Below are 72,089 nucleotides of genomic sequence, written 5' to 3' on the forward strand. Positions count from 1 at the left end.
AAGAAGGCTGCTCTCCCCTGTGTTCCTGATAGAGTAGTGGGATGTTATAATGGGGCCACAGTTTATGTCCCTTGGAAAGCAATAAAGGGGTCAGAGCTACTCCCATCTCCTTACCTGGAACACTGCCCAGGTAGGTTTGTGTCCACACAGGCTTAGCTACAAGCTGTGGGCAATTCTTCTGTCCTCTGCCCAACAAGAGTGATCAGGCCAATTCTAAAGCTCAGGATTCCATAGAGCAGCGGTCTTGGCACCAGGGATAGTTTTCATGGAAGACATTTTTTCTATGGACTTGTGGGAGGAAGGGGTGGTGGAGATGGTTTCAGGATGATTCAAGAGCATTACATTTATCATTAGATTCTCATAAGGATTGCCAACCTAGATCCCTCGCATGCACAGTTCACAATAGGATGTGTGTTTCTATGAGAATCTAATGCCTCTGCTGATCTGATGGGAGGCAGAGCTCAGGCGGTAATGCTCACTTTCATGCCACTCACATCATGCTGTGCAGCCTGGTTCCTAAGAGGCCATGAACTGGTTGGGGACCCCTGCAATGCTTGAATGGATTCTGCCTTCCAGGAAAGGGCAGGGCTGAGGGAGAATGAGTAGGATTTAGATCAGCACTATCCAACAGAAATACAATGCAAGCCACAAATGTAAGCCACATAGGTAATTTTATATTTTCTAATAACCACATTAAAAAAGTAAACAAATACAACTTGACATTGAATTTGATAGAGATTAAGAGGAAAGTGCGGTGTTTTTTTTTGATTGATCTCTTTTTTGATGACCTACAATTTTTGCTTCACTTTGATCAAATAAAGGAAAAATAATCAAGAAAGGTCTGGTCTGACAAAGAAAGGAGGCAAATCTTTGTTTGGTAAATGCTGAGACAGAGCCTCAGTACCCATCACATGGAGCACAGAGAGGGAAATAGACTGTCCATTGTTCCTGTTGCTTATACTGAAGGGCACTGTGGGATGATTCACTAGTGAATTGGAAGTACAAGGAAAAGAAGTGAGTTATTAATATATAGATCTGAAAGTTAAGCTTCATAAAGCTTTGTCTTATAGATATGTCTAAAGTGTGAGAGATTAAATAGCAGTTGGAAGGTTATGTGTTTGTATTATCAGGGAATGGTCAGATAAAAAATACTTGTCAGCTCAAAGTGACATTGAAGATTTCTTTAAGGATTTAAATCTACACACACATAGAGCAGCAGCCTCCTTGCACAGTTACAATTAGAAATCACAATCTTTGTGATATTATCCTTGTCACAGCTTTTTTGGTGATAAAATGAATGTCTAGGTTTGTGTAAATTAGGGTTCTCAATAAAGACTTGCATGAATTGAATAGCTAACCTCAACTAAAATTGAAATATTGAGCATGATAGTGATTCAAACATCTACAAATTGAAATACACTTAGTTTAGCAATGATGGCTACATTTCCAAGTGTAATCGAAAATGAACATGAACAATATACCTTTACCCACGTGAACAAAGGGTTGGCAAAACATGTTAGGTATTTCCTAAATTAAACTAAAATTTCCAAAAGCTATCTGCCTTGTTCAGGGAGAATATGCAAATGCATCATGTTCAAGGTTTATTCTGAAAGGTACTGTGAGATGAAAGGAAATTGAATGCTGAGCCTTCACATGATTAATTTTTTTTGCATCTCTTTTAGTTGTCTTATAGGCTTATGTAGATTGGGAAATGTAGAAGAATAATAAACCTACAATAAATGATAACTAAAAAGAAAAATATTTCCCTGAGTTATAAAGAGAAGAGAATAATAATAATAACGTTAAAGAAATGGTACATTATGAATTTGAATTTTTCCCAATGGCCAATAACTAGAGTACTAGCTACTGTGAATGGCATTTTAGTTTTTTAAAAAAATTAAATAATTAAATTCAGTTTTGCAAAGATGGAGTCTATATCTCTGTTGCCAAGGCTGGTCTCAAGCTCCTGGACTCAGGGGATCCTCCTGCCTCAGCCTCATAAGGTATTGGGATTACAGGCATGAGCCACTGCCTATGGCCAACATTTTTCTTTAAATAAACACCTATATGGTATGAAACATCATCCTCTTTTAATAGCTACAATTGAACTGTTTGGTTCATAACAGATGCAGACACTCCGAGGCAACCCCTCCATTTTCTGCCAACCCCTAGATTTGTTATAGCTGAGGTATTTGTGATCAGAAGGTGGATATGCCTCTCTTTTTCTATCCCAAGCTCTGGTACAGATGGTATGTCTATAGTATATAGTACTAGCTTTTATTCATGGAAAATATTTCATTTTTCATTCTCACTCAAAATATTTACTGAGCACTTACTATGGGTCAGGAGCCATGCTAAGTGCTAAAGGATACAAAGATGAATAAGATGAAATCCTATACTTGAGAAGTCCACAGTCTACTTGAGGGTAAAACAGGCTATAGCTACAATGTGGGGTGAAAAGTGTAATAGCAAAGGACTTTGGAAACATTTTATATCAGTCAGCATCAACCATCATTCTTATTGGAATACTTTAAGTTGATAGTATCATGTTTTTTCAGTATTCCATTCTAAAACCCCATGTGCATCAAGTTGTACTAGTTCAGCGGTCCCCAACCTTTTTGGCACCAGAGACTGGTTTTGTGGAAGACATTTTTTCCAGGGGTGAGGGTGGGGGGCATGGTTTTGGGATGATTCAAGCACATTACTTTTTTTTTTTTTTTTTTTTTGAGACGGAGTCTCGCTCTGTCGCCCAGGCTGGAGTGCAGTGGCGCAATCTCGGCTCACTGCAAGCTCCGCCTCCCGGGTTCACGCCATTCTTCTGCCTCAGCCTCTCTGAGTAGCTGGGACTACAGGCGCCTGCCACCACGCCCGGCTAATTTTTTGTATTTTTAGTAGAGACAGGGTTTCACCGTGCTCTCGATCTCACGACCTCGTGATCCGCCTGCCTCGGCCTCCCAAAGTGCTGGGATTACAAGCGTGAGCCACCGCGCCCGGCCTCAAGCACATTACATTTATTGTGCACTTTATTTCTACCATTATCACATACTTACCATAATGTAGAATCAGTAGGAGCCCTGAGCTTGTTTCTTGGAACTAGATGTTCCCATATGGGTGTGATGGGAGACAGTGATAGATCATCAGGCATTAGATTATCAGAAGGAGCCACCTAGATCCCTCATAGTTCACAGTAGGGTTCGAGCTCCCATGAGAATCTAATACTGCTGCTGATCCGACAGAAGGGGGCGCTCAGGCAGCAATGCCTGATCACCTCCTGCTGTGTGGGACTTTCCCTAAAAGGCCAACAATCAGTACTGGGGTCCATGTCCTGAGGGTTGGGGACCCCTGTGCTAGTTGGCAACTGCAAGAAGAAGATGGGACTTACAGGAGTTTGTACCCAGATGGGGAGAGGAATAATTTAGAGGCATTAGGCCTCATTGAGTGGAGCAGGCTTAGAACAGCTCTGTGTAGCCAAGTGGCGTTTTAAAACGTCTAAGAATTAGGGAGGATGACCAGGCAGGGTATTGAACAGGGGAAGAAGGGAAATGCTTATTTTCACAATTTTAATCAAAATTGGCCCTGAGTTGGTCCTTTTGCTTTGTTTTTGCTCCCCCGTGCTGCTCAAACACAAAGAAAAACTTAATAGAGTCGGGGAACAGGTTTTGTAGAGAGCAGTAGCTAAACACGCATTAACATGCACTCGGCCACTGCAATGATGAATAAGCTGTACTCGCGGTCTTTTAGGCTAAGAACAAGAGAAGCCAGGACCTAGCTCATTACTCTGAACATTGATAACTAAAGGAAAATAATGAAGCATTCATCTCAGCTTTCTGGCATAAACTGTTTTTTTCAGGATAATCAAATGGCATTGGTTGATGAGGAAAAAGTTTTCTGTGCAGAAAAATTCTGGCTAATAAATGCGGAAGGAATAATAGAATTTGAAAAATATTATTTTGTAAGCTCTAATGAAATATCTGGTGCAGGTAATAGTCATTGAGATGGTGGTGGAGGCCGGGCGCAGTGGCTCATGCCTGTAATCCCAGGACTTTGGGAGACCGAAGCAGGTAGGTCACCTGAACTCAGGAGTTCGAGACCAGCCAGGCCAACGTGGCAAAACTCCATCTCTACCAACAGTACAAAAATTAGCCGGGCGTGGTGGCATATGTCTGTGATCCCAGCTACTCGGGAGGCTGAGGCAGGAGAATTGCTTGAACCTGGGAGGCGGAGGTTGCAGTGAGCCAAGATTGTGCCACTGCACTCCAGCCTGAGCAACAGAGTGAGACTCCCTTTAAAACAAACAAACAAAAAAAGAAATGGTGGTGGAGAACTGAACTCTGATTAATCTTAAGCATTACTAAAAGTGAGAAACCAAACAAGAGGTGCTCCCGATTGATGCAGGGTGAAATACATGGCACCATCTATGAAGTAAAAATCATGTAAAAACCAAACCTGGCTGAGCACAGTGGTTCACACCTGTAATCCCAGCACTTTGGGAGGCTGAGGCAGAAGGTTCACTTGAGCCCAGGAGTTTGAGACCAGCCTGGGCAACATAGGGAGATCCCGTCTCTACAAATAATAATAATAAATAGCCAGGCGTGGTGGTGCATGCCTGTGGTTCCAGCTATTCAGGAGGTTGAGGCAGGAGGATCACCTGAGCCTGGCAGGTTGAGGCTGCAGTGAGCTGAGATTGTACCACTGCACTTCAGTGCTCTGGGTGACAGAGTGAGACCTTGTCTCAAAAAACCTGTCTCAAAAAAAAAAAAAAAAAATCAAACGAGTCTAATTAACATTAGTTAGAAATCTAACTTCCAAATCATAGGCAACAGTGGGGATAGAACAAGTTAAACAACATCTGGCAAAGGTGACCAACCAAAACTAGGGTAGGGGACCTTTTCTATGTTGACTGACTCAGTCTCCAGTCTTAAATAGACTTTTCACAAAGGATGGAACATTTTGAGTAAATTCATGTTAGAAAAACTGACTATGCTTCTATAAGTTTGTGTATTCTAAAAGTTGTTAGTGGTGGTACAGTAATATACATTCCAAATTTTTAAAACCTGCAATTTTGTAAAGTTGCAGAGTCTGAATTCGAAAGATTAGAAAGATTAGTAGACAGATTCATTTGCTAATGGAGAAACCCATAGAGATTCTCTTCACAGACTTTTCTGATTTTTGTTTTGTCAGAAATCAGTGTAGTGACAAAGAAGGAACTTGATGCATATCTTAAGGAATGAACTGGTTATTCTGTTCAGTCTGCCAGATTAGTCTCCTGTTGATTTGCTAAACTACTATTTGTGGAGAGATTTCAGTGAGTTTAGAATTAAACTACTTTAAATCAATTTAAATGATATGAAGATTAGGATTAACCACTTTGAAAATGCACCCCCTCCAAAAAAACTATGACACATATTTATTATTTTTATTTTATTTTATTTTATTTTATTTTATTTTATTTTATTTTATTTTTGAGGCAGAGTCTCACTGTGTCCCCAGGCTGGAGTGCAGTGGCGCAATCTTGGCTCACTGCAACCTCCGCCTCCTGTGTTCAAGCAATTCTCCTGCCTCAGCCTCTCAAGTAGCTGGGATTACAGGCGTGTACCACCACACCTGGCTAATTTTTGTATCCTTAGTAGAGACGGGGTTTTACCATGTTGGCCAGGCTGGACATATTTTATCTTGATATTAGAGATTATGATCCCTGTGGTCTATCACTTAGGATATGGTTCAGCTGTGGTGATTGAGAAATAATACTAGCTTAAATATAAGGTTTCTTTCTCTCCCAGAAATAGGGAGTCTGGAGTTAGGGAATTCAGGGCTGTTCTGGCATGTCCCTGGTCTCCTTCATCCTGCTCCACTGTCTTAGTTGCATCTTAAACATTCTGTTTGTGCCAGCTGCAAGAAAGAAGGGAGATAGGGACTGGGCACAGTAGCTCACTCCTATAATCCCAGCACTTTGCGAGGCCGAGGCTGGCAGATAACTTGAGGTTAGGAGTTTGAGACCAGCCTGGCCAACATGGTGAAACCCTGTCTCTACTAAAAATACAAAAATTAGCCGGGTGTGGTGACTCGTGCCTGTACTCCCAGCTACTTTGGAGGCTGAGGCAGGAGAATCATGTGACCCTAGCAGGTGGAGATTGCAGTGAGCTGAGATGGTGCTACTGCACTCCAGCCTGAGGACAGAGTGAGACTCCATCTCAAAAAAAAAAAAAAAAAAAGAAAAGATGAAAGAACAAAATATTCCTTCTTCCAGCTGAGTCAGTTCCCAAAAGCAGCCTTCCCAGATGTTCCACACAGGAGTTCAATTTATATCTCTGACCACTGAACTGCACGGGTATACCTAGGTGCAAAGAAAGCTGGAACTTCAGCCTTGTAGCTAAGTGCATTGCCGAACCAAAGAAAACTGGAGTTCTGATGCTAAGAAGGAAGGGGCATGTGGATTGGGGATCGCTGTCAATAAAGGAAACAGACATATAAGAGGAAATTAAAACTACTGTTTAAATAATTTCATTTCTGAAAAATGCTACAAAGTAGAACATTCTATTAGAGAGACCTAATTTATATTAAATTTATATTTTGTGTGGTTTTTTTTTTTTTTGGGAAGAAGTCTCACTCTGTCACCCAGGCTGGAGTGCAGTGGCACCATCTTGGCTCACTGCCACAGCTGCCTCCCAAGTTCAAGAGATTCTCCTGCCTCAGTCTCCCCAGTAGCTAGGATTACAGGTGCATGCCACCACGCCCATCTAATTTTGTATTTTTAGTATAGATGGGGTTTCACCATGTTGGCCAGGCTGATCTCGAACTCTTGACTTCAAGTGACCCACCCGCTTTGTCCTTCCAAAATGCTGGGATTACAGGCGTGAGCCACCATGCTGGGCCTTGTGTTATTTTAAACAATATGCCAGAATCTGTGATTAAAAGGGTTTAAATCTGTTGCATGCACAATTTTAAAGGCTTTGGGGGAAAGCCCACTGGCCCTTGTTAACGTATACCATTTTATTTGTGTGTTACATCCATCTTGATAACCTTATAGCTTATTATTTTGCTACAAGTTCTCGTGTGATTTACTGAAAAACGTCTAGAACCTCCATTAACTTCACCACTATTCCCTTTTCATCCCATCTCCATAATGTCTGTTAGGCCAGAACAATGACATTTGTAAATCAGAGGTTGTTTAATAGTTGAGTAGCACTGTTATACTTTCTTGTCTAATAAATCATAATCGTGGTTGGCAAACTGGTAATTGTCTGGTCTGTGGCTTGGTTTATTGTCCATCTATTTCCTTCATAGGCCAGTTGTCTGAAGAAAGTACACAGAGATAAGGAAGTCTGCATAGACTTTCAATCTTTGAAATCTTATGGGTATAGGACTCGTTAACCTTATTTTGCAAAACTTTATTCATGATTGGGATAGCTCATGATTTTAACTGATCCAAGTGAGCTTCTCTAGAGATAAGTTCCTAGAGAATAGGACTACACAGAGTTCTCCTGGCCCCAAATGCCACATATGACAAAAATGTGTTTTTTTGTTTGGTTTTGTTTTTTGAGACAGGATCTCACTTTGTCACCCAGGTTGGAGTGCAGTGGAATGATCATGGCTCACTGCAGCCTCAACTGCCCAGGGTCAAGCGATTCTCCCATCTCAGCCTCTTGAGTAGCTGGGAACACAGGCATGTGCCAACCATGCCCAGATAATTTTTAAAAATTATTTGCAGAGAAGGGGTCTCGCTATGTTTCCCAGGCTGTTTTTGAACTCCTGGGCTCAAGTGATCCTCCTGCCTCGGCATTCCACAGTGCTGGGATTACAGGCAAGCGCCACTGTGTCTGGTACCAATGCATTTTGTAAAGTTTGATTCATTATGTCAAAAGATGTTATTCTCCTAAGCCAATCTCTCTTTTTTATTTATATATCACAGCTTTATTTGAAATAACTGACCAAAACTATAAACAGACAGAATGAAACATCATCTCCACATAATATTGTAGTGAGCTTTTAAAACATGGGCTTTGGAGTCTGATGATAGAGTCCTAAGTCTGCTCCCTTCTGACTTTCTGATACTAGGCAACTATAATTTCTCTGACCCTGTTTGCTCACTGTCACTTCTAACTGGATCCTATTTTGATGACCAGACATTGCTATGCGCCAGTGATTGTATTAAGCACTGGGAAATAACTGTGAACAAGATTAAAGTAGTTTTGGCCTTTATCTAAGTTGAAACTGGAGTTGCAAATTCCATTGCTTTCTTAGGTCAGGCAGGTAACATAAATGCCTGAAAGGAATGAGGATGGGGGAAATACAAAAATCAGGGAGAGATGGTGATTGTGGCTGAATTTGAGGCTGTTGCTCATCAAAAGGTATTCAGATTAAACAGTTTTGAAACCCTAGATAGTCCTAACACTACCCCTACTATGGGTGCATTACTTTAGCAGTCTACTTTATGGTCCTATGTTAAGTACAGAAGGAATACAGGAAATTTTCATATACTCCATAGGCACCTTCTCTGCTTGGGTGCTCTAGCCTGGAAACTAAGAGGAAGATTATGAACGCCACTATGTTTGGACCCCAGTTTTCCCATTTGCTCAGCTGTAATCACCCAACGGGCTTTTCCTGTCTGCTGCACAGTGATCAACTCACTGAGACCAAGGCACTGCAGTAAAGAAAGAGTTTAATTGAGTAGAGATCAGCCACATGGGAAAACTGGAGTTATCACTCAAATCAGTCTCCCCAAAGGCTTGAAGGTTAGAGTTTTTATGGACAGTTTGGTGGGCAGAGGGCTGGGGAATGGGTGCTGGTAATTGGTTAGGGGTAAATCCATAGGGGTGTGGAAAATGGTCTTTGTGTGCTGAATCTGCCTCTGAGTGGGGCCACGGGACTAGACCAGTTGAGTCATGAGTCTCAAAGCTGGGTTGGATCCATCTGAAAAACATCTCAAAAAAATAATCTTAGGTCCTATAATAGTAATGTTATCTATAGGAGCAATTGGGAAAGTCTCAAATCTTGTGACTTCTAGCTACATGACTCCTGAGCAGTAAGGGAGTATAGAAACTACACCGATCTCTTGGCAGAATTCAGGTCCCTCCTATAATCCTAGTATTATGGCCTTTCATTAGTCTCACTAAGGCAGTTTTAGCCCCTGAACAGGGAGAAGAGTACTTTTAGGGTGGGACTGTTATCATCCTTGCTTCAAAGACAAACTATAAACTAAATTCCTCCCAAAGTTAGCTTGGTCTATGCCCAAGAATGACCAATGACATCTTGGAGGTCAGAAGCAAAATGAAGTCAACTATGTCAAATTTCTCTTACTGTCGTAATTTTGCAAAGGAGATTTCATAGCTGTGGCCATTTGCTCAACTAAATAACTTTGGGTAAGTTACTTCACCTCCATGTACCTCAGTTTTCTCCTCTTCAAAACCGACTTCAAAAGCAGTCAGTTTAGTGGCCTTGCAGCTAATTGGCTCAATAGTTAATGCATGTGAAACAGAGCAGTGCCTGGCACATAATCCACAGTTGGACACACATTTGTCTAAGTCAAATAATGAGATTCGGAGAATACAATTAAGTAGGGTTTATTGGAACTCAAAGCTTGAGGATGGCCACCCCAGAGCATAGATTCAAGTTGCCCTGAATTAATAGCAGTTATGAATGGGTTTTTAAAGGAAAAAAGAAGAGGCAGTTCCTAAGTTGTCTACCAATAATTTATATCGAAACAATTTAAGCTATTGACTGGCTATACATTCTCTGTATCACAAATTCCAGGAACATAAAGATAATGGGTAAGGCAGCTAGTCAGGAACAAAATGCCTTTAAACAATTGCCTCCAGTATGAGTGTAGGGGTGGAGGTGACTGAATTCCCATACTTACATCTCTCTAGGTCCGATAAATTTTGCATACCTCACATAGTTCAGACTGCTCTGAGCTATTTTTCTTTTCTCACACTCAATAAATAGAAGCTATTACTGTGGGAATACATGGAAAAGGTCTCAAGAAAGTTGTAAAGGGTGAGTTGAAGTTAGAAACAGTATGGTGGAAAGGTTGAAACAAGGGAATGTCTGCTTTCTGGCTATACCAGAGAGGTCAAGTTTGATGAGAGTGACTAGATGGAAGTATAAATCAATTATTGAGACATTTTGGCTCTTTGGTAAGGTAACACTCTGATGGTTAATTTTGTGTGTCAACTGGCTGGGCCATGGGGCCCAGCTCTTTGGTCAAATACTATTCTGGATATTTCTGTGAGGGTGTGTTTGGATGAAATTTACATGTAAATCTGTGGGCTTTGAGTAAAGCAGCTGCTCTCTTATATCCTGCATATATTACTCTCCAAATTGGGCCTCATCCAATCTGCAGAAGGCCTGAAAAGAACAAAGGCTGACCTCTCCCCAGCAAGAGGAGGACATTCTGCAGCAGACCACCTTTGGACTCTAACTGTGATACTTTCCTGAGTCTCCAGCCTCCCAGCCTCCCCCATCAGATTTTGGACTCACCAAACCTTCACAATCATATGAGCCATTTCATTAAATCCCTTTATGTACCCAGCTGGTTCTGCTTCTCTGGAGAACCCTGACTAATACAAATGTTTTGGAAGGCAGAATAATGGCTCCCTAAAGATGTCCACATTTTAACCCTGGAACATGTTATATTACATCACAAAGGAGAATTAAGGTTTTGTGGCTGGTATTAAGGTTGTTTATCAGCTGACCTTAAAATAGGAAGCTGGGCCTATATTGTCAGGGTGGGTCCAATAATCACAAGGGTTCTTTAAAGTAGAATAAGAGGCAGAAAAGTTTAGAGTCACAAAGAGATGTGAGCAGAGATGCAAACTAAGAAATGGAAGGCATGGCTGGGCATGGTGGCTCAGGCCTATAATCCCAGCACTTTGGGAGGCCGAGGCGGGTGGATCACCTGAAGTCAGGAGTTCAAGAACAGCCTGGCCAACATATGGTGAAGCACTGTCTCTACTAAAAAAATGCAAAAATTAGCTGGGCATGGTGGTGCACACCTGTAGTCCTAGCTACTTGGGAAACTGAGGCAGGAGAATCACTTGAACTTGGGAGGTGGAGGTTGTGGTGAGCTGAGATTGTGCCACTCTACTCCAGCCTGGGCGACAGAGCGAGACTCCATCTCTCAAAAAAAAAAAAAAAAAAAAAAAAACATAGAAATGGAAGGCAGGTGTAGTCAGTTCTCACACCCTTCCCCCCTCTCCCCTTTCCTCCGCTTCTTTCTGGTGTTGAGGCAGAGGAAATGGTAGACAAAGGCTGAGATCTCCTTGTGTGATGACTCAGTTGGCCTCTCCTCTGGCTAGTACTGACTTCCTATTGGATGCATCTGTGAGGCAAGCATTGTCCAAAGGCAGACCTATGTGTGATTCTTGAGTAGAACCTATGGAAGGTCTTGCTTGAGGTCTAACCTCTTTGTCCTACTCCCTAATCCCCACCTTACATGTTCCATTCCATGACCTCTTGCTGTTGGGTTTTACTTAACCAGCAGTGAGACATTTTAGTTGGGCACTAGCAAGACTGCTCAAACGCTGCCACCTTCCTCTGGTCCACCTGCCCACAGGAAATGAATGGATTCTTCCCTTACCTCCCCGCTAACTCCCCCAGTGCCCTAAAGTGGCAGTTTCAGCAGCATCAGATGATCTAGGGTTTTAGTGATGAGACAGCTTTCAGACAAGAGAGGGAATCGTCATTAGTCCTTGACTTGTGGAGTGAAGGCACCACCATTCTTTGAGAGTCATTCTGTTGGGCCTCCCTTGGATTTGGGGATAGTAACAACTCCCTTTTCTCCCCTCAGAGTTAGCTTAGGGAAGGGATAGTCTATTTCTTTTCTTTTCTTCTTCTTCTTCTTCTTTTTTTTCTTTGAAACAGAGTTTTGCTCTTGTTGCCCAGGCTGGAGTACAATGATGCAATCTCGGCTCACTGCAACCTCCACCTCCTGGGTTCAAGTGATTCTCCTGAGTCAGCCTCCTGAGTAGCTGGGACTACAGGTGCCTGCCACCATGCCTGGTTAATTTTTTTGTATTTTTAGTATAGGCCAGGTTTCACCATGTTGGCCAGGCTGGTCTTGAACTCCTGACCTCAGGTGATCCATCCTCCTTGGCCTCCCAAAGTGCTGGGATTACAGGCATGAGCCACCGAGCCCAGCCAGGATAGTCTATTCCACAGACACTGCAATCCTCTAAAATGCAAACTTTCTCTTTCCTCAGTCCTCTTATTATTAATACTTGGTTGTGGTGACAGTGGGGTTAAGGTTATATGCAGAAATGGCAATTTCTGTCAACCCTGAGAGTAGGCAGAAAGCCCTAACAATGGGCAGTTCTCTGGGTATCTGATCTTACAATGTGAGGTAGTTAGTTCTTTGGTGTTTTACAGTTTCCTAAAAATGGAAAAAATCATCTCACTGGGTATTTGACAACATTCTTTACCGTAAAGCTACAGAGGTGGGATGAGATCAGACTGCTTTGGGTCTCCCTGTTCAGTTGAGGTGGGTATGAGGGAAGCCATCTTGTTGGCCATATAGAGGAGTTTGGTCTTTTTCTTAGGAGCAATGAAAAACTATTGAAGGATTTTAAACGAAGAAGTGATATAATCAAATGGTAGCATAATCTTAAAAATTTGTTTTCTCCCTTTATTTACTCCTTTATTCAATGATTCTGATATCCTGGTCTTTTGGTCTTCTTGCCTCAGGACTTTTGGTGGGGACAGGTGAGTGAAGGGGAAGCTGCTTCAATGACCACAGGCATGTCTAGATTTTGAAAAGCTAAGGTTGCAGGAGAAATGATACTTGACTTTGAGTAGAGGAGAAGAGCCTGTAAGGTACTAGTGGGGGAGAGAATAATTTCCCCAAGTCTGGGAGGGACCTGTGGTCGGTGGGTTCTGACCCTGCTGAGAGTTGATGCATGGATCTGTACCGGTGGTGAATGGACGAGAGGGGCTCCAGGCGAGGTTGGCTAATTACAGGGGCTCCTCGCCTGTTCCTGGGCAGAGGAACAGCGATTCCTCAACTCTGAGGGACAGGAAGGCTGATACTGGATGTTTCAGTAGTGAGCCCTGTTGGCTAAAGGCCAAAGAAGCTTCCACCCTGAAGGGTCTTTGTGTGACCCCAAAAAAGGAGAAGGCACGTTTATGACTGAGATTGAATTTCTCCACAGTATGTCTGACTATGGGCTCAGAATGAAATTTACACACAGTTAAAGAAACATGGTATTTCCTGTTTATCTGAGTTTATGGCTATAAATTCATATGGGCAATGGTCAGATATGCATTTTAGAAAGATAATTATGACTATAGTGTGGTTTGGAGGAGAGCAAGATGAGATACAGGGACTCCTAAGTAATAATCCTATTGTGATCAAATTCTAACGGGACTTTTCAACTTATATTACTCAGCACTGAAGATAAGATTATATAATGTCAGATAATATGTATGGATGTCTTGGTGGAATGCCTAGCACATAAAAGTCACTTAAAACAATTATTTTCTTTAATAATTATCTCAGTAATCGACAATGAATATTTATCAGTATAACTAACAAAGTAATTACCCTAATAAATATAATGAATAAGTGTTGAGCATCTACTGTATGCTGGGCACTGTGCTATGCAGTGGGGCCACAATAGTGAACAAAGGCAGAAGTAGTTCCTGCTCTCATGGAGTTTATGAGGAAGTGCCACACCAAGCTTAGGAACAAGGAACTATAATATAATAAGTACTATGAGCACAAAGTGTATTTCTTTTTGTTAGGCTGTGGGTTCTTTGAATGCAAGGAATATTTCTTTAATTATCTGTGTAGCAGATACTGTTTCATGGGTCAGATGCCCAGGAGTGTACAGGTAGAATTTAACTTAATTCTCTATAATGACTCAATCTCAATTTTGAGATGACATTATTCTTGGTACAGAAAACCCATTCTCTTCACTTGCAGGTAAACTTTTTTTCCTTTAGTGATTTTTCTTATTCAAATTCAAGATGTTCTCAGTCAATTTGGGTTAATCTTCCCTATTCTTCTCTTTCTCTTTTGTATCTGCATGTGGAGGGGACCTTGCTGTCTCTGCTGTGTTGTTAGGTAGGACCTTTAGACTGGGATGTTCCTACTGGTCTTCCTGGCATCTTCTGGCAATGCAAGTGGTCCATTATTTGTAGTGGTCAGCGACAGTCCCCACTGGTACCTATTAAGGCAGCCCAGCTGAGCCCTTTGAGCTCATTTCACCCAATCCATGTGCCATTTGAGCTGTGTACTCTCACCGGAGTCTGTGACTTCTCACTAGTAATGTAAGATCCACACCTGCCTGCTGCTTCTCAGTATCCCACCTGCATTGTCAGAACAGGGGTTCCAGGGGAAACATTGAGTTGCCTCATCACACCCTATCATCAACACTTGGACTTCCCAGGTAGCTTACGAAGGCCCTAGCTCTCCATGTAAACATCTCTCTCCCATGCAGGGTGGCATGGGGATTGCTGTGGGGCTTTCTGTCCTTGCAAACCCCCAGAGAGAAGTGTTCTGTTTCCAGGCCTTGCTGTTGTAGGGATCTTTTCCCCTGAAGTTCTCCATTCTCTAGATTTCACCCAGGAAGCAAGGCACAGGTGCCTTGGTGCTTACTGTCATAACTAAAGAAAGTTCTATGGTGCTCCTCTTCCTCTGGGATTAAGCCAGAATGGGGCTGACCAGACACAGCCTATAAGCTGTTTTTTTCACCTATCTGAAAGTACTGCTCAAGAGTGTGAACAGACTGTGTCTGCGGAGGCAGGATGGCCCGGCTTTTCTCTACTCTCCTTCCAATCTTTTGTCATAGCAGGAACTCTGGGCCTAATATCCTTTATGGCCTAGCTTTTTAAGTTCCAGCATGCTGTATCTTGCAAATCACAAGTCTTGGCTTGCAATATCATTGCCTCTCTGGTCAAGAGAAGGATCCACGTGGAGGAGGAAGACAGCATTGAAACATGGGTTGGGGGAACCACAGTGAGATCTTCACAGTGTAACCAGCTAACTCACATTTTCTAGACCCAAACCATTAATAGGTCAAATGCATGCTAGACTTTATAATTACTTAAGTAAATGAAGAGATTAATAAGTCCACAAATCAATGAATTAATCAGAACCCAGAAGAAGAATTGAAAATCTGGCTGCTAGCTGTCTGTCTTATTCTCATGGTGCTGTGCGGTCGGCAGAAACAGTCTGAGTGGTCACAGTGCTTCTGGTGCTGATTAGAGCACTGCATTATATAGCCTTGGATTCTACTCAAAAGAATTCCTAGAGGAGAGAAAGGGGCCAAAGCTGATTCTAGGGAAAACATTTGGTTAATATAAACCTTAGGAAATCAGCAATCTCCCCCTACCCACAGTCTTAAAGAGTGTTTTGGGATTGTCATAAAGATAGAACAAAAGCCAAGCTACTGGGAGTTTTCTCACAAGTGTGCATCACAGCTGCCAACCAAGCAGTGAGAAATGAGTCATTTGAGCCTGTCCTACCCTATTTGCTTTTGTCTAACAAAATTCTGACTTACTTACTGTTGATTGTCTGTTTCAATTTTTTCCCCATATGTTTCTGAAGCATTCAGATGTGAAAGTGGAAAGTACTCTACTGGAATGAGATGCTGATGATAAAAAATTGGGGAGGAATTAGAAATAGTTTAAGAGATGTTCTTAAAATGCAATTCGATCTTGATAAATGGGATACATGGGCTGAAATCAGTAAAAGGAAATTTAATAAAGTAGCTCGTGTGAGGGAGGAGAAATAAAAACATAGCATTCTACTGGGCAAAATCTATTCTCCATAAAACTGCCAAGCAAGCTTTTGGGGATTTGGCTATTAATGTAATGATTATGAATCATGTGAGTGTGTTGAAATAACAATAGGTATATTGTTTTACATCAATAGAAATATCACAAATAAAATAATTTTTAAAAGACCATTGTACCATACATGAAACAATTAAGTTGCTGCTGTAACTGAAGCAAGAAGAATAGCAGATTTCAAAAATAGCCCCCAAACAACTCGTCTTGGTAGACTGAATATTCTCTGATGCCCAGAAAAAAGTAAGAGGAAATCTCATAATTTAGAATGGCATAACATCTCTCTACTGTCTACAGGAAATGCTGGAACTACCTTACTTGTAAAGACAGAAGAATTTTTCTCTTTAGCTTCTGTCTTTGTAGCAATATCTTTTTCTCTGCCTCAACTGTTATGTTGGAGATAGCTGTGTATTTTTATGGAAGCATTTTGTGACTGTCTTCAGATCATTATAGAGCTAATCAACTAATTTCTCCCCTATACTTCCACCCTGGCCATCAAGCCTGAGTGCAAACACCTACACTAATCATAAATGTGATTCATAAAATCCTCCTAACATTGATCTATTCATGGCTATTTTTAGTTTTTTACAGTGTGGTAATCATCTATAAATCCACTTCATGAAACACAACCTGGGAACCTGAAATGATCTTCATCTCAACCCCAGGTTCCAGGATCCACTCCATCTTGTCATCACCCTGCATCTCTGACATGAGATGACCATCACCCAAAATTCTATGTTCATCAATTCCTTTTTCTGATTTTACATAATTTTATTGCATTTATTTAGAATCTTAAAGGTTTTTTAACTTCATAAAGAGCATAATAAGGTATGTAATTGCTTGGGATTTACTTTTTAAATATATTTCCAAGATCCACATTTCTGTATTACTACAGTTCATCCATCTTCTGTATAATATTCCACTGCATAAATATACCATAGTGTATTCATCTTCTCTTCTGTTGATGGATACTTGGTTTACTTCCAGGTTTTGGCTGCTGTGAACAATACTTCTATGAACATTCCAGCAGACTTATTCTACTAGAAAGTTTTTCTGGATCTTTTTTATAATCTTTCAGTCTCTAGTGTCTCTTATACTAAATTCACTTGTCCCTATCCTTGTCTCATATCCCCTTGCCACTACTGTTAGATAACTATATTCTCCTTTCCAGGCTCTTCTAAGAGTGGTACATAACTGCCTCTACTGTCTCTACTTCCTCAGTTTGTATTCACTCTTCAACTCATTATTTTCTTCCAAACTACCTTTGCTGAGATTATCAATTGTTTCCATATTGCCAAATCCAATGAACATTTTTCAGCAATCTTATTAGAGCTGCTAACCATATTTGATGCAGTTCAGCATTCCTTTTGTCTTAGTCCATTGTGTGTTGCTATAACAGAATACCACAAACTGGGTAATTTATAAAGAAAATATATTTATTTATCATAGTTTCGAAGGCTGGGAAGTTTAATATCAAGGTGCTGGCATCTGGTGAGGGCCTTCTTGCTGTCTCATCCCATGGTGGGAAGGTGGAAAGACAAGAGAGTACTGGCATGAGAGATGGTGGAGAAGAGAGCTGAACTCCTCATTTAATTAGGAAAATACTCCCATGGTAACTAACCCACTTCCACAATACTGGTATTAATCCATTCATGAGGGCAGAACCCTCACGATCTAATCACCTCTTAAAGGTCTCACCTTGCAACACTGTTGCATTGGGGATTTAATTTCCAAACTATGTTTGGGCAATTTGAGCTCTTTCTTCTTCACTTACTACCTAATGATAAATAATGGAATTTACCAGAGGTCAGTTCTAGGTCTCTTTCTCTTTTCCCTTAATACTGTCCCATAGTTATGCCTGTTGTCTCAGCAAAATTCTTAATAGCATATCCTTTTACTCTCAGAAGTGTCCTAGCTTGGATGGTAAATTATATACGCTCCTTACTTAGAGACCAATGGTTTCCAGCTCATCCATGACTTATTTATCAAATCTTCTACCAATCATCTTTCCTTAGCTATTTTATAGGCACCTCAAACTCAATATTTCTAAAATTGAACTTTTGCTGTTTCTTTTAACACCCATTTCTCCCAAGTCTCCACCTCACAAAAGGGTACCTCCACCGCTTATTTGCACAAGTGCTGAACCCTGGATACTGTTTTTATGTATGTGTATGTGTTGATTGTTGCTTGCTTGTTTGTTTTTTAATTTCCTATTTCTTAGCCCATCTGTCTCCAAAACCTGTCAATTCTAACTCCATCACTGGCACTAACTCCATTGTTCCCTTTTGCCTGGGAGCTGCAAAGGGCTCTTATCTGACTTCCTGGCCTCCACTCTTCCCCACCTTTCTCACTTCCATCTCTTCTCCTACCCTGATATTTAAAAAACATGAACTGGATCATGTCACTACCTGCTTAAAACCTTTTGATTGTTTGCCATTGCAGTAAGAATATAATCACACTGCTTTTCTAGCCTCTGAGGCTCTCTGTGCTCCTCCCATGACTGCTGGTGTAGTCTTAGCTTGGGTCATCCGCTCTTCTTCATCCCACTTGACCTGCTCCATTCTTTCCTTGCAACTAGCTCTTCCCTGTCCTAGGGCCTTGGCACGTGGAGACCTCTCCCAGACATTCCCACTTTTAACTCAGATAACACTTTTTATTCTTTATATCTCAGCTTGAATATCATTTTTCCTGGAGTGTGGCATCATTGCGGGAGGGGGTGAGATTTAAAAATATTTTTATTTTGAAGGAATGCATTTTATTTCCTAAATTAGATAACGTAGGTAAGAAAAAATATCATCCACAATCCCACCACTCAAAGAAAACAAAGTTAACACTTTGTTGTCTACTTTTCCAAGTGTTTTCTTTGTCTGCACCGCATAAATATCAATTGCTTAAATGACTCCAAGTCCTATAACTGGTGGGAGTCATTCTGTTCTGGGAATTTTACATGTAATTCACCCCAGGACCTCTTTTACATTGGAAAACTTTTATTCCTCACCATATCCCCAGAGATTCTTGGAAGTTGGGCAAACAGTTTTCCTGGTCACATCTTGCTTCAATTTACTGCTTCTACCGCTGTCTTGATCTCCCTTGTGTCTAGTCTCTTGTGCAGATGCAGACATAGAACACAGCTCCTAGTACTTGATCCTGAGATTCCCTTTGCTGGGAGTACAGTCGGGGGCTGGAAAATGTTACAGAAGAACACAGCACGCCTGCAACACATCCGCATTTTCAAAATTCCTTTAGCTACTTCATCCTGAGGATGCCTTGCTGTACAAGAGTGAAAGCCACCTGCTGCATTACTGTGCTGGGCAGTCTCTGTCTGTCTCTGTCTCTCTGTCTGTCTGTCTGTCTGTCTCTCTCAGCTAACGATTCTCTTCACTCAGCCCTCCTCCTGCTCCAGATCCTGTGACTGTCCTTGTCAGGAACAATTCAATGTTTGCTCTGTTTTGATGGTTCTTTTCAGACCATTTTCTGGAGCGTCTCGGTTGCTACACCCAAGCCTGCTTAGGCATCTGTCCTAAACAACAGGTATTTCAGGCTAGAGAGAAACCATGCCATTCCTCTGGTGGGCAGAAATAGTTCTGACTGGCTGTTGTTTTAAATAGCTTTTACCTTCTCTTCTTGGCATATAAGAAATGCTTTTCTTCTCCTCCTAAATGGTATCCTACAATATATACTATTAGAAATCTGCTTTCTTTACTTAACAATTGATGGTGAACATCTTCTGTGTCAAAACATGTACAAATTTTAGATAGTGAGTAAAGTACAGCATTTCATAGACTGGTGGACAACATATCCTGAAGCGTTGTTAGAAATGCACGTTCTCAGGCCCTGTGCCAGGCCTAATCCATGTAATTGCTACATGTTGGTCCTCAGGACGTTCACACACACATAAAAATTTGAGGCACAGTGGAATACAGCATTTGCATGGCCTTAATAAGAACCAAATGCAATTATTATTACTTTCATTGGAAAACCTGTAAAAGACAATTCTGGACATTTATATAGCCATTTAATTTGTGCTTTGAAGCAATTGGCTTTTCTTGTTCAAAGTGACATTGATGCCAAAATGCAAAATGCTCCTTGGGTGAACAAATGGGTGTGAAAAAAATATATATGTAAAGTGTTTTCCTAAAATATGATGTCTTCAATAGCTCTCCTATACTTTGGCTAAAGTAAACCATAAAGTCTGTGATTTTCACATCATATTTTTATAGAAAGTAAAAATATCAGTTTAGTAGTTTTAAAAATTAATATAGAATCATCTCTTATCTTTTCAAATATTTAGTCTAAAATTCTAAATCAGATGGTTTTAAAAGCAATTTACATATATATATTTAAGACTAAAATAACTTTTGCTTTTGACTCATTAAGAACATAATTACTTAGTATGAGCTCTTTGAAGAGGAACTACTGTTACTCATAGCAAGGTGAAATATACTTAATGAGCTAGGCCTAGTTGAAAACTACGATATGGGTTTAATTTGGAATTCCAAGTAAATACAGGAAAAATAAAATCCCACTTCTGGTCTCATATTGCAGAAGATTATAATGAAGTGAGCTGCTTTTTCCTTGAGAACAAATCAGAAATTAACTTCCCAATAACGTTACTTCTAACTTGTTTTGTTTTAGAGCTCTTAGAAACTATTAATTTCACCAGCGAGCTATTTGCTGTGCAGGCGTAGCTGTGTGAAAATGCCAGTTTTTAAAACCCCTCGACTGAAAAGTCATTTAGCACATTTTTCTGCTCACAGTTGAAAAGTTTCAACTTCCCAGCTTGCAAAATCATTAAGTGTGTGTATGCTTCCAATTAGTAGCAAGATTTTCCCGATACATGGTCCAAGGTTACACAGTGGTCTACAGAGGATTTGTGGAGACCTCTTTGTCATCCCATTTTCTGCTGCCGTTACATGCAAAGTTTGCAGAACTTTGGCTGCTGACCAAGATGCCAAAATTTCTGAACATTAATTCATTAGGAAGTAGCAATTCCATCTGAACAAAGAGAATACAGCATTTCAGATTTGTTTCCTTGGATACAACTTTCAGGAAGTCAGAGAGTTAAAAACCAGAAAGGCTTTGTTTAACAAATGGAAGCTATTTGTTCATATGCAAGTGGGAATTGTTTTATTATGTTCCTTTCAGAACAGAACAGAATTAAATAATGCACTCTGAGATATTTCACCAAGTAATACACTTAAAAGTTTTCATAATTTGTAAAGGAAGGAGAGAAAAGCCAAAGTACAGGCTGAAAGTATTCCTTAAGTCAAGCTTTCATCTATAACATTAAAAAAGTCACTCCTAAGCAGATCATGAGGATAGAAAGAGGATATTCAAATATTGCACATAGGTATTAGATAAACGTAGTCATTTTACACTTTGGCCCCAGCCTGTCAAACATGCCCTTGAAAAAAAATCCTCTTGTGTTTTTGTGTTATGATATATCAATATGTCAAGCCTCCCTACCTGGGGCTTGGTATGGAAGCTGCTCTCACATCTTTACAATATATCCAGGAGCAGTTTGTACTGCAGAAATCCAAGGAACTTCCCGTGAAATTAAACAGAAACATATCTAGAAAGATATTAGTATATTTCCAATGTTCAATCTAGAGAAAGGACATTTTGCACAAATAATAGTCAAAATTATAGTAATTACTATTTTTTCCTGCATGTGTATATCATGTAAGTCAAATAAAACATCTGTCTACTTACACTACACAAAATTTATCAAGTAAAATTCACACAGAACAGTTAATGTCGATAATTTGTGGAAATAAAGTCTTCAGGAATATTTTAATGCATGTCAAAAGTTTAGAATTGGTGGGATTTGTGTTTCTATCTAATTGTGATTTTAAGGTGTCATTTACATAAAAAAATCTGGAAGTCTGAGCTAATAGCACATGTGGATTTACATGAAGACTTTCTCATTTTTTAGAGCATAGTGCTGCAAAGCACTGGCATGCATGCACCCACACACACACCCACACCCACACGCAGAACACTAATGAGTATTAGCTTTGTTTGTTGGTTGGTAACTGAATTGACTGAAAATGGGACTCATTGGAATAAGAATGTCCATATCCTTGTTCAACCTACTTGCAGTGGTGGATGTAGAATATGCTTCTTTCATATAGTCATTACAGAATCCATTATTAAAATGGAGTCACCAATGGGAAGAGGGTCTCCCTCTCTCCAGTCCAATCCTCCAGGTCCCTTTCACCTCAGCTGCTGCCACTGTCTTCCAATTGGTCTTTCCACTTCACTGTTTTCCCCTCCAAACCATTCTTCGCATAACAGCCAGAGTGATATGTATCTTTTAAGGTCACTAGCATTTTTTATTGTGGTAAAATATACTTAACATGGCCGGGCGCGGTGGCTCATGCCTGTAATCCCAGCACTTTGGGAGGCCAAGGCAGGCAGATCACTTGAGGTCAGGAGTTCGAGACCAGCCTGGCCAACATGGTGAAACCCTGTCTCTACTAAAACTACAAAAAAATTAACTGGGCGTGGTTATGTGCACCTGCAGTCCCAGCTACTCAGGAGGCTGAGGCAGGAGAATCGCTTGAACCCAGGAGGCAGAGGTTGCAGTGAGCCGAGATCAGGCCACTGCACTCCAGTCTGATGACAGAGCGAGACTCTGTGTCAAAAACAAACAAAAAAACCAAATATATATATATATATATATATATATATATATATATATAACCTAAAATGTATCATTTTAACGGTTTAAAGTGTGCAGTTCAGTACATACATTATTGTGCACCCATCATCACCATCCACTCATCTCCAGAACTTTCTCATCTTCCCAAACTGAAACTCTGTAACCATTAAATAATGAACTCCCTATTTCCTCCCTCTCCCCAGCACCCGATGGCCATAATTCTACTTTCTCTTTCTGAATTTGACTACTCTAGTTACCTCATGTAAGTGGCATCATCCTATATTTGTTTCTTTTGTGTCTGGCTTATTTCACTTAGTGTGATATTTTTAAAGTTCATCCTTATTGTAGCATGCATCAGAATTTCCTTGCTTTTTAAGCCTGAACAACGTCCCATATATGTATAAACCACATTTTGTTTATCCATCCATCTATTAATGGACGTTTAGATTGTTTTCATCTTTTGGCTATTATAAATAATGATGCTGTGAACATAGGTGTTCAAATACCTGTTTGAATCCCTGCTTTCAATTATTTTCAGTATATACTCAGAAGTAGAATCACTAAATCATATGGTAATTCTATTTTTAATATCTTGTGGAACTGCTATACTGTTTTTCACAGTAGCTGCACTATTTTACATTCCCACTAACAATACACAAAGATTCCAATTTCTCCACATCTTTGCCAACATGTGTTACTTTGTTTCAGGTTTTTTTTTTTTTAATATAATAGCCATTCTAATGGGTGTGCAGGATGATCTTTTAAAAATAGAAATTAAATAATGTCTCCTTCTGCTTAAAACTCTCCGTGGCTTTTAATTACTCCTTACCATAGTCATCAGGCCTGAACATATCTAGCCCCTGCTTATTTTCCTAACCTCATCTGGTGCCTTTCTCTTGCCACTCAATATATGCCCCAGCCACACTGGTGTCTGTTGACTTCCCAGGACAACCTAAACTCTTTCCCCTCTCAGGACTTGTACATTTGCTCCTCCTCCTGCCAGAGCTGCCCTCACTCGGCATGAAAGGCTGCTGACCATCCTGTGGGTCTTTACCCTACCCGGGCTGCTGACCTCCTGTGGAAGGATGCCCCTCTACTTTTTTGATTCTCTGCCAGCACCTTGCTTATTTCCTTTGTGGCATCTATCACTATCTGTAGTGAGTTTCTTTCTTCACTTGTTTTCCTGCTTGCTTTCAACGGGGGAACGTAAGCTCCACGAGGAGACAGTGGCTGTCATCACTGTTGCTGTCTCAGAGCCTCCTAGGTGCATAATGAATGCTTACCCGTTTGGAACTGAGTCACAATGAATTCGTAGTCAAGTTGCATAAAGGTCATGAAAATTTCTTATATATCTGTAACCTCTGCCTTCTACAAATACATGTTCAATTTATCTAATTTATAAAAATAAAATCCTTCGTAGACTAAATTTTTTGTCTAAAATCTTGTATCTTTTAAAATGTAATGTATATGTATTTAAGAGTAAATACATAGTTTAATATTTACGTTGCTAGACTCAAAATTGCTAAAGAAATTGTAGCTAGATTAGCTTCTCTCTAACAACTGTCAATTAAAATTACTTGTATTTTTAAAAAACTGGTATAATGGATAAAATAAATTTAAAGGTAAAAAAACCCAAATATCATGTAATTTAAGCACTTTTACCTCATCAAGAAAAAAATATGTAAGCTCTAACTTTTATCTGACATCACGCCTGTTTTATTCCAGTGTTCCTGAATAAATTTAAAAAACACCAAATAATTTGCCAAACAGGTTTTAAAAGTAATTTAAAGAGTAGGTGGGAGGAACATTGAGAGGTTTTAATCTTTACTTATTTTAATTCCATATTACTCATCTTGGGTAGGAGGCTAGAAGTACCAGCTTCAAGTTGTAGAGTTCATAAATTAAAAGAGTAAGTGAATTGCCTGGGATTCATTGAACAAGAAATGTTTTCTATATGGATGATTTTAGAACTATCTCTTTGCACATTTATATGCTGGTATGTAGATGTGTGCCCACTTTTATTCATCCTGCTCGCTGTTTTATGAAAAACTTCTCCCTTCTCACCTCCACTGTACCTATTCTCTTCTTCTATGACTTCTTTTGACAGACGGTCTAGCATCTGTTGTTTTACTTTTTTTTTTCACATTTTCTTTTTGTCTTTTTAGTTATATATGTCATTTGTAAAAGATGCCTTTTACTGTTTCTAACTCAGTGGCTCTCAAACTGTATTGTGCATTTGGATCATCTTGGAGACATGTTACAAAATAAATTGCTGGGCTCTGACTCAGCAGTTCTAGAGTAGGGTCCAATAAATTGCATTTGTGACAAATTATCTGGTGATTCTGAGGCTAATGGGATGGGGCCAACAATTTGAGAGACACGCCTCTATATCCTTGCTACTCAAAGCATGTCTGAGGATCAGTATCACGTGTCTAACAAGCTCCCAGGTGATGTGGAAGCTACTACATACTTTGAGTAGCAAGAATCTAAAACAGTGGTTCTCAAATTCTGAATCTTTGATGAACAGCATCAGAATCACCTGAGAATATGTTAGACATGCATTTTCTCAGGCCCCATCTGAGATGTATGAAATCAGAATTTGCATTTTAACAAGACCCCCAGGGACTAGTACACACCATGAAGCTGAGAAGCCCCGTTCTAGATCACCTGGTCTTTACTGTGCCGATTTTATTGTACAGTCCGGCCATTCTATTTTTATTTCAGATAAGATTTTAAATTTTATGTACTCTTTAAAAATGTTTGATTACTCATTTTCATCACAGTCTAATCTGATTACGGATGCAATATCACCTCTAAACATCCTGAGGCTACTCCTTATACATTTGGGCTTTTTTCCATTTTCCACATTATTTCTATTCCTTCCAGTTTTCCTTATGCTGCTTATTAATCTTCTTGCTTGTATTTGTCAGCTGTCCTGTGGTAAAAAGTGATCCCAGAAACCACCATGGCTTGTAAGAACAAGGGTGTATTTCTTGTTTATTGTTTATGTTGGCTGAAAGTCAATACTGGTTCCACTCCTGCTCTCTGTATCTTTTCATCCCAAGAGGCTAAACAAGGGAGCTTAAAACGGGCTATGCCTTTCTTGAGGAAGAAGGAAAAGAGCAGGAGGACTGATGGAAACACACAAGGGCTCTTAAAAGTTTTGCTGACTCATGCCTGTAACCCCAACACTTTGGGAGACTAAGGCAGGCGGATTGCTTGAGTTCAGGAGTTTGGTACCAGCCAGGGCAGCATGGCAAAACCCTGTCTCTACAAAACATACAAAAAATTACTTGGGTATGGTAGTGTGTGCCTGTAGTCCCAACTACTCAGGAGGCTGAGGAGGGGGGATCACCTGAGCCTGGGAGGTAGAGGCTGCAGTGAGCTGTGATGTGCCACTGCACTCCAGCCTGGGTGACAGAGTGAGACTCTGTCTCAAAAAAAAAAAAATAGTTTTGCTTGGATACAGGGTCCATCATATCTGCTCACATGCTATTGCCAAAGTAAGTCTTAAGGTAAATCCAGTATCAAGAGGATAGGAAGTACGCTTCTTCCACAGGAGGCTCTATAACTTACAGATAGGTGAATAGACAATCAATAGAGTTATATAATCCCGTCAGAAGAAGGGGAAGTAAAAAATTGCAAACAATAAAACAATTTGTTTCCTGTTCTTTTATGATGTTGGTTTTCCTCAAAAACCTGATATGTATACATATACATACATACATATACATATGTGTATATGTATATATGTATGTATCAGTGATAGATATTATGCTATGTAATGAAGCATATATACAGGCTGGGCATGGTAGCTCACACCTGAAATCCCAGCACTTTGGGAGACTGAGGTGGGAGGATCGCTTAAGCCCAGAAGTCTGAGACTAGCCTGGGCAACATAGTTAGACCTCATCTCTACAAAAATAAAGTTTGCTGGGCATGATGGTGTGCACCTGTGGTCCCAGCTACTTGGGATGCTGAGGCAGGAGGATCACTTGAGCCCAGGAGTTTGAGGCTGCAGTGTGCTGTGATAACACCACTGCATTCCAGCCTAGGTGACAGAAAAAGACCCTATCTCAGATGAATAAACATCAGCCCATACTGTTCATGTATAAATGTAATCAACCTATGTTGGTTTGTATAGGCAGTTGGCGTGGATTTCTGAAACTGCAGGTCTGTTTTCCCTGCAGACTTCTTCCTAGAATGGGAGGGTGGTAGCTATTGTCACGAAAATTTGGTGTGTATTCTGATCATCGGGCTTCTTTCTATGCTGCCTGTGTGAGAAGCAGGCAGGTGTCACTTGCTAACAACTCCTGGAGTGGTTTATGCTCCTTATTCCGGCAGGCACTTCTCACTGAATTAGGAGTGAGCATATGGGAGGGAGAGTAGGAGGAGAACAGAACATTCTCAGATCAAAGAATATTGGTCTAAAGGCTTCTAAAATGTGATGAAACTGTTGTGATCACACTCTACCATGGGGGTCTTGGTGAGGGCGTTAATGGTAGAGAGACTTTCAGCCCAGGCTGGAGGCTTGGAGATTTCCCAGCACAGTAGGAAGGCACTGGAGGGTTCTAACCAGAGCAGTCATGTGATCTGATGTATAAATCATTTCATTTTGGAAATGATGAAATATTTGATAGAAAAGAATATTCGTTATATTAATATAGCAAGATGAAGGATATTAATGAAATGAACACTCACAGGATATTCCAAACCAATTTAAGTAATATTTTATCAACCAGGGTCCAATCAGCTGACTGAAGCCATACTAGTTATTTGAACAAAGTGAATTTAATATGAAGAATTGCTAAGTACTTCTGCAGTTGTTAACTAGGTAGGGGGAGGGTGAAGGGAAAGCACTAGAGGTGTCATAGAGGTCACAACTGCAGGGAGCGGCTACCACTCTGGGAGCTAGGAGAACAAAGGGAAGATGCTAGAATTATTAAAACTTGGAAGCTTAGGGGAGGAGCCCACAGAGATAAAATCTAGGTCTCTGAGGAGGGTGCACTGCTTGGCTGGTGATGTTACCAAAACTTACATTTCCCTGAGAACCTCCCCTGAGTGTTATTTCCTAGCCCACAGAATTAACCACTGTCCTGACTTTATCCTTGTCCATTTCTTTAGAGTTTTACCACATAATTTTTCCATGCATTTCTTTAGAATTTACCACAGGCACATGTATGTATCCAGCATTACATTATTAAGCACGCCCTGTTTTTAAAGATTAAGAATAGTATCTTCTAAATGTTTTCTTCTAAAAGTTGTATAGTTTTAGCTTTTCTTTCAGGTGCGTGATCCATTTCCAGGAAATTGCTTTCACTCTTGGGTGAGGTGAGTGTTGAGGTTCATTTTTTCCCCCATACCAAGACCCCAGCCTTGGCAGTCTCAGTGCAGACACTCAGAATTGGACAACTGTCAGCAACCGCAGGAGATGGGAGGACCAGGAAGCCCACAGCAGCCCCACACAGCTCCTAATCCTGATTGGACACGTGTATCCTAGTGTAGGCATAAGTTTCCTTACATTTTTTCATAGGCATTTCTGTTTGGTGGTTTGTGACAGTTAATTTTATGTGTCAACTTGGCTAGGCCATGGTAGCCAGATATTTGGTCAAACACTATTTTAGATATTACTGTGAATGCACTTTTAAGATGAGATGAACATTTAAATCAGTAGACTTGGAGAAGAGCAGATCACCCGCCATAACGTAGGTGGGACTCATCCAATCAATTAAAGGCCTTGAGACAAAGAAAGACAGACCTCCCTGAGGAAGAGGGAATTCAGCCAGCAGGCTGCTTTCAGACTCAAGTTGCAACCACAACTCTTCCCTGGGTCTTTAGCCTACTCACCCACCCTGCAGATTTTGGACTTGCCAGCTTCCATAATCATGTGAGCCAAGTCCTTCCCATAACTGCTCTGTGTCTGTACACATCTTATTGGTTCTATTTCTTTGGAGAGTCTGACTAATACATGGTCTTTTTATTGGATTTTTTGAAATAGGACAACTTAATCTGCAAGGCTGTACTGAAATCTCTCTGTCAGCACTTCAATGCATGGATTGAGACTTTTGTTTGGTTCCACATAGATGGTTGTGTCCAACTGGATGTGCAGAGGGGACAGTGGGACACTCTCTGCTGAGCACTTGGTCCAGGTTTCTGTGACCAAGAACAAAGAGGAGATGGATATTGGGGAGGCAAACAGTAGGCTGCCATGGATGGAAAATGACCCACCGGGCTGACCTTTTCCTTCTCTGAAGTTAATTCTTTAGCCAAAACAGGTCCAAGCAGAAGGTGCACTTCTATATGGGGTAAGACAAAGTCTTTTCAAGGTTTAGTGTGTTTCTACAGTGGACCAGGCTCTACAGGGCATATGTGGAAGCTGAATGGAGTAATTTTTGCTACTAGAGGAAACATCTGTTCTCTTCTCCAATCTTCCCGACCCCTTGCCTTTTCTCTCTATGGACACACATTGCATTAGTTCTTTGGCTTCAGAGGCGTTTTCTCCATTTCTCTGTGTGGGATGGAGGAAAGGACAGGTCCTGGGTAGGATTCAGGGATCCCCCCTGGCCAGGAGGCTGGCAGTCACGCTGAGCTCTGCTGCCCTGGGCTCCATAAGAATGAAAGAAATGTCCTCTGATATTCATAAAATTTCCTTCATTTATTTACTTAGAAGCCAAACATCCGCAATTTATTATGTGAGGGTTGATCCCTGGACATAAAAGAATGATAGGATATGTTAAGTCCATGCTCTAAGGCCTGACCAACAAGGTTGTGGCCCAGAAAATGCATGGCACTGATTATATGCTTTGGAGGACAAAGGCTAGGCCACTTTTGTGGTCTGAATTCCGGACAATCAGTGATTGAAGCCGAAGAGCAGAGACCATTAAGTCATCCTGTGGCTTAGTATTACGACCACTTGACAATCATTTAAAACCCTAAGCCCTGACTTTTTAAGGGCTCTCTAGAGTTAGAAAGTAAAAATAAAAAATTAGGACACTTTTCACAGCTGAGAATAAAGTAATTTAAAGCATACAATCAGGTAAATATTTACTTTTTGATGTTGCAGAACTGGAAAACGCATTCTCCAAGGATGTTGTCTAAATTAATCCTCCTCTTAGAGTTAATACCCTGAAAGGAAGAGACATTTGTCCAGAGCTGATTCATATCCCCAAAGTTTGTCTTCTGATGTGTATAATAAAATGACTTCCAAACTCCAAAGGAAGATGAGGGAGGCCCGATGTGTGCTTTAGATTAACTTGATAATATACTTGATTTATAAATGATCACATCAAATCACTAGAATTTTCTAAAATATCCTTTTATGCTGTAACGCATTTCTTTTCCAAGGGTGTTTTTAGAGAAGGTGCATTTGCAATATTTTAACAATTTAACCGAGGCCAACTTTATAAAACAGTCACATAAAGATATAAAATAATATTTAGGCACATTATAATATTTAGCAACACAGGAAAATAAGGCTTGCCCTTAATGATATTCAAAAACAGACATTCCAAGGAGAGAAACTTATGTTTTCTTTTTTTTCTATAAGTTTATAAGACATTGCAAGAAAAAAATGATTAATTCCATCTTCTTTTTTTTTTTGAGACAGAGTCTCGCTCTGTCACCCAGGCTGGAGTACATTGGCGCGATCTCAGCTCACTGCAAGCTCCACCTCCCAGGTTCACGCCATTCTCGTGCCTCAGCCTCCCGAGTAGCTGGGACTACAGGCGCCCGGCACCGCGCCCGGCACCACGCCCGGCTAATTTTTTGTATTTTTAGTAGAAACGGGGTTTCACCGTGTTAGCCAGGATGGTCTCGATCTCCTGACCTCGTGATCCGCCTGCCTCGGCCTCCCAAAGTGCTGGGATTACAGGTGTGAGCCACTGCGCCCGACCCTTCTTCTTATTTTTTAATGAACCAGACACCAGCTAGGTGCAGGCTCAAAGCATTTTTTTTTTTTTTTTTTTTTTTTTTTTTTTTTTTTTTTTTTTTTTTTTTTTTTTTTTTTTTTTTTTTTTTTTTTTTTTTTTTTTTTTTTTTTTTTTTTTTTTTTTTTTTTTTTTTTTTTTTTTTTTTTTTTTCTATGTCCTCAAGAGCTCACATTTTTCTGCATGTTTCATGTATAGTGCCATCTAACAGTCTATGTGGACATTGGTTTCCAATTCTATTAATAGGAATAAAAAAAAAATAAAAAAAAAAAAAGTCTTAAAAGCCCCAGTGGGCTAGGTAGGTTTCCCATTCATTTTGGTAACATTTGGGAAGAGAGGAGGCTCCACCTGCATGAGATGCGGCCAGGGGAAGACTCCTCAGGGATATCAAAGGAAACACATAGTTGATCAAAGGAAACGAGTAGCTGATTTCTTCTCGCAAAGATAAAAGTGGCTTCGTAGGCTAAGATTATGAGTATTGGGATATTTTGAACTATAGGAATACCACTGAGTCCTGAAAACCTGGAATCAGGACCTGCCAGATAAAATAGATAATGGTATTAAGAAAAATACAGTTTTTCTTTCATTTTCCCCTTCCTGTCTCTTTCTCTTTCCCCTCCCTCCTTTTCTTCCCTCCCTTCTCTCTCTTTCTCTCTCTCTCTCTCTACCTCTCTTCTTATGGTTTGCAGCCACAATAAAAAGTAAAATGAAACCTATTCATTTTAAATAACAAATTTATTTAACCTAATATACCCCAAATGTTATGTTAATTGGGATCAATATAAACATTATTGATGAGACATATTATGGTATTTTTGTTTTTTTGGTACTAAGTTTTTAAACTGGTGTGTGTTTTGCACTTATAGCACATTTCAATTTGGACAAGACACATTTCAAGCGCTTTGCAGCTGCATGTGGCTTGTGGCCACTGTATTGGACAGTAAAGATCTGAGGAAAGGAAAGAGTGGCATTAGCAAATATGTGCTTGATTCTAGTTTTGGGAGAAGTATTTTCAAGGCTGTGGTAAGAAATATTGGTATGTGCCAGATTATAAATGCCTTGATCGTGATTGCACATTTAGATATTTAATGATCTCAACCCTACATGGCAATGATGTATCCAACAAAATTTTCCTCAGAAGCCCACAAATGAGTTTGCCAGGCAGAATATTCCCAAAGTCTGTTGAAGGCTATGGGCAGACGCAGGGACAACATGACCCTCCATGGGGTTTAGCAGCCTGGAGCACGCTCATGGGGCCCATTCTGATCATTGTGATAAAGTGAGACAGACATCAAGGCGCTCCAAGAGAATATTTACTAGAAATAACTGGCTAGGAAAAACCTTAAAGGACACAAAACAATGTAAGGATGGTAGTTACGTGAGGTTAAGAAAAAAAAATACTGACATGTTAATGTGAGGAAATAGAGAAGATTTATATTGGATATAACTGTAGATGGCAAGTGAAGTTTGGGGGAAATTTTTCTTTTTCTTTTCTTTCCTTTTCTCTTCTCTTCTCTTCTCTTCTCTTCTCTTCTCTTCTCTCTCTCTCTCTTTTCTTTCCTTCCTTCCTTCCTTCCTTCCTTCCTTCCTTCCTTCCTTCCTTCCTTCCTTCCTTCCTTCCTTTTTCTTTCTTTCTTTCTTTCTTTCTTTCTTTCTTTCTTTCTTTCTTTCTCTCTCTCTCTCTCTCTCTTTCTCTCTCTCTCTCTCTCTCCCTCTCCCTCTCCCTCTCTCCCTCTCCCTGTCTCTCTCTCTCTCTCTCTCTTTCTTTTTATACAGAGTCTTGCTCTGTAGCCAGGCTGGAGTGCATTGGCTCCATCATGGCCCACTGCTGCCTTGTCTTTGTTCCTGGGCTCAAGTGATCCTCCCAGCTCAGCCTCCTGAATAGTTGGGACCACAGGCATGTGCCACCAAACTCAGCTAACTCTGAAAGTTTTTGTAGAGATGAGGGTCTCTCTGTGTTACCCAGGCTGGACTTGAACTCCTGGGCTCAAGCAATCCTCCCAACTTGGCCTTCCAAAGCTCTGGAATTACAGGTATGAACCACCATACCTGGGCTGATTTTGCTTTTTAATTACGTGTGTCCATACTGGGTGTGATGGCTCACACCTGTAATCCCAGCACTTTAGGAGGCCAAGGTAGGAGGATTGCTTGAGCTCCAGGAGTTTGAAACCAGCCTGGGCAATATGACGAGACCCCGGTTTCTGCAAAATATACAAAATTTAGCCGAGCATGGTGGCCTATGCTAGCAGTTATAGCTACTTGGGAGGCTAAGGCGTAAGAATTGCTTGAGCCCAGGAGATGAGGCTGCATGAGCAGAGATCACACCACTGCACTCTAGTCTGGGCAACAGAGGGAGACCTGTCTCAAAATAAATACATTAAAAAAAAAAGTAAATAAATTAAATGTGTCCAATTTGGGGCCAAGAAGACATGCAAATTCCTATTTTTAAATTTCCTTCATTTTCAATAATTCTATAAGCTACTAGGGTTTGCTGGGTGGTAGACATAAGAATGTGGGATTTGGTGTGTGACCTGACTGCCTGGTTGCATGATACCCTCCTCGGTCTCTCCCTGTAGAGCAGCCGGCATGGATTTATGAAGACATGGATCAGATTAATTTGTTCAAAAGCAAATAAACATTTAGAAGAAACAGATGCTGTACTCAGGGTACTCAGCCCTACAGAGGAGTCTACAAGAACTCATAGGATCAGGCCCTGCCAGGCTTTTTTGTCTCGTCCTGTCCAACTTCTGCCATTCACCACCTCCAGCCTCTGGGTCCTCAAACACTCTGCACTTACTCCCACTTCAGGACCTTTGTATGTGCTTGTGGCAGGGTGATTAAGAGGGCTGACCTGGGAGCTGGACAAGCTGGGCTCTGCTGTTATGGGAATGCAAGAAAGCCCTCTATGCCTCCGTTTCCTCATTTGTAACATGGCGATAGTGACAGCGCCCCTGCCTCCTAGGATTGTAATGAAGAGTAAATGAATTAATGTGTGTGAGCACTTAAAACAGTGCCTTGCATTGAAAAGTAAAAAAAATATAGCTGAGTAAATTATATCAGATTAAAAAAAAGGTGAAAAAAGTAAGTTTCTTGCAAACTCATGTAGCCATAAAATGTGATCTCTACCGATGAGGCCATTGGTGTGTTTCATCCCACTTCATGTGATAAATACATGTTTTCTGCGGCAGTATTCATAAGATTGATCACGAGTTGCTGTCCCAGATCCTGCTGTGGGTGTCATACACAATCTGTTATGCACACTGTGTTCTTTGTCTAAAATCCCAAAATTCCAATTCTGAAACTCACCTTTCCCTAGGGCTTGTGTATAAGGGATGGTGGACATGTTTACCACTGTTCAAGATTCAGCTGACCATTCCCCTGTTTAGAGAGGCCTTCTGACTGTCCTACCTGGCTGGCTTTCTCTCGGCTGTGCCTTCTCTTCCATGATCCTGTTTGCTTTTCCTCATTGGACTTCTCATTATCTGCAATTATCTTACTTGTTTCATGGATTTAATGGCTACTTACTTCCTAACAGGTCCAAAAGTCATACTTCCGGCACAAACCTCTCCCCTGAACTCCAGATCAAATTTACAAACAACCTCCTGACGTCTCCACTTGGATGGCCAAAAGTTGAACTTCTGTTCCCTCTAACCTGCCCCTCCCAGGCTTTCTCTGTCAAGGTTACTGGAAGCTCCGGCCTTTCTGTTGTGTCAGCCAGAATCGTTGGAGTCTTCCTTGTCTGCACCCTCTCTCTCCTACCCCACATGCATTTTCCCGGAATCCCGTTGGTTTTGCCCTCATAGTCTATCTGAGGCCTGTCTGCCTCTTGGCCTTCTGCCGTTTTTAGACCGGTGCACCTCATCAGAGCCTCTTGCCCAGGTTCCTGCCATGGCCTCATAACCTTCCTGCCCCCCTTTCTGTGCAGGATCAGTCTGTCCTCCAGGCTGGTCATCTGAGGGCCTGCCACCTCCCTCACAGCTCAGTCACAGGTTCGTCCCAGTGTGGCTTCCCTGGCAGCTGCCTTTACTCCCTGACCCCTTGCCCTACGCAGCCTGTCCTCTCTAGATTCACTCCCTCCATGCTGTCCTCCAGTCTTGCTGCCTCTCTCTCTGTCTAGAGTGTGCCTCCCTCTGGGCTTCTTCCCTAGTGTTTCAATGCCCATTCCCTACACAGAGGGTCTTGCCTGATCACTCTGTTAAAGTAGCAAATCTCAATTGCCTTCACGATTCCTAGACCCCCTGCCGCTCAGTCTCCTCATCACAGGCCACACTTTTTAACTACTCTCGTGGACCCTGTCCATACCCCTTCCTGGATTCGCTGGGCAGTGCTTCTCTGCTCAATGATGCTCTGGGAAGATCACCCAGCAGCCACCACATTCTGGTGGGCATAGAGGGGAGGGCTTGCCCTTGCCTGAAAGCAGGCTCCTTGAGCTCTGTCACCATCCTGGTGGGGCGGCAATGCGGCGTCCCTGCCTTGGGCAGGTGGGCCCTCTGTGAGAGCCACTTCCAATCCCCCATTCCATGCTCAGGCCCAACTGGACTGAGCACTGCTTTTAAGGAAGCTATAGACGGTTTGACAACTCTTTCTGTGCCTCGTCTTTTCTCTCTTTCCTGCTTCTCTGGAATTTCACTCTCAGAGAAGTGTTAGCCATAAGCTGTTGCCTCAGGTTCTATCTTCTAGGGAAACTCCCCAAAGTGTAAATCTCATACTATGTACTTGGCTTCTCAACTTTATCATCTGTCTCCTCTCCTAGTATATAAGCTCCGTAGGACAGGGTGTGTGTGTGTGTGTGTGTGTGTGTATTTCATGTAGGGCTGTATCCTCAGGGCCTAGAGCAGTGTCTGGCACATGGAAAGTTATCAATACATGCCAGTTAAATGGATGGGTGGTTATCAGAATGTTATCTCTCTCCTGCTGGAACTTAACTTCCATAAGGGCAGGATTGCTGCTATCTTTCTCCATTTTGTTTCCCCGGCGACCACAGTTGTTTTTAAAAAAAATTTTTAAAGTCTTATCTCATGACAGATTAACACCACAATAGTTTGAGGGACATGCTGGCTCTCAATATTTAAAACGAATACATAACAGAGGTGGGAGAAAGCAATACATAAAGATAATGTTGTTGAGGGAAGCATAGACATTGGAAACCAGGGAAATAGCCATGGAATTTTCTAGAAAGGTCCAGGGACCAGGACAACTTAATCAGAAGGATCCAGTCAAGGTCATCCCACTTGAAAAGTAGCAGCTTCATTGGAAGTGTCATGGCATCTTTGGTGTGTTATTACATAAACATTTCAAAACTGAATTTAATAATCTTTGGAAAAGAATAAGATGTAGCCCCCTGTGGCCCATGCCCCTTCCAGTGCAGTGGCTCAGTGTGGCTGTTCCAGGCATACCACCCAAGGGGCTGGCCATCTCTCCTCCATGACCTCGGAAGGCCTGTATCTTACAGGAACACATGTCCCTAAGAACACTGCATTGATCTAGCCCCACTGCTGCAGCTAATTTGATTGCCCCTCGGTGTTTAGTTTGAGTTAGTTTTATATAAGGGTTTGCTTCTCTCCCCCTTTTCCATTCATTCTAGTCAATAACACTTTCTTTAAAATAGGGAACTTGTATGCCAGGTGCCGTTAGGATTTGGTGATATCTATCAATCAACAGCACCAATAGAAAACAGAGTGTACCCTCAAACTGAGATTATTTCAAGAGAGTTTGCACAGCAGGGGCTGTTCACACTGTGTGAGTGTGGGGGAGCTACGAAGACTGGTGCAGTCGCTGGAGCCAGTAGTTGGTGCTCCCCTGAAAGCTGCAGGGCCCAGGGCAAGAGTACAGATGGAGGCCCATGTGCTCCGAGTCAGAATATTTCAAAGTTATAACTCAAGCAAACACATTGTTGAATAAAATCTGTTCTATTCTCTACCTCAACAAATGTGGCACTTATGTAATGACTTTGAAGGCCAGTCTGCACATAGAATTATCACATTCTCTAAGTTACAGACCATGCTACCAGAACTTGGAGGTGAGGGATAGACATCCTTCCCTCAGTTCTGCAAACACCTTTACAAGTTTATAGCCAGACACCCTAGGCCATGTGTCCAAACCCCACTCACAGTTCCACAAATAACTGCCCCACTGGCCCTTGGGTCTGGGGTCACAGCTTCCCACCCACCCTGAGACAGAACTGAGGATTGGACTTGAACAGACCCTGGAAGCTGGCCTGGCTTTATCTGAATGGGAAGCCTGAGTTCTGAGTACACAGTGTGTTCTACAAGTGGAGAGCTCAGTAAAGATTGGTCGGGACCCACGTGCCTGAATTGGAGGACCACAGTGATAGTACAAGCAGTGCTAGTAGTACCAACTTTCCTTGCTAGGAATGGAGGGAGGAGGCAGGGCTGTAGACTATTGCCTTTGAGCAGGGATGACCTTCTTTCTAGAGGCAGTGTCATCTGCAGATAACCTTGCAGCAAGGGAGCAAAGGGTCATAACCTCCCTGTGATAACAAAACTTCCTATTGGCTACACCCAGCCAGAATCCAGAGGGCTTGAGGGTTCTCATGATGGGGCTCTCCAGGCCAGAGAGCAGGCAGAGATGTCTGTGGAGTGAATCTGGAGGTGCAAAGTAAAGATACCAAGCACAGGATGTGTCTGTGAAAAATACAGCCCTGGGTCCTGGACCTCACCCACAGTCAATGCTTTACCAATGCCAGTAAAAAAGAGTTTGGCAGTGCCCATGGCCTTGATGTTGACTGGGCCTCAGGGAAAGTTCAAGGGGAGCCTGGAATCTGCTTACCCTTTGACCTTCAGGATTTTTAAGAGTTGAGCACTTGAAGCTACTGGGAGGAGAGGAGAGGCACAAAGGTAATTAGCTACAGTGTTAACGGATGTTGTCACTTGGGTGAGTCCTTGAAAGAGTTATATATAGGACATTGTTTAAGATTACTGTATGACTTTTCATTATTTTTATGAGCACACTGCTAATTAACACAAGTAATCATCCATACAAATGGATATTTACTGTGCACCTGTTTTGTGCAAGGCACTGTGCTAAGTCTGGCGGGGACATTCTGTGCCCCAGGAGCTTAGAATCTAGATTTGGCTTCCAGCTCTCTGATCCTTCCATTCTCTGAGATTCTCCCCCTTTCCCTTCCCAGCCACCCCATCTTCTTACTTCCTCTGGGATCTAAGAAAAAATGAAATAGAACAGGAGATGGAACTAAAGAAAACTTCTCTGGGTAAGGTGGGCCAGCAGAGAGAGAATAGAAAGGAGATTTTTAAAAGGGGCAGGGTGGCTGGGTGCAGTGGCTCATGCCCGTAATCCCAACACTTTGGGGGGCTTAGGTGGGAGAATCACTGGAGCCCAGGAGTTTGAGACCAGCCTGGCTAACATGGCAAGACCCCATCTCTACAAACAAACCAAAAAAACAAAAATTAGCTGGGTGTGGTGGTGGGTGCCTTTAGTCCCAGCTACTCGGGGCGGAGGCAGGAGGATCCCTTGAGCCCAGGAGGTCAAGGGTGCAGTGAGCTGTGATCACACCACTGCACTCCAGCCTGGGCAACAGAGTGAGACCGTGTCTCAATCAGTCAATCAATCAATGAATAAAAATAAATAAATAAAAAGGAAGGGAGCAAAGTGTCTCAGAATGTAGTACCCAGGGAAGCAGATGGAGCTCTGGAAGGAGGAGGAGAGAGGTGATGAAGAAGACCATGAATTAGTGAAAAAAAAAAAAAAAAAAAACAGGTAGGAGGAAAGGAAGGTCTCATCTTTTGAGCATGCATTCATTTTTTTTAAATACGCATACACTGAATATCCTTGTCCTGGTTCACTGAAAAGCAGTTACTGAGCTCCTGCTGTATATACTGGAGGTCTCCAGTATGCACAGATGCATCTCCCATAGATGCATACTACCTAGTCTCTCTGTAAGATTATTTTGGTGGTCACTGGAAGCAGTCTTGTTTTTTCAGGACTAAGGTGAAAGTAACTTAAAATTTGCAATAATCAAAATTAATGAAAGGAAATCCATGACAAACAAAATATCAACAATTTATATAAAGGCAATATCAATATCTTAGGGCTGAAACAACAGATCATTTATGTTCCTATCAATAGTGAAACTCATATAGATTTCTTATAATTAAAACAAAAGGAAGGGTATAGGGAAAGATACCAGCCAGGGCAGCCTTAATTATTCACAGTCTGCTCAGTTGTGCAGGCTCAGTTGAAAGCTGGTCTGGGGTCTGTGGCCGCTTTAGAGATGATTCTGCGGTGGGTTCGTGCTGCCATCTAGTGGTCAGATTGCATTATACGCCGTCTTCACTTCCGGAGGCTCTCTTTGGGGGAAAACGTGATTAAACCTGAAAAAATCCAGGGCAAGGAGGTAGACGAATGTGAGAAATTCTCTGGATTGACAGGTTTTTGGATGTAACCAATTATTTGATATTCTGTTTTTTTTTGTTCTCTTAAAATACGAATTGGACTCCTCTTATGCTTGAGGAGATGTGCTAGATGCTGGATATGGTCTGGTGAATATGCATGACCATGTCTTTGTCCTGGGAGAGCTCCTTGAAAGAGTCCAATTCGCCCACCAGCCCATTTTATTAAAAACAAAGAACCCTGGAGAGAGTTGGAGAAAGTAAGTGATTGGTTTAAAGTCACATAATTGGTTAATTGGGGAGTCAGCCTTAGAATGGAGCTGTGTAAGCTTTTCATTCTATACTGTTGTCTTTCTCGCCTTAACAGAAACTTGCCTTTAAGATGTCGAGCCAAGCATTTAAAAGTTACTCCTCCAAATCCTTCCTGAAAGGAGTGGTTGTAGCATATTTCAGATACAGCTGCATTTCTGCTATTAACTCTCTAGCTTATAGCTACTAACTCTATAGCAAGCAGTGCTGCTAAGAAACTTGCTGTATAAGTACCTAAGGGTCAAAGTGATACAAAATTGACAAGAGTCATCTTCGTTAAATGTAATTTACTTAACACTAGAAAAAGGGAAGTGATAACTTACCGTTCGTCCTTGTGCCAGCAAGGGTATCTTTTTTTTTTTTTTAAATAACTGAGCTGCTTCCCCTTCCAAATTTCAATAAGACCCTGTCTTCAAGGGATCATCAATGATCCCTTCTCCTACTAATCTATTGAAAGTAGCTTCATTTTTGTAGGTGCAGGGCACTATATGTTCACCAGCAATACTTCTTATATTGATTTTTTTTTTTTTTGGGGGGGGACAGGGTCTTGTCTGTCACCCAGGCTGGAGTTCAGTGGCGTGATCTTGGCTCACTGCAACTTTCACTTCCCAGGTTCAAGCAATCCTCCCACCCCAGCCTTCTGAGTAGGTGGAACTACATGTGGTGCACCACTATGCTTAGCTAATTTTTTTTTGAGATGGAGTTTTGCTCTTGTTGCCCAGGCTGGAGTGCAATGGCCTGATCTCGGCTCACCACAACCTCTGTCTCCCAGATTTTCCTGCCTCAGCCTCCCAAGTAGCTGGAATTACAGGCATGCACCACCATGCCCGGCTATTTTTTTGTATTTTTAGTAGAGACGGGGTTTTTCCACGTTGGCCAGGCTGGTCTCGAACCCCTAACCTAAGGTGATCTGCCCGCCTCGGCCCCAAAAGTGCTGGGATTACAAGCGTGAGCCACTGCGCCCAGCCTGCTCAGCAAATTTTTAAAATTTTTTGTAGAGATGAGGTCTGACTCTATTGCCCAGGCTGTGTTGATGCTACTTGTTCAAGATAAAATAATAAAATCTAACAAGGCAAGATAAAAAATTTTGATTAAGTGCTAAGTGGCATACATATTTAATATATACTGTATTTAATTTTTATTATAAAAGCTTTCAAGCATACACAAATATAAAGTTTGCAGTGAACCCCAATATATCCATCACCCAACTTGCCGACATTAGCATCACTCATTTAGCAAGATTCTGCTGTATTGTTTTCTCTATCCTGTTTTTCTTCCTTTTTTTCTGAAGAATTTAAACAAATCATAGGCACTTTACCCTTATTACACTTTACTCTTAAATAAAAAATTAAAATTCCTCAAAAATATGGTTCGTTCTTTATATATAGACAGTCATATGCTGTATAATGAGGTTTTGGTCAACAGTAGACTGAATATATGATGGCAGTCTTGCACAATTATTATGGAGCTGAAAAATTCCTATCACCCGACGTATTACTGCCATTGTAGCATCATAACTCAATGCATTACTCTTGTGTCTGTGGTGATGCTGGTGCAAACAAACCTACTGTGCTGCCAGTCATATAAAAATCTAGCACATACAATCGTGTATAGTAAATAGTCCTTGATAATGAAAATAAATGACTATGTTACCAGCTTATATATTTACTATACTATACTTTTGATCATTATTTTGTAGTGTACTCCTTCTACTAATATAAAAAAATTAACTGTAAAACAGCATCAGGTGGGTCCTTCAGGGGGTATTCCAGAAGAAGGCATTGTTATCACCGATGACAGTTCTTGCATATTATTGCCCCTGAAGACCTTCCAGTGGGAGAAGATATGGAGGTGAAAGACAGTGATGTTGATGATCCTGACCCTGTGTAGGCCTAGGCTAATGTGTGTTTGAGTCTTAGTTTTTGATAAAAAATTTTGAAAAGTTAAAAAAATTAAAAATAGAAATGAGCTCATAAAATAAAAATAAAGAGAGAACATATTTTTGTACACTTATACAATTCATTTCTGTTTTAGGCTAAGTATTATTATAATAGTCAGAAAATTTTTAAAATTAAAAGGTTTGTCAAGTAAAAATGTTACAGTAAGCTAAGGGTAATTTATTATTGAAGAAAGAAAACAATTTTAAAATAGATTTAGGGTAACCTAAGTGTACAGTGTTTATAAAGTCTACAGTAGGGTACAGTGATGTCCAAGGCCCTCACATTCACTCATCATTTACTCACTGACTCACCCAGAGTAACTTCCAACCTGCAAGCTTTATTTATGGTAAGCAACCTATACAGGCACACCATGTTTTATTTCTTATACAGTATTTTTATTGTACCTTTTCTATGGTTAGCTATGTTAAGATACACAAATATTTACCATTGTGTTACAATTGCCTACAGTATTCAGTACAGTAACAGGTTTGTAATCTACCAGCAACAAGTTATACCATGTAGCCTAGGTGTGTTGTAGGCTACACTGTCTAGGGGTGTGTAAGTACACTATGATGTTCACACAATGATAAAAGTGCCTAATGACACCTTTCTCAGAAAGTATCCCCACTGCTCAGTGGTTCATGACTGTATATATATATGCACACACACACACACACACACACACACACACACCCATATATGTATATGAATTTCTAGATCTATATAGAAATTGGCTTATGCATGATTACGGAGGCTGAGAAGTCCCAAGACCAGCAGTCGCAAGCTGGAAACCTGGGAGAGTCAATGTACAGTTCAGTCTGGAAGCCAGCAGACTCAGGACACAAGATGAGCTGATTTTCAGTTTGAGTCAGAAGGCAGAAAAAGAACAATGTTCCAGCTCCAGAAGTCAGGCAGCTTGAGATCACCGTATTTTGGGGGATGTTCAGCCTTTTTGTTCTATTTAGGGTTTCAACAGGTTGTATAAGGGCCACCCCCACTGGGGAGGGCAGTCTTCTTTACTCAGTCTACTGATTCAATGTTAATCTCATCCAGAAACATCCTCACAGACATATCAAAAAAAAATTGACAAATGTCTAGACATCCTGTGGCCTAGTCAAGTTGACATATAAAATCACCTGTCACAGTGGTGTCTACCAGATTTGTCCTCTACAGGTGCTGTTTCCCTGGGGGAATGAATGAGGATTCCGTGTGTGATATTCTGTGGCTGTGTCAATATCCTGCTCCCCAACATTTTATCCAATGGAGTCATACAGCTTAAACTGCTAAAATGTGCTAGAAAGTGCTTGGGTTAATTGAAAAGAGATAAATAACTTCCTTCAATGTTAAGAACTTCCTACAGAGTCCAGTTCAAGGTCAAGATCCAGATTGGAAGGCTAAGGGTCAGAGAGCGATGTGAATCTGACAGAGAGTGACAGTCTTGAGTCAGGCAAGGGCAGGCATGTTGTTCTCCCGACTGGTGGCCCATGCTCATGGAAACCCAGATTTGAGGAAAAACTGGGAACTTTCAGGTTGATCTTCAAACTCTCCCCAGAGCAAGGGTGCCAGGGCTCCTGAAGAGAAGGTAGGAGAGGGTGGTTACTTAGCTCAGCAGGAGTCTGAGATGGTGAATGTAGCCCTGGCTTCAGCTTGGAGAACTCTGGGACAGTTCCAGGGGAAAGGACTGTCACTCTGCTGCATAGTGACATCTTGTTTTGTAAATAAGTGCATTAAAGGGTCTGGTTCTGGGCTTTCCATCTCTGTCACTCTATGCATGGAGCCTGGGAGGTGGGACAGATCTGTGGGAGGAGAACAGGGGCCAGGAACCATCTCCTTGTCCTGTCCTATTGGTCCTCAGAGCTATAATGGACCCCAACAGAGTAACGCGCCTTTGCTGAGGAACGAACTATCTGAGCACTAGAAGCCTCTTTTTTTTTTTTTTTTTTTTTGAAAGAAGCTCTTTTCCAGAATTCCTCCTCTCAAATAAACTTTGTTGTTGTTACTGCTGCTGTTTTAAGACACTATATAGGATTTTTAGCTAATCAGTGTCACTCACACATCACGTTACGGCCTTCCGAATGCCTATTTCATCTTAGGAGATTTACATATCCTTTTTTCCCCCTTACTACCTCACATCCACTACTGTACCTTCCATTTGCCTCCAATTTTTCGGCATTTTATACATTTAAAAGAGAAATGTCACACCTTTTATTTTATCCTCACAATAACAAGGAGATATTGTTGCCAGTTTATTTTCTGTAAACTGAGGCAAAGGCAAGTAAAATAACTCATTGAAAATTCCAGAGCAACAGCCCAGGTGTCCTGAACATCTGTCTTGTGAGAGGCACCCACAGCTGTGTCTCTGAGGGGCATCTTCATATTTTGCAGACTAGAAACTTCCATTATTGTCCTTTACTTAGGCTCAACAGGACTCAGTTACTTTTCTAAGCAATATCTTTTTCTTTTTTTTTTGAGACAGACTCTCACTCTGTTGCCCAGGCTGGAGTTCAGTGGCACGATCTTGGCTCACTGCAACCTCTGCCTCCTGGGTTCAAGCAATTCTTGTGTCTCAGCCTCCCAAGTAGCAGGGATCACAGTTTTGACTTGGGAAGTACTGGAAATAGAATACTTATAAATAATTATTTTAGTATGCCAGTTGTTCTTAATGTAAAATGTTTGGCTCCTTTTTTGAACCAACTTGATTCTATAGGCAAAGAAGAACCAGATTATTGATTTCTCAAGTCATCCCTTTGTTAGTGTGTGCTGGAGTTACCTGGTAAAAACTTGCACTTAATTCTCTCTTTGCCATTTCCTTGAATGTCCAGGCATGCACCATCACACCTGGCTAATTTCTGTGTATTTTCAGTAGAGATGGAGTTCTGCCATGTTGGCCAGGCTAGTCTTGAACTCCTGGCCTCAGGCAATCCACCCGCCTCGGCCTCTCAAAGTGCTGGGATTGCAGGCGTAAGCCACCACACCTGGCCAGCAATGTCTTTTTCATGTTGGCACATTGACAAGTTTGCTCAGCTCTGCCTTCTAAAAGAAACTACAAAAGCCGTTGCTATGTCCTTCCCTATATACTGTTTCAAAAAGTTTTGACCTGGGAAGTATTGGAAATAGAATTAGGGGGAAGATCCATCCCAGGCTACCTTGTACATAAACTGATGTACAAGAAGTTCAAGCTAATTTACGAGAAACTTTACCTAGGAGAAGGGAATGAAATGTATAAAAATAAGTTATACTTAAAAAAAAAAGTAAAGATTACAACTTTGCATAGTTTTAGAATGAGCAAAGATAGATGCTTCTCCATGAAATGGCCTTTGGAGTGTGGAAAGGTATACAAGATCACTTGTATAATGCTTCATTAATCTTAATTATTCACCAAATGACTAGCATTTTAAAAAATAAGCAATTATACTAAATTTTAACATACTACTTACAGAATTTACTTTAAAAAGAAATTTCCCCCCAACATGTAAATAATACTTGTACATATAAACACTCTTAAACAATTAAAATCACAAGTTTACGGCTGGGCACAGTGGCTCACGCCTGTAATCCCAGCACTTTGGGAGGCCAAGGTGGGTGGATCACTTGAGGTCAGGAGTTCGAGACCAGCCTGGTAAACATGGTGAAACCCCATCTCTACTAAAAATAAAAAATTAGCCAGGTGTGGCGGCAGGCACCTGTAATCACAGCTACTTGGGAGGCTGAGGCAGGAGAATCACTCGAATCCCGGATGTGGAGGTTGCGAAGCCAAGATCACACCACTGCACTCCAGCCTGGGTGACGGAGCATGGCTCCATCTAACGAAAAAAAAATCACAAGTTTAACAGATCAGATTACCTTACAAAGATAAAAATCTTTCAAAACAGACCAAACACAAACTAACCAGAGTTCTAAAAGTGCTCAACACTTACCACTAGAACAATTAAGCAGAGGGTTTTATCCTTATCTTGATTCTCACCACAATGTTTATCCTCATTTTCATTTATTCCTGAGGTTGCCTCCTTAGGCTTTCAGTAAGTAATACATTTACTAACCTAAGGCAAAAAGAGATGTGGCCTCAGACCGGTAGAAGTGACAAGATCTAGGCTGTCCAGTTCGGAACTCTTGGGTGGATGTGAGACCTGCGTATTTAGTTCAGGAGCTTCAAGCCTGCACACTGATCATTAGGCTGAGTGTCTAAACAAGGCTTTTGTCTTATGTCTTCAGCCCTCATTGGGGATATAGCTTTTAATTTTTTGAAACTAGATGTCTTCCCCAGATATAAGGTATCCTTCCAGCTTCCCATGGTTCAGTACATAGCCATTGTCCTAACATTATGATTTACTGAGCTACTTTTTTTTTAGCATCATTAGATGTGTGTGTTCCTTATTAGTATATTATAAGAATTTGTGGGTTATCTAAAGGTTTTGGCTCCTAGGAGATGAGGAAGTCAGTCTGCTTTATGAGCCCTCCTCTTTGGACTCTCTTTCTGTTTTGTCATTTGCAGCACATTGTTGAGCCTTCTTTCTACTTGGTCATTTTGTGTGACCATCAGAGGTTAAATGTGGGTCCGCTGGTTATTATACGAGACCAGAATACTGATCAGCCCTTCCTGTTCTTGATTGAGTTCCTTCTATTTCTGTATTAGTTCAGCTCACTCCCAATTATTTTGTCCATTCTTCTTTTCTACTTACCCCGAACATATATATTATATACACACATATTTATAAACTAATATAGCAACAAAATTTGTGCATATAATTCATATATGCATATGTATGTACATTGGTATACATATAGGCATATACACATCCCTTACCTCATGAAATAATGACAAACATAAATCCTGTTTTCATTCTTCTTTTGTATTATAAGTTTCCTTTTTTTTACTATTTCTTTTAGTTTTTCTCCTTTGACTCTGATTTTGAACTCAATCTTTCATAGATCAGATCATTCCAATTACCTAATACTATTTTTATTTTATACCTAACACTAACTTTATTTTTATTTAATTATAATGTAACAATAATAATTATTTAATATTTGAATTATCACAACTTTTCAATGAGAATTCCCTTAAGTGAGATCCTTTGATTTTTTAATCACTGTCCCTATATTTTTCACATTATCCTCATTTTCTGGTACCTACAGGATGTTCCCAACCCATCCTGAGTGTTTTCCTTTCGCTTACCAATTCTGAGTTCCCCCCTCCCTCCCCTCTCCGCTCAGCCATCAGCCTTGCTGGCACAGGCTCTCCATGATCACACCTGGGGCCCTAGGCAGTCCCTCTCTGCAGCTGTCTGTTTAGACACCTCCAGGACAGGATATGGAATGGCTTTGCCTGCAATTCCAGCAGATCCACCAACGTCACTTTCACTGGCTCTGTGAAAGCCTGCATCTTTTGCAAGACTTATATCAATTTGCAATATGTAGCACTATACTGTTCAACATTTCCAACAGCAGACTATCTGGGGAAAAATTAATGAACAAAGCCTTGACTTTATGTGGGGATGGACCCAGCCAGCAGGACTCCTGGAGTGGGGACTAATTTTTATAAGTTGTCAGAATACTAGTAAGCACTTAGTGTTATGATGATTTTTGCTTTCCTCAACAATCTGGCATCTTTAGGAAGTCACACAATGAATGCTGGGTTAACAAATATCTATTGTACTAAATAAATCTAGTGCGCTAAATTTCAAGACTTTCAACCTAACCCATCGCTTAAAATATAAGATTAATAATCAAGCAGAGTGGGCACTGGGAAGGCGTGAGCCACATTCCTGGGATCTTTCTGAGACTGGATATTGCCCAGGCTGTGAAAATAGGAAGGCTCATGACCTGGGGCTTTCCTGTTCACACCTCAGCTCTTCCTGCTGGTGCTCAGCCTTTACTGGAGAAGGTAACTCGGTCTTTTCATCTTTTGAAGAACATGAGCACCCAGTAAGATGTCAGCAATACGCATTATCAGGTTCTTTTTGTCTTCTGGTATTGGACCAGACCCGATGTGAGCTATTATACAGAGACCTTAGTGTAAGGACGCCTCCCTTGGTAGTAAGAACTGGGCTTTGATGATCTGAAGAAAAACTGAGCTGTGTCCCAGTTCTAGAGTTCCTAGAGAGAGCACACTCCCTCTCTGGAGATTCTGTTTTTCCTGTAACTCATGGCAAAGTGGTCCCCTGTGGATTTTTTCTTTGCCAAGCTTCTCCCAACTCCACATCCCATTGGTTTTGCCCTAATTGTTACTTATTTAAGTTAAAAGAAAATGTAATCCTTATGCACCATATTCCATAAATTTAACTAATAAAAATGTTGTTTTGTAAGAGCCTTTTGAAGTCCAAGTAAACTTTGGAATCATTTTTATGAGACTTTAAAAATCTTTCTTCTTAGGGGCAGGAAGTTATATTTTGCCAAGAATAAATGAACTCAAATAGCAAAGGGATTGGGCTTGACATGAGATGCCAAACCCACAGTGTTTCAGTGGCTTCTGAGCTGGGCCAAGTGCGTTTTCCCAGTCCTGAGAGTCAGGACTGGTATCTAAAGTTTCAGACTAACATGTTATTACTTATAAATAATTATTTTAGTATGCCAGTTGTTCTTAATGTAAAACGTTTGGCTCCATTTTTGAACCAACTTGATTCTATAGGCAAAGAAGAACCAGATTATTGATTTCTCAAGTCATCCCTTTGTTAGTGTTTGCTGGAGTTACCTGGAAAAAACTTGCATTTAATTCCCTCTTTGCCATTTCCTTGAATGTTCTTGCCTACTTGGCATTCATATTAATTTAAGATAATGTAATTTTTTTCCATGCCCACATTCTAAAACATTTTTAGGAGTGTTTCCAAAAAGAGAAGTGATGATAAAACAATATAATTAATGTTGGAAGCCATGAAAAATTCATAGACACTTCAAAGAGAGGATCAAATTGTGTCATATGAGGCCTTATCATTCCCAAAGAAGCTTTTATAAAAGATGAGTATGAAGCTGGGCGTGGTGGCTCACACTTGTAATCCCAGCACTTTGGGAGGCTGAGGCGAGCGGATCACAAGGTCAGGAGATCGAGACCATCCTGGCTAACATGGTGAAACGCTGTCTTTACTAAAAATACAAAAAATTAGCTGGGCATGGTGGCGGGTGCCTGTAGTCCTGCTACTCAGGAAGCAGAGGTAGGAGAAGCGCTTGAGCCAAGATTGCACTCCAGCCTGGTTGATAGAGCAAGACTCCATCTCAAAAAACAAAACAAACTAAACTAAAAACAAACACACAAAAAAAGATGAGTATGAAAATTAATTAATAGCAAGTTCAGTTGTCATTTTAAGACAAGTTATTGATTTAAAAAAAAAAATATTTCACCCTCCACCCTCTTCTCCACTTTCAGCTGTTCGCTGCCCATCAACACAAGGCTTTCCAATTGTATCTTCTCGTTCACCGTCTCTTCCTGCTACCCTTGAACTTCTGTCACACATTCTATTTCAGTCTTGCTTATGGCTGCTGTTATCATCACCATTGTTTTGTGCTACCACTTCCCAGGTTCTCCGTTATTCCAGATCTTTCTCTCAAAAACTCAGGCCTGATGGCCTCTGTTTTTCTTGAGTTCACTTCCTCTGTCAGTCCAGGATATCCTGTCTTCTTTCTTATCCCCTAATTCCAGCCCTACACACTCCCCAGGCACGGCCTTCCTGGGACCCTTGTCCCAGCCAGGCAGGCACCAGATCATTAACTTTAGATTTCCTGACCACTCCTCAAGGAAAGATGGAAGATCTTTTCTTTGGCTCCAGCTAGGGATGTGAACAGACACCTTCCCCACCCCCTGCAGCCCTCTCCCTAATAGGTAGTCAGGATGGCAGCTTGCACCTAGGCATCTGATGAATTCAATTCACTTTTCTCAAGTAATCACTCAGCAAGGGCCCACTGTGTGCCAGGCACTGGGCCATGTGCTTGATAGGCAAAGATGAATCAACTAGGGGCTGATTATTATCACAGGGTGCAATGCAAAGCAGCCTCTTGGAAGAGGCAGTGGTGAATTCTGCTGTGAGGGGTTGGCTGGGAAGGCTTTCAGAGGCAGCAATGCGTGTACTGGGTTTGCATGAGAAGGACAAGAGAAGACAAGAGGAGACCATTCCAAGAAGAGGTAGCCACTTCTGTAAAGGTGTGGAGTAGTACACAATGGGGGTGTGGTTGAGGAAATACAAGTAATTATGTTTTAAAAGAATGACAGTGACAAAGGGGAGGCATAGCGACAGCCACCCAAAGGTTTCAGGGAGTGATGTGATTTGATTCCTCTGGTGAGAAGGTGGTGGTCGCACTGGGGAGAAGGGTGTGGGGAGGACTGGAATAAGGCTGACCGGAGAGGACACTGTCATAGGCAAAGGGGGTCACAGGCTAGAGAGTGACAGTAGAGAGGGGAGGAGGAGCAGATTCAGTGTAATGAGGGGTGCATGACCCACAGTGACCTGGTACCTTGCAGTGAGGTTAGGGTGAGGCAAGCTCTTGCGGAATTAGAACATCTCAGGCCATAGTTTCATTCAGACCTGGAGAAGGTTGTAATATCTTAATCCTCAACTAATTCCTGCTTTGCCAGAACGATGTAACCTATTTATAAAAGTACCCTTGTCAAGGATACTTTTGACCTTGTTCTATGAGAAATACACACATGCATCCATATATATGCATACAGAGTATGTGTAAGATATATATGTAAATATAAATATATACAATATTTATAAAACATACAGATTATGTATGCCAGGGTTCTCCAGAGAAACAAAACCAAAAGGATGTGTGTGTGAGTGTGTGTGTGTGTGTGTGTGTATGTGTGTGGAGAGAAAGAGAGTGTGCATAAGAAATATTTATTATAAGGAATTGGCTCATGCCATTATGAATATTGGCATTTTCAAAATCTGCTGTAGAATTCAGGCCTTCAACTGATTAAATAAGACTCATCCACATTATGGAGGTTAATCTGCTTTATTCAAAGTTTATTTAATAAAAAACCTTTGCAGCTACATTTAGACTGATGTTTGACCGAACAAATGGGCGCTGTGGCCTAACCAGGTTGATACAAAATCACAGACACTTTGCTTTACCTTCTTCCTATGTTCCCCTATAAAAAGGTGAATTCTGAGTTTGTGTTTGTAATTTTGTACTTATCTATAATTTTAGACTAACTCTCAGAATCTGAAAGAATAAAGATGTTTTCTAAGAATAAAAGCATTATTTGTGTATTTGCTTCTAACCCTATATTAAATATCTAAACTGCATTAATTCATTAAATGCATCTTTTTACTCATACTCTTTTCTTTAAGTATTTCTTATGTGCTATCCCATTAACAATGGATACAGTAAGAATTATCCCTGTTTTGCTGGTGATGATCTGACCAAGGTCCCTGGCTGGTGCATGCTTTGCTGTCAAACGTTCTTGTTCTACCTCACAGCAGCTTTTGCTGATTCCAGCTTAAAGTTGCTTCTCTTTGTTCTCAACAGTTGTCCATCTCGCTTATGACTTATGAGGTATTTATTTTGTCTTTGCATCTTTTGGAAACTTCTGAAATAGTCGTTATTTGTCAGTTTGCCAGTCCCTTACCTAGGGAGTAAAGTTTAATGAATTTACTTGGGGAATTTAATGATGCCTTTATTTTTAAATTTTTAAATTTTTCTGGAGACACAGGGTCTCACTCCGTTGCCCAGGTTGGAGTGCAGTGGCACAATCATGACTCACTGCAGCCTTGACCTGGGCTCAAGCAATCCTCCCACCTTAGCCTGCCAAAGTGCTGTCATTACAGGCAGGAGCCACCACGCCTGGCCCTAATTATGCCTTCAGGAGAAATAAAGCCCATGCCCCAGATGAACATGGTTATTTACCTGAATACAGTATAAATGTAAATTGGGTGGTTAGATTTTGATGAATGGTATTTGAACTAAATGTTAGTAATGAGAAATAGGGATAGGCCCAGATGATTTGTGATATAGATGCCAATTCATATTTTATGATATCTACACCAATCAAGGAAATAACCAAGGTGGATGCCTTATTAGATCAGAATTGGGGAAATTAACTTTAACACGAAGTGTGACCTTTGTACTGTAATCACCAATGTACTAAGCTAATCTGCATGAAGTCATGTTTTGGCACTTTGCTTATATTTATTCATCTTTTTGTTGGAAATAGCAATGATGATATTAACAATTGGTATCTCAAACAAAGCTGTACAGATATAGTCATGGCAGAGAACATGCTTTACGGTTTGATTTGTAATAATGTTTTACATAATATTTTTCAGTGGAAATCTGAGTTAAAAATTAATTTTTAAAGGATACCTGAGGGACCTACATTTTAGAACTAAAATGCTGAAGGATCAACAAATAAATATGAATACCTATTAACTATAAAAGCAAGAGAAAAAGCTTTTCTCTATAATAATCTACAGAAAAAACTCAAATATTCAGGAAGTCAAATGGGTATAGAAATATTTACTTAAAATTTGAAATTGTATAATATATATTTTAACCAAATAGTATTTTTACAATTGGCATAATTTATGTAGACAAAGGAGAGATTGATTTCTATCGAGTGCTCGCTTGCAGTTTTGAGGGACTGAATTAGAGATGCAATGGGGTGAATGGCTTGCAAATTCCACGAAAAAAACCTATCCCAAAATGGACACAAGAGGGCGCCAAGCATGCAGTAACTGTTGGAGATTTAATGGACGAAATACTCTGGCACTTAAAAATGAAGCCATGTTTATTTTATTCTGGGTAATATATTATGCACCTGCTTGTTTTATTTTTTAGACTGATTCGTGTCAAATGACTTTCCAGAAATATGACATGTGTACTGGATCCAGGCAGAACTAATCTTTCAATGTAGAAGTAGTACTATTTTGTACAAACTATATTCCATGATATAATGAAGTTTTACTTTATTGTACTCACTCTAAAGGGAAGTAAGAGAATGTAACAAGATGGCACATACTTTTTCAAGCATTTTGTCTCTGCAACTCACTAGGAAACAGTTTTTGATTATGGGATATTTACCACACACACACACACACACACACACACAAATTCCTTTGTTACAGGAAAAGAATAGTGAGTTTTTGTCTAGAGGGTTCAGGGACTAATTTAGGGCTGAGACTTCCAAAAAAATGAGGACACAAAATGATACCTGAAAGAACTAGAGTTTGCCGTGCATGAGGAAGAACTAAGGCATTTTGGTCCTATAAATGTTTGGCTTATATGTTATTTTGCTAGGGCTGCTATAACAAACTACTTTTGTCATCACAAAATAAGCCAAAATGGGTGGCTTAAACAATGCTACTCTATTAAATAGCATTTATCTTCCCACAGTTCTGGAGGCCAGAAGTGCAAGATCAAAGTGTCAGCAAGATTGGTTTCTCTTGGGGCCGCTCTCCGTGGCTTGTAGATGCCCATCTTCTTATGATACCCTCACGTGGTCTTTTCTCAGTACACAGGGAATCCTGACATATCTTCACGTGTCCAAATTTTCTCCTCTTATGAGGACACCAGGGAGATTGGATAAGGGCCTACCCTAAAGGCCTTATTTTAACTTAAACACTTCTTTAAAGGCTCTAACTCAGTGGTCTCCAAACTTTTTGGCACCAGGGACTGGTTCTGTGGCAGAAAATTTTTCCACAAACAGGGGTGGGGTGAGAGGGGATGGTTTGGGGATGATTCAAGCATATTACATTTATTGTACACTTTATTTCTATTATTACATTGTAATATATAAAAAAATAATTACACAACTCACCATAAGGTAGAATCAGTGGGAGCCCTGAGCTTGTTTTCCTGCAAGTAGATGGTCCCATCTGGGGGGTGATGGGAGACAGTGACAGATCATCAGTCATTAGATTCTCAAAAGGAGCACGCAACCTGGATCCCTCACTGTGCAGTTCACAATAGGGTTGGCACTCCTATGAGAATCCAATGCTGCTGCTGATCTGACAGGAGGAGGAGCTCGGGCGGTAATGCAAACAATGGGGAGCCGCTGTAAATACAGATGACACTTTGCTAGCTGCTCACCTCCTGTTGTGCAGCTTGGTTCCTAACTGGCCACAGACTGGTACTGGTCTGTGGTGGGGAGGGGTGGGAAGTGGTTTAGGGACCCCTGCTTTATCTCCACATACAGTCTCATTCTTAGATAATGAAGGTTAGCGCTTCAACAGATACATTTTGGGGAGACACAATCCAATCCATAACATCTTGGTTCCTTGCTTGTGTAAGTTTAGAATGGTGGAGGGCAATGGTCAATCTCTCTTTCTGAGTTTACTGACCAGCTTTCAGTGAAACAAGCTCTGTGCCCTGCACACATCAGGTACTCAATATGCATTTGTTGAGTGGGTGAATTTCTGCCTGGAAAAGCGACACATTTTACTCTGCTTAGCCTTGCCTAGTATCTTCAGCTGCCTGACAGGTAATAATTAACTGTTGAAAGAAAGGCGTAAATACTTTCTTTTAAACATTGACATTATGTCCATCTGGTGAAAGAAAAGGATAGAAGCAAATAAAGAGAGTTTAGGAAATGCTAAAATTTCTTTGAAATAATTTCATTGAAAATTAACAAGTTGATTACTGTGAAAACAGATTCCAATTTACACATAATGGCCAATCATCTAGTTTTCCTGGCCTTTGATGAAACCCTTCCTACCTAGAGTGATCTGCTTTTTACCCCACCATAATGGTTATGAAGGGCTTCTTAGGTTAATTTGCCTTTCAGACTTCAACCGCTTAAAGATAATACATTTAACTCAATTATAAGCTGTCGTCTTGTTCACAGTGCAATTTCTTCTGCCCTGGCAGCCCTGCCCCAACACTTCTGCTGCTGTGCCCACCCCTCATTTAGGGTGCAATAACTGAGTTCTTTGCAATTGGACAACTTGTATGGGGTCTCCAAAACTCTAGCACAGAGGCCAGCAGGGGCAGTTAAAAATCAGTCTCCCGTTTTCAGAATTGCTCTATTTCAGGAGGAATTTCTGGCCACAAGAAGACAAAGTGAGGTCTCCTGGGTTGACCAGCTGAAAGTGGGTCAGAAGGCTGGGCTCATGGGGGAGCTTCCACCTACACTGCCTTACAGGGGCCACTGGACACCAGGCACATGCTCACTTGTCTAGGCTCCAAGGGCCCGTCTTAAGGGACAGGAGGAAGTGAGGGACCCTAAACTTGGTCTTCACTTGCTGTGATGTTCCCTCCCTTGAAGCATGTTTCCGTTTTTCCAAACAACTGGTTAATTATTGATTGATTTTCTAAATCTCACCTTCTTTAATTGGGAGCTGTGGGCTAAAATATAAGGCATTGAGTTGGATTGAATATAAATATCCCATCCTTCATGCATCTTCAACTTTCTCCTAACCCTTCAAAAAAAGATTGTTTCTTCCTCTTGTCTCTTGGACTTCCCTTTTTCAGGCTGCTGTGATAAAGTTCTTGATACTTTCTTTCTCAAAAGACTTTTAAAAAATCCTTTATGTTGGCAGGGAATTAACTCATGAATAAATGGATAATAATACCGGCTGACATTTTTGGAGCGTTGACTATTTGGCAGGCACTAAGCCGAGGGATTTGCTCGCATTATCTCACTTGATCCTCTCAACAGCTTTGTGATAAAGCCCACTTCACAAACGAAGAAACTAAAGCTGAGAGAGAGTTAAGTAGCTCGTCCTAGGTCATGGGATTAGGAAGCAGAAATATTCAATTCTCAAGTTCAGGAGAAAGGAAGGAAAGTCCGTGACTCTGAAACACACACAAAGGTGGAAGGTCCAAAGCTAATGTTTACTACTTTCCCTTAACAAGGGTGTGTAATGCAGCCACTATGCCCAATACCCCGAAGGTAACAAAAGGGGCCGAGCTATAGACCTTGCCCTTGGGAACATTTTTAGTCTACTTTGGTGGTTCCCAAGCTGTGCTACACGTTGGACTGATATGAGGATCTGTGAATGTGTATACTAATGCCTGCTAGGCCCCCAGAAAGTCACATTTTAATAGTTCATATGAGAGTGTGATGTGGGCATCAGGACTTTCAAAAGCTTTCTAAGTGATGCTAAGGTGCAAAGTCTGGAAACTGCTGGGCAAGCAGGAGAGTGACGCTGTCATACATTGATTGTGAAGCAGGAGGTACGTCCATGTGGCATTGTGTGGCTGGGTTATAATTTCCGCAAGAATTTTCATAATTTCACTGGCTATTGAAGTCAGGTCAGCAGACCCTCAAATCTGCCCTTTTGTGTTTTCCTCACTCTGCTCTGGATAGCACACTAGTTTGATTCACAAAGCCTTGGGCAACAATCAGTATTTCGGTTTCTTTTCTTCCTGCACAAGGTTCAAGAAAGAGCTTTGGTTCACCTGGGCTTCTGTGGTCTCGCCCTGGCTGCTCCCCTTCTCTCCTTTTCCCCTCACCATCCAGCTCGCTTCCCTGTTTCAGCTTTTGTTCTCCATTTTCACTCATTTTTTTGCTCACTGAAAATTTCTCGTCATTTACTACTCCTCATGTGTCACTCATCTATCTCCCTGATTAAAATTTGACAAGCTTAGTGCTTAAAAAAAATGCAACTTTTTTTTGAAGGGAAAAAAGCTCCAGTGTCTTTTGTGCCTCATTTGATTAGGAAATTTACACACATTCTGCCCTCCTTTCTACAAACTCGTATTCCATTCACCTGTGTCATTTCCTGTGTCCCTGTTTGGAGCTGATCACCTAATTATTTTTCATTCAGTATCTGTTAATCACTCATCCTGTCCAAAGCGCTGCTATTCCTCTTTCAATAGTAGTTTTAAACTTATTACGGAGATGTAGAATTCCCCTTGCATGTTACCATTACTCCATTTGGTGTTTAACTGTACTGAACATATTGAAAGGTTGAAAGAGACATTACTATTTTGGTTATTTATCTGTTGCCGAATGTACATGAAAAGATGTAGCTTTTCTTCCAACGTTCATCAACAGCAGATAGTATTTTATGGCTATGAGATTTTTAAAGCAATTACAGCTATTCATTTACATTTTACTAATTGTTAAATTTTACCAATTTGGACAACGTTAGAAAAATACAGAGGAGGTTTAAAAGAAAGCCATGAGGAGATAGGAAAAAGAAATATTAGAGAGTACAGAATTAAAGTATGAAATTAATTCCAAATAAACATCACCAATACAGCTGCGGAGATCAAATAGAACAAAAGGAGTAGAGACACATACTTAGAACTATATAGAGAGAAACAAATTCTTAGAACAAAGCAAGTAGGTAGGCATGGGCTAAGGTTAAGTAAAACACCAGAAATTGAAGATAAGAATGGATGAGTGAGAAAGAGAATGAACAGAAATAAAGAGTTTACTACTTACAAAGGTATATACGTCAAAGGAAAAGAAATACAGGAGTTAAGTTGTCCTGGTCCTAGTTATAAAGGCGCAAACTCACACTTGTTAATAAAGACCATTGTATTCGAAAACCTGGCTGAGGATTTATTCATTCTCGGCAGAAAGAACTTTCAGCAGTTTGACAAAAGTAGAACGCAGGAGTTGCTTTTATAGAGCCAGAAGATGGCACTGTTGTCAATGTTTGCAGGCAGAGAATAATGAAGTCTTGTTTTTCAAGCTGGTTTCTGTATGGTTTAGCCCAATAGAATGCCCTTAAAGGAGGATTATGTGTAGATTTTTGTTCTATAGGTTATCTATAAAATACAGAAAAAAAAACCCAAACCAATTTGAAACTCAAGAAAAATGATGCACGATCAATGTTTTAGATCCATATACCTGTTACTTTCCTTATGGTCAATATAGCTGCATCTTCATATGAGCATTCTATTTTGGTTAGGTTTTTAGTTTATTTTCCCCATAATGAGCAAAATCTATTTCTAGCTAATTAAGGGTAAGTGATGGATTGATTGTATTACATTTCTAAGTTAGTATTGTATTATTGGAAATCCATAGACATAATTGTGTTGCTATTGTTTTAGGATGTTAAAACTTCTGCTCTGGTTGTGTATTACCAACCATGTTTTCCAGCTGTGGTGGCTTATCTTACTATCATAGGATTTATGTATTTATTATCATGCTTCAGACAAAAAGATGTACAAGGGAAAACATTTGGATTTCATTTAGAGTAAATCTGAAACAAGGCAGGTCTCACTGTTGAAATTTCTTTATAGTAACACATTTCTTGGTTTGTTCTTTGCAAAATTTTGAAAAATTATATAAGTATCAAAAAAGTTAGGCTTGAGGAATAATTCCTGGACCTGAAAAGGAGGCAACACTGCAACTCTCACCCTAAATCGTTCCTTTCCTTTAACTCTCTCTCTTTCTCTGTGTGTGTGTTTGTGTGCGTGCTAGGGTTGTTGGTGAGGAGAAAAACTGGGGTGAGGTCAAGGTCAAGAGACAGAGTAGAAAGACAATTTTAGCTTTGGCTATTTTAATTTCATACTCAGCACTGAATTTAATCACTTTTTTATCAAATGGAATTCTAAAGCTATATTCTGAAGAATCACATTATGCTTAAAAAGAATATATTTGAATGTAATTTTGAAAAATTAACCAGTAATTAAAAAAATAAGAACACATTCTGCAATGCCTATTTAAAAACTTTTTAAGAACTACATTTGGTGTTCTGTTACATTATTAATCCAGGTAAACTTCAGGCATTTATTCACACAGGTGGGTACATTTCATCACAACCACATATGACTCAGACTTCTAAAAAGTAAAAACATGACATTTTTGGTTAATAATTATTTCAGCAACATTTCCCAAGCATCTTTTATATGATAAACAATGTGGATCCTGATTCAGCTCTTCTGGATTCCATAATAACAGATGGATTGCGAGACTGTTTACTGCTGCTTCCCACAAACTTCCTCTTTGTAAACTACTATATTATTTATGAATCAGAAAAGTTTGAAAGAAGCCTCCTATCTGATTACTGCTTACTGATGAACTTGCATCAGAGAAACTTTTAGTCCAATTATCCCAGTTTGTTACAAACAACTGTTATTATTTCAAAGTCTGAATTTGTTAACTGGTTACTATGCCTGCTTCTTTGTGCCATTTTACTCACAAAGTCCTTGTCAGACAGATTGCAGTAACTCTATCCTCAGGAAACAGGTCATAGTGAATATATCGGCACTGAAAAATGAAGGTAGACTAATACCAAATGTTTTATAAATAGTATTACTACATCAGACACTTTGAGATCTATTTAAAATGTGCTTTGGAAAATATTACCAATGATTTGGCTTTGAACTGATTTATATTTATCTTTGTGGAAAATCATATCTACGTTTGTGCAACAATGCAGTCATGGAGTTTGTAGACATTTTTGGTCACTGAACTTGACACTTGTAATTGTTGGTTTGAGTGTCATGCAGGAATAAATGCTGAAACATAATGAAGCTGCAGTATACCTCTTTAAAGTTTATTTGAGCCACCATGACGGGCCTGATCCATTCTGATTTTACAATTTGCTTTAGCAATAGAGGCAACGTTTCTTTTCTGTGAGTGTGTGAAGTGGGCACAAAGATACCCACACTGATAGGTTTTTAATTAGACTCAAGAGAAAAGGAGACAAAACCAAAGGCAAACAAAACAAAAATCTCCCCTGAAATAAAGGCCTGCGAATAAGCCTAACCTTGCCTTCCGATTTCCACCCTCTGTGCTACAGAACGCTATGCAACATGATTATGATTAATTTATCATGACCTTGATAAGAATCATATTTACAGAAAAATGTGGTCAATTACAATTGTTCTCGGGCTGAATATGAGCTAGTTGTGTGTGTGTGTGTGTGTGTGTGTGAGAGAGAGAGAGAGACACAGACACAGAGAGAGATAAAGAGAGAGACAGGACCGGTGATGTCATCATCCTATCAAAAATATAATTGTAAATACGCTAATATGAACTGAGCAAGTTCTCACCCTGCCCCTAGATGCTGTCCTCACCAGTGACTCTCGCTGCCCGCATGGGGACCTAATGCTGCAGCAGAGCAGCTGCAGAATCCCTGCATGCCGAACTCAACCAGGAAGAAGCCTGTGACAGATGCCTCTGCATTTTATGCAAATAACAACTTCATGGATCAGTTTTCCTTCCCTCTGTGGAATATAAGCATCTGGAAAATAGAATTCCGAGAGCCTTAGCACATTAACAAATGAACAGAAATGACCAAACCATGCAGGTATAACAGGACTGACCTAGAATGTCAAAGAGGAGTGTGTTCATTAAAGCCCTAGTTTTATTGTAATTCTTTCCCACTCAAACTGGGTGCTTTTCTCACTTCCTAGTACTTTCTTTCCATAAGTTTGTAGTAATTGAAAAGTATATTGTTTTATATCACTGTCTCCCAGCCACTATCCCATCGTTTTGGAGTACATGTAGTAAGAAAAAATAAATCAACACGTTGGTTGAAGATGTGTTTAAAACGATCCTAAACAAAAGCAAAAACAGAACAAGAACATTCTCAGAAAAAAGTTATTTTTTCAAAAGTAGAACTAAGTTTCAAAGCTTAAGATTTTAGATATTTGCAGTTAAATAATTACTATTTTTTCATATTGCTGTGCCACTTGACATATACTTATGAAAAATCATAAGCTTTATAATTAAAGAAGCAGCAAACATTTATGTATATTCTGACATTCAGCTTCAGCTTCTAAATGGAGATTACTACTATTTCAATACATAAATAATTTTATAGTACTCTCATTTGCTTTAAGAAGGCTTTCACATTATACCTAATTTTATGTAAATGTTATTCAGATTTCAATCCAAGAGTTTTGTAGGGGAGGTTAAAGGGTGTTTATCTTGATTTGTTAAAATGCATCATTAAAATTAAGCAGTGACAAATATTATGACTTTTTAAATTGTTCTAAATGGTTTTATTTGTTTATTAGTTTTGTGTTTGTACAAAATATTTTAACTCTTTAAACATAATCTAATTTGATGAATTGTTCAAATAGGAGCTATTCTCAGCAAATAGATCTGGTAATCTCATAAATTCAAAAATTAGCTTGTATTCTTAGTAAACCTCCTTTATGAATATTGTTTAATGAAATGAAATGGTATATGTCACATTTAGAAAAATTAATGATAAAGAAAATCAATACAAAAAGAAAGCTTTGATTATTTTATATTCTAAAATGCTACCCTTTATGAAATCATCATAAAAATTTGTGCTTAAAATGTATTTATTGAACATACTTTTTTAATGTTTGGGGAGAACATGTATTTATCTAGAGTAATCACAAAAGAAAAGCAAATTGACAAAGAATATTTCATTAGTTTGTTTTAAAATACTTCTGAAATTGATATTTTAAGGAGAAAAGGAAATAGATCAGAAATGTTTCTTCGTAGAAGTAGGATTATTATATTCCTACATATTACTTATGAAAAGTAATTAGCAAAGAGGGTATAGATTAGGCATGGCTCTAAATGAAACCTTAACCCAAAATTCAAAAACCCATTTCAGAATCAAGTATTAATAAACTTAATTTTAGTTTCTCATAAGTGCAGCTGCATTTTCTGTTTAATTACGGGTTTTCAACAGTAGTCATTTTTCCTTGACCTACGTACTCAATCTCAAAAGTCAGAAAATTGCTTCTTTTTAAAAACTGACAATGGCACGGTATGTTTCCAGAGAAAAAAGACAAATTACAGAAAACCATTAGTTTAAGCATATTTAAATAGCCAGGAAGAAGTTCTAATAGAAAACTTGGTGAAATATGAGAAAAAGTTATGAGTTGCTTTTATTGCATGGCATAACATAAATGTTAAGATATTATTATTTTCTTTTTTTCTAAAAGTAAAATAAAAAATGTGTTGTATAATTGTAAAAAGCCCAATGCGTTAAAGATGACTGGTTTTTTGCTCTTGTAAAAGGGATTCTTTACAATTGTAAATTTATGGAGATTTTATCTGCAGCCTGTGTAGTAGATGAACAGGAAAAGTCATTTTAAAAGTGAAAAATTTAGTTTATTAAGAGATGTAGAATAAAATAGTAAGATAAGTAGAGAGCAGAACATTGGCCTTTGAAAATGTAATAAGATTCATCTTATTTACTCATTATTTACTGACAAATAGAAGCAGAAAACATATTTCTAATTCAAATTGCTAAATCACAATAAAGAGCATAAACATTCAGGTTTACTTTTAATGAAAAACAAAATAATCTCCCTTATTTAATAAAATAGATTCTCAACCATAGAAGTGAGGAGATGGGATTTTTGTTTATTTGATACAGAGATTTTATGATTTTGCCAAATTGTTAAGCCTTCTTTTGTGGCTTGTGAATTATTTGTGGGTTAGGGCACAAGTCATTGATTGATGACAGAAAGAAAGATTTAATGAACAATTATTCACTATTCAATTTTCTTGCTTTTATCACATTAAGAAACTTTTTTGTATGTATTTATTGAGAGTTCCCCTGATTCTTTAGATGGAATTAAGCAAATTGCATAAAATAAGTTAAAACTGGCAAAAGAATATTCTTTCTAAATCTTAGTTATTAATAATTTCCTTTCCATCATTTGTGATACCAACACATTATGTCTTCAGTCAAAAGGTGGTTTCAATACCCAGGTTAATTAAAAGCGCCAGGTTATAGAATCTGAATCATTGGTACCACCGAGATCTGTTGAGAATAATACATCCAGCCAGGAAGCCAAGGGAAACTTTTAATAAAAATCAGAGATGCCAAGACATTCAGAGCTTTGATCTCTGCTCATTTTGATAGATTTGATATCAATGGAATGACCCCAAACCCCCTTCCAAATGCAAAAACTCAGGTTGTCCTGGAAATCAGGACTCACATTACGGTAAACTTCATGTGAGAATATCATTGACATTTAACTTAATTTCCCCCCCCTAGAGTTTCAAATGATTGTTGTATTTTGTAATTTACTTAGTAAAATATCTCTTACAATCTATCATTTCTTGTGAGCAAGGCCCAAGTAAGGATGGCATTCAAATGCCCAATAGCTTCCTCAGAGGCTATGAATTAAAAATACAAACTTGTGGCTTAAAAAAAGAGGCTACTATACACTGAGAAAGAATTGGGATTTAATCAGCTGGGCAGCAGTGAGTCTGCCCGTGAAATTTAATCACAACATTTCTTCCTGGGACAAAGACTCATGTAAAAATTATTATTTGGAGTAAAAGAGACCATGAAAATCTAAATAAAATATAAATACTCATTTGCACACAATTTCTTGTAAATTATCAACTCATAAGAGGCTTACCTTATGTGTCACAGTCAGTGACTACAAATTTTCTTGCCAGTGAATAATATTTTATATTGTCCTTATGAACAGTTAAGCCATAAAACAAATGCATAACAATTTTAGATACTTTTTTAATGGTGTGAGAAATTTAATGAAGTCCCCACAAAGTGAAGTAACTACAGACTTTATGTTTACTTCTTAATTTGTTGAGATATAATAAAATGAAAATTAAAGGTAAAAATAAGCTATAGGTCTACTAGACAGGGTATTGGAATATGTTTTAAGAGTCCAGGGAACCAGTTCTAGGTCCGACAGAGCTCTCTGTTTCTTGGTTTCCTCATGTGTAAAATGAGAATTTAGGTTTAGATGATCTCTTGGGTCACAGAAAGTTCTAAAATTCTACAACTTTGAAAGTTAAGAATAAAATGCCTCTTGATTTCCCTTTTTATTTAAAAAGAATTGCTCACATTCTTACTATATTACCTTACTGTGTAACATGCCCAAATTTTGGTAAAAAAATCTAGAAATGCATTTTGGCATGCACAAAGGAAGCAGTTAAAGTTCACCTAGAAAATGAAGAGTAAAATGACTATTGAAAGGAATGGAATTGCTGGAATGAAATTTATAGTATTACCACAAAAACAGGTAAATGTTGAAAAGCCATCATTTACTGAACAAGGATTTCAGAGTAAGCAAAACAATCCCTCTTCTTTCTCCCATTACAAAAAAAAAAAAAAAAAAAAAAAAAAAAAGCCAAAGAGACAAGAAAAGAAAAGAAAAGAGAAGAGAGAGAAAGTGAGTGAGCAGTATGGGCTAGCTATCTTTGCATTTACCGCAGGTGTCCCATTTAGGATCAAGGGGATTTTCATCTCTGGCATGCTATATTTTGTAACCACTAAAAATATATAAGCACTTTATTAAAATGACAAGGCAATGAGGTGACAGTTTGAGCAAATAAGCGCATAGGCACAAGTAGTTAGGTCAGGGAAATCTACAGGTCACAGTGACTGAGTGGCTGAGCCAGAGGTAAAGAGGAAGTTGCGTGATGAGGAAAAGATAACCATTAGCAGGGTAAGGGCCATGTGATAGAAATTACTCGAGGGATAATTCACCACTTTCATCCCTCTTATCTTTAGTCCTCTTTAAAAAAAAGGAGAAGCAACAATAACTATAGCCTCATAATTTCACAGCTGTAGTCTTCTGAGAAAGCCACAGTTGTTTAGGAAAATCCCAATTGACTCCTGTACCTGATACTCTAAATTCTTAAGACCTGTGGTGTTACATCATTAGCTGTGGGTGTCTGGCAGGCAGCTGGGCATTAGCAGATCCATGCCATTAGCTTTCATTATCTTCTTCATTTGCTGGGAAACACTGGTTGTCAACTGAGTGTTTTGGTGGGCTATTAGCTAAAGTCTAGCTATGATGAATTGACTTAATCCCTTTCCATGGGAGAAGATGTAACAAGGTTGTAAGCATGGACTAAGATTCATGGTAGCTGGTGCATCCTTTGCTGACTCATCCCATGACATATACTCTAATAAAGGGCTCAATTCAGCTGTCTGATAAAGGCACTCTACAGGGTTAAGATTCCAAAAATTTAACAATCCAGAAGGCAGGCACCATCATCAATAAGCAAGATAGCCTTGAACAGGTCTGGGTTCTCTAGGCTGAGTACTGACTTCAGCAGTATGGGCTAGTAGCCAGCATCAAAATATATTCCTAAAGAGTGTAAGCTCCAAAATTCAATATAAGATGTAAAAAGAATCCTTTAATTTTAGGTACAGCTCTTGTGGTTATTATTATAATACTATGATTTGGGTTAGTATCTATCTTGATATATTGGGCTCACAGATGGTTCTTACAAGAAAAGATCAGAATTTGGGGTTACTTTCCGAGACATGTAGGAATATTTCAATTTGTAATTATTCTGTTATTTATTTATTTTAGTTGTTTAAAGTTTACACGTTGGGAAAAATTAGGAGCAACTGCCGTTGTCTCTTCTCCCTCTTTCTCTGCATCTCCTCCTGTCCTCCTCTCAGTTCCAAAGTCACTTGCTCAGTACTGGCCCCTGTGGTGGGTTTGCCAATTGGCCGTATGCACCTAGAAATGGTGTTTCACTTTCCTCATCTATCCAAGTTATTCTCTTTAGTTGCCTAAACTTTCAAACAGTTTGAGGTTCAGAATATGTTTTATTCTAACGAGTCTTTTAAAAGCAGGCACAGAGATATAGATTAATTTTATAAAAAGAAGGAAAGGATACTATTTGATGGTGGTAAAATTTTTGTATGCAAGGTCTCATTTTCCCATTTGCTTGAATTACAATTTCAAAAATTCTTTAGGTTTATTTCAAATATTTTTTTCAGATGGAAAAATTTCTGAATATTAAGGTTTTACATTTTTCTCTCTAATCCATCTTCCCCACTCCTCTATCACTGACCTACAAATGAAATCAACACTTAAATGCAAAAGCACAGCAAGTTTGTCACATTCAGTTATCACCTTGGAGCCAAGCAACTTGGTTTTATTAAAATTTTATAAAGTTTAACACTTTATCATGACATAGTAGATTTATTCTTTTTTTATACATTTTATAATAGTTTAAATTTTTATTAAGAAATAATTATGAATATTTGTTCTTTCATGTTATCCAAATATTTATAAAATCATAATTAGGATATGATAAAATGCTTTTTTTCTTTGAAATTTTTCAATGAGTCATGGTGAGTTCAAAAACTAACCTATTCTTCTGTGTCACATAAACATAGAAATGTGGCTTTTGGGATTGGACACAATGAATCCTTCTCAGACAGTAAAATTTTCATTAGGAGAATAATAAAATGCTTTTAGCAGCATGAACTATTTCTGGTTTTCTCTACTTGGTAAAGCATCTGCTTTAAATTCCAGGTTGTTTGGCTTATGATTGAGATCATCTTTAATGTCACTGGGGTGAACTTTTAACAAATCTATAAAAACTTGTTAAAAATAGCAATAAAATTTCGTGAAATTTAGTGGGCATCCTGTGGTATTCATATACACTTCATCTGTTTTTATAAGTATAAAAGTAAGGTAATACCTCTGGACTTTACTCATAATTACAATGTAGCCTCCTTTCGTGAGCAGAAAAAACATTTGCAAAATTTAGTACAGAAATTTAGGGAGGAGGCATAGATCTATAGAAGTGGGATCTCAGAAATAGGATTATATTAAATCATTATTCTGATTTTGGTCGTGTTATATTTAATTTGAAATAAGCCATTATTTTCTGTGGCATTAATAACTGGTAGTTAAGGAAAAACTGGTTATATAAATAAACTTATAAGTGCAGTTGCCTCACACCTAAGTGATAGAGCTAATCTTGAAAGAGAAAAGTGGCCCAGAGACCTCTTTGTGTGAAGTATCTCAACATATTGCTGCCTGTTATATTGTACCGAACACATGCACTTCTGTTTAGTAATATTTTGGGGAGCTGAGATTTAGGGAAGAAAAGACTGTAGCATCTTTGCAACTAATTCTAAAGTTTTATAGGATTATTTATTTATTGGTACTGTGATGAACATGCATTATTTGTAATAACATTTTCAGTTTAACATTCCTTTTTTTATTTAACTCTGATTTTTAGACCTTCGAGTTTTTCTTTGCTTTAGCTTGGGAAAACCAAATAAGTGCAAGTTTCCTCCAAGACACCTCATGAAAACATTTTTTTTTTAAATAAAATCAAGAGTGAAACGAGTCTATATTTATTTGGAAGATCATCTGACTACTGCTAAATGGAGTATCTCAATCTGAAAGTGAAATCTGTTTCACTGCTAAAAATTGCCAAGAGTTTTTTGACTGAGATTTGGGAATCTGCAGAAAATGTAAAAGTTTTTTTTTTTTCTACAATAATCTGTTCAGTGAACAAGCTGTGAAAAATAGTTCTGTATTTTGTCCATGTGATGCAGCAGACGGTAAATTTCCATTTTAAAGAACGATATGAGTAGCTTCTGGCACCCATATCTATTGCCTTACTCGAATCTACTTACACTGAGTTACAACAATGCAGTTTATTATTTCTTTAAAGCAAAAAATAACAAGAGATCTTATATTCTTTTTTTTTCTACCATAGCTCAGCTCTATTCCTCTATCTGGGATCAGAAATGTGAGGGCACTTTGAGGCCTTATCAAATATGCCTTAAAATACCACATAATAGTAAGAAGATACTATTTCTCTGCATTTAATACTTTGCATTTGAAGAGCTTTAAACAATTTACTATTTCTTTCTAAACATATTTTTTGAAGTAGGTTGTCCCATAATGAACAGTTACCATAAACTGTTAAAGGATAATTTTTTAAAAAGTATAATTATGATTCTTATACAAACATAAGATGAACATGTGTTAAAGATTTTATTACATTAATTAATGAGGAAAGCAGTAAGATGTTACAACCTACTCAAAAAAGGGTTCAAATTCACATCTATACACATATAGGCAGATAAACAATGCTGAAATGAATTTACGAATAGAAGCAAAATGGATCAATATATGAGGCAATAATGAATTGCATTCTACAGGTCATACCTTATTTGTATTTCTATGAACTAGAATGATTTGCATTATTATTAATTTTCTATAAGTCACAGAGATAGAAAATAACTCAAAGACAATAAAAGGTAGGGATGGCCCAGAAGGGTGTACTAGGCAGGATACCTGATAATCTTTTTGGATTTATCTCAGCTTTACCCAATTTTTACCCAAAGACCCAATTAAAAAGTACTTGTCACTTTTCCCGCTGAAATTGGTAAATTTTGTTTTCTGATTCACATTTCCCTTTTAAATCAAGCGCCTAGAACAATGTCTGACACACAGTGGTTGATATATATTTGCTGAATAGATGAAATTTTTGTTGTTGTCTCCTACTGAACATTTTCCTAATAACCCAGTGGTAGAAATGAGTATGTTATTTTGTCTGCAGATCTCAAGGATGTCAGAAAGATTCTGAAAGAAACTTGGGGCAGCTTTTAAGGTTTTGGTACATATCTTTCTTTTGCCTTTGATCTTTTTAGAGTCAGTGATGCATCAACTAAGGGAGTATGAGAAAAATAAAAGAAAACCGTGAGTCAAATGTCCACTGTATTTCCAGTCCTCCATGGCAGAGATATAAACTCAGGTGGGTGAAACTAACATCAATCTGGCTGTTGGGTGAGTCATTTCTGAGGGCAAGAAATCTTACCTCTCTGAGAAGAATAGTGTACCACGCTGGCTTATTGCAAATCATGTGCTTGTTGTGACTTGGATTTTGATAATGTTAGATTGTCCTGGAGATTATTTTTGTTCAGCCTCAATTTATTTCAACTAAATGATGACCTAGGAAGTATGGTTTCAGGCTTAGCAGAAGGGTTCTGATGCCCGTATAATCCTTTTCTTCCTAATTTGTCTGATGCCTAAAATTCTGCCATTATTACCCCATCTCTTTATCACACTGTGACTTATCAGCTGCAATGATTCCAATTATGTATGTACACATTTTCTTGGGAGAGGCAAAAATTCTTAATGTTTTCAGTTTCCACACTTCATTGGGAAGAACAATTAAAGATCAGGTTGTGATTTGTTGTCCTATTAAGATTTTGAAATGAGTATGTAAGACAACGGGGTGCCAAAGGTGTATGACAGGTCAGAGAAAGGTGAAGTCCGGAATGAGAAAGTACTACAGGACTGAGGTCACTTTCTTCAACAGATTGATGGCACTAACCCTCTTCTTGCTGATATCTCTAAAATATTTTATGCAAAAAATACTCTAGTGTCAGCAGCAGCATCACAAAAGTGGAGGGTATTCTTTTTACCACGGAAAAGTGTTAGCAAAACTGAAAGTTTTTCATAACTAGCTATTTTGAGTCTTCAGTCATTGAAATTCTTTGTTATTTATTAAAAAGTTGGTGGCCTTCTGATAGCTTATCACACTGATCACTGGCTTATGGCGCACCTAAGATTCTCTTATAGTTTACAAAGTATTTTCATATACATTATCTCATTTAATCTTTATAATAATCCAGTAGTCCCCGGCTGTGAAAAATGAACTTTGACTGCAAAAGTGTTTTTTTCTCACTCAAGGAAGGCTGTCCTGGGTGAAATAAATGACTGTAACATAATCATTTTGTTCTCATCAACTATATGAATGGTAGAAGTTGATTACCACAAATTATTTTTGTTGTGGTAGCCCATATCCTGCATGAAGATAATAAAAAAAGAAAAAAACTCTGCAGTCACAGCCTGATTCATCTGCCATTTATAGGTGTGGTTTAGTCTTTCCTTCCTCTCAAGCTTTTCTGTTACCACTGAAAAAATTAGTTCTATAAACACTTCAAGTCTTGACTCACTGTCACTTTGCACTTTGTCATCCAATATTTTCAGATACAATAAAATTTGTATGAGACAATCCTGGAACATAGGTCATTCATTATTCTCATCTATAACACTCTATTAAAGCAGTAGGAGTTTTGGAATGATAGTTGGACTTTGTAAATAATGTAACTTGTAAAGGTAAGCATACATGATCTTCTGATATTTCTTACTCTAAATAGCCAACGTAACTTTAAACAAGTGACTTACTTTTCTAAAGTGAAAAGAATAATACTTTCAGTTTACAGCATAGAAGTATTGTGAGGAGTAAGGGCAGTGAAGTATTCTTAGTTAAAATATGTCATTTAAATGTAAAGCATTATTACTACGAAAAGGAATAAGGGACATGAGTTATTTTGTGATTAAATTTGCTTTTAAACTCTTGAACCTGAAAGGCCAAAGAAGTCTGTATTTCTGTATCTTTGTGTATACAATAGCTCTCTATCTCAAAAGTGACTTTGAATGGATTTTTATTAAATGAATGAATAAATTTTATTAAATTCTCAACTGGCTTTATTTAGTAGACAGTTGTACAAATTTGAATGGCTTAAGCATGGAGTGAGATAATTTAGGTGTATCCTTAAACAACAGCAGTGAATTCAAATTTTTATGTACCAATTAAAATTCTAGTTTGGAAAATCATTAACTTTAATGTATCTCAAAACACCTTTCTCTGCCTACTTTTTTCTTACAATACATTTTTTATTTTAGATTTTGTCTTATCTACATTGATTCTAACATTTGTCAATTTTTGGTTGTCCAGAATCTCTGTTATTTCAAGCATCTTCCCCACCTTTTAGGAAATTGCATCTCTACTAGTATACTTCCCTAGTACTGTCATGGGGCAATTGAGTGTCGATTTTGGCCAGTTAGACACCCTCTTTGGGTGCATCAAATTTGAGGAAGTGACAAGGCCTGAAGCATGACTAGAAGTTCTCATAACAGCAGCAGTGGCAGCCATGGTGGCCTGTAATGGTGGTGGCATCCTGGCCAGCAATTCCAGCCATAAGCTAGCTGGGTGCTTTGCTTCTGCTTTCTGTTTCTTAGTCCTTCAAAGCGGCCTTGAATCCTGCCTGTACCTAAGCCCAGACTTCCAGCTTCCTGTTCATTTTGTGAGGGGCACAAAAGTCTTCCAATGAACTGACCTTTTGCCTAAAGTAGTCAGAGTCAGTTTCTGTTGCTTGCATCCAAGAATTCAGACTGAAACAATGCATTTGTGTTTCTGAGGAATAGCAAGTGAAAAAAGAAAAGTTCCAAGAGTACTACCTGGTTCCACGTAACCATTGAAATGTTGGCCACTGTTATTATTACATACTCTTCTTTTAGCACTATCATATAATATTGTAATTGTCTGTTTAGTTTGTCACACAGACTTGAATGCAAACACTTTGCAAGAATTTTGTTTTAGTGATTTTTGCGTCTAGTTCAGTATGGGGAATATAGTTGACATTCAATACATACTTGTTGGTTGGACCAAAAATAAGTTAAAATTGGCATCATTAGGCATACTATAGGCAATAAATTTAATTAAATTCACTATTAAGTTTATTTGATTTGTTGAGCCCTACCATGTCCAAGTTACTCTGAGAATTATAAATATGAATAAGTCATGCTGTTTGCTCCTCTACCTTTAATACATCTGTAATTTCATAATGAAGAAAGGATAAAATAAGAAACTCATATTCACTCATATTCAGGTACATTCCTCGACATAAGATATCTTTTTCGTTAATTGGAAACTATAGTATTATATGATAAATTTGAATCCTGCCCTTAAGACTGGCATTTTCCAAATAGAGGTGTGATTTAATACTAAATATATTAAAATTGATTAAAAAGTTAAAAATGTATGTATTCTATGATTTCATCTGGTGGTTTGGATTAAAGCTGACTCATTAGTTTCATAATCAGGGATAATTGAGATTTCACGATTTTTAATTGATATTCTGATTTTAATAGATTTCATTAGAAGTAGAAAGAGTATTTTGTATTTTGTACTAGAAACTTATTCTTTTTCAGTAAATGACCATTCACAGTATGAGTATTCATAAAATATTGATAAAATCAAATGAATCTAGCAGTTGGACTCAGTACTAGACATATTTATTTAAGCCTACATGTACATAGCCCTTATCAGAACACACAGAAAGACTCACAGCTATATTACTACATTGTAATATATTATAGGAAGCAGGAAGTAGGACAAGGGTGGACACCAATCTCAAGGGTCTGACTTCATAGTGACCTGTAAAAGAGAAGTGTATTTTATAGGAAAGGGTAAGCCCATATCTCAGTATTCTTAGAGCTGGGTTTTCCAAGTGTGGACATCTACCAGTGGTTCCTCAGAGTATGGAATGTGCATGAGTTTTACCCTATCAACTGCTTTTTTGTCTGCTCAAGACAAAGTACTGCTCCAGAATATAAGTCATCTTCATCACCAAATAAACCAAGTGTAGCTAACAATATTTTTGGCAAGACTTTATTAATGGAGGAATTTAGGTATTGTTTACAGTCTGACATTAGTTCCTTATTTCACTGTAGACCAAAAACAAACACTTTGTAGCCTAGACACTTTGAGCAGCCCTGCCTGATACATCACCTGAATCACTTGTTAAAATGCAGTTTTAGGGCTACATAGAACACCTATTAATAAGGCATTTGGGGAGGATAGCCACTAGAAATCTTTGTTTTTAATAAACTCTGAAAGTCATCTTTCTATACATTTGATGTTTAAGAACCATTGTTTTAAATATAATAAATAGAAAAATATCCTCCTAGCATGACATGGAGCAAAACTTATTTTTTCATTTTTCAAAAACATGAAACCTTACAATTTTGCAGATTTCCATTAAAATAAGAGATCTAGTGAATCTCTCCAAGGTAAACACCAATATCACCATGGTTTAAGCTGCATTTATCAGATTTGTGATATTACACATACAGAACGCTAATAGCAAGACTATGCGGATATGTACATTAACTTATTAGAAGACATTTCCTGCTCTTTCTTATACCTTCATTAATTCAAAATAAGACCTTTACTCACTAATTAATTTAAGAAAAGAAGTAAGAGCCTAAATGAGATTCTTATAAAAGCCTTATTTGAGCAGGATGAGGAACTTTCTATAACTTTGAAATAACATTCAGGGGTAAGTTTTTAATAATAAAAAAACCCAAACAAATCTCAATTGGTCTTCTTTGATAGCTGAATTGTCTTGGCTGAGGGTAGATACATATTTGATTGATACCAGTTGACATTAGTTATGAAAGTCCTTTAGTTAGGGGACAGTGTGAGGACAGACCCTGGGTCTGAGAGTCCCTGGAAGGCAAGTAGGCTAAATTGTTACCCTGCGGTTGGCCATATACAGACTAAGAAAGAAGGTAGAGCCTTTCCTACATGAAAACTGGTAACTTTTCCTTTGTCATGAAGAATTTGAAGTGCAGATAGGAGGACAGAATGTTGAACAGACTGGGCTGAAATAGGGTTTCTTTAGACAATTGATACAGGAAGTTGGGGGCTACTTTTTTAAAATAACTA

The sequence above is a fragment of the Nomascus leucogenys genome, chromosome 22a (genome assembly GCF_006542625.1).
Source record: "Nomascus leucogenys isolate Asia chromosome 22a, Asia_NLE_v1, whole genome shotgun sequence".
NCBI lineage: Eukaryota > Metazoa > Chordata > Mammalia > Primates > Hylobatidae > Nomascus > Nomascus leucogenys.